This window comes from Camelus bactrianus, chromosome 31 (genome assembly GCF_048773025.1).
Source record: "Camelus bactrianus isolate YW-2024 breed Bactrian camel chromosome 31, ASM4877302v1, whole genome shotgun sequence".
Lineage (NCBI taxonomy): Eukaryota > Metazoa > Chordata > Mammalia > Artiodactyla > Camelidae > Camelus > Camelus bactrianus.
The window spans coordinates 26,169,769-26,231,380 of record NC_133569.1 but is presented as its reverse complement, the minus strand read 5'-3'; the positions used below and the strand labels follow the sequence as shown (position 1 = coordinate 26,231,380).

General features: G+C 44.4%; 1 pseudogene; it reads right to left on the bottom strand.

Moving 5' to 3' along the window:
- Positions 1-18,572: 18,572 nt before the first annotated feature.
- LOC123615556 (U2 spliceosomal RNA) lies at positions 18,573-18,743 on the bottom strand (annotated as a pseudogene).
- Between the last annotated feature and the right edge of the window lie 42,869 nt (positions 18,744-61,612).

Here is a 61,612-nt window from a genome sequence, read left to right as displayed (position 1 = left end):
AGTCAAGTATGAAAGTAAAACAAAGTCACTGTTAAAGATGAAATAACTTAAAAATTTATCACCCAGGCATGATTTTTCAGAGAAATACTAGAAGAGGTCTTCTATACAAATGAAAGAGAATTCCAGGAAAGAGACGGAGACGGGATTGAAAGTCAGGGACTCCAACCCAGAAGGTGGGTGACGAGCATCCCGAAAGTGGTCCTAACAGGAAGTCCTGGGACCACAGACGGGCGGCAGCTGGGAGGAAAGCAGAAGACTTGAAGAGTAAGAGCATGAGGAGAGAGAGGGAGAAATTGAGCTTGCATATAATCTGATCAAACTGTCAGAGTATATGTAGGGTAGACAACTGCATTGAAGAGATTAGAGGTGAGATAGCAATAAGGATAAAGAAAAGCAAAGAAATGAAAAAGATGTGGAAATTATTAACCACAAAAAATTTTGTGGTAAAGGAACTGAATGCATGATATATAACTTGACAGATGGAGAATAGCATTTACGTGGCCACAAATACGAAAGCATCACAGAGCAATTTAACCAAAAAGATGTCTAACTTATTGGGAGAATGAGGGAGAGGAAAAGGGTAGGGGAAGGAAACTGGATACCTACATCCTTATCTCCCGTAAGCCAATAGATAGACAGGACTTCGGTGAGCCAAGACACGGTGGACCCAACAAGCAACAAGGATTTACTGTACAGCCCAGGGAATTATGTTCAGTATCTTGTAATGATCTATAATGGAATATGATCTAAAAAAATGGAATCACTTTGCTGTACACCTGAAACTAACACATATTTTAAATCAGCTATACTTCAATTTTTAAAAAAAGACACAGTGGACCCATTACAGAGTCTGCTGATGTTGAACGTTTAAAAAAACTGCCCCCAGCAAAATTCCTGAAGACAAGCACACACAGATTGACAATATACTCAGGACCAAAATGTTATACCTAAAAATAGATGGGGGACTCTTCCATTAATGTCTGATGCATTGTGACTGTGGAAATTAAGTAAACAGCAAACTATCTAAAGTACACCTGCCCAAAGAAAGCACTGCAGGCAGCACAGAGCATCTTTGCACAGAGTACTGGATGCACGGAGGTGGAGCCTCATTTGTCTCTAAAAAGACCAAAGCAAGCAAGCAAGCAAGCAAGCAAGCAAGCAAGCAAGCAAACCCCCCAAATACATACAAATAAACAGACAAACCCCAGAACGTCTTTGGAGTCATTCCCTCAAAACTAACTTAAGCTTCTCTTACCTTTCTTCCTATAAGAGACGGCGCCCATGATAAACTCACTTCCCTCTGGGAACTGTGAAAACCTGCCTCTGTGACAGAGTGAGGCAGCAGGTGGACATTGGTTCCCAATTCTTTAACCCCTTCCTCTGCTTGTGACCCTGTGGTACAGGAAGCATGCGCGTCCCTGCCCCACTGATACCAGGCTTTGCCATGTGACTTGCTTTGGCTAATGGAATAATAGTGGAGGTAATAAAATCAGAGATCTTAAGAAAGATCTGAAGTCTTTCTTCATGTCTAGTATAGGCTTTTATGGCTATAAATTTAACTCTCAGAACTGCTTTAGCTGCTTTTCATAAGTTCTCATATGTTATGGTTTTTAAATTTATCTCGAAGTATTTTCGAATTTTCCTTGTGATTCCTTATTCAATCCACTGGTTATTTAAGAGAGTGTTGTAAATAGTTCAGATTTTCTTCTGTATTGACTTCTAATTTCACTTTATTGTGGTCACAGACCACACTTTGTGTGATTTCAATCCTTCAGATTTCTTGAGACTGGTTTTATAGCCTAACATATTCTGGAAATCTTCCATGTCACATGAGAAAGAATATACATTGTTCTGCTATTGGGTGAAGTATTCTGCAGAAATCTGCTGGGTCTTGTTGGCTTATGGTGTTGTTTAAGTCTTCCACTTTCTGGTTGATCTTCTGTGTATCTGTTCTGCCCATTGTTGGAAGTAAGGTATCTCCTACTGAGATTCCATTTTTTTTTCTTGAATAAAAGCTCTTCAAATTGTTGAAAGCCTTTGGTTAGTTCCAAAAGTTATGAGAAAAGTTGATTTTGACTGTTTTTACCAGTGTCCCCATTGTTTTTTTTTTTATAGAGAAACAGATTTTTCAAGGTCTTTTTTAAAAACATTTTTTATTGATTTATAATCATTTTACAATGTTGTGTCAAATTCTAGTGTTCAGCACAATTTTTCAGTCATACATGGACATATACATACTCATTATCACATTTTTTCCTCTGTGATTCCCTGTGATATACAGTATAATCTTGTTTATCTATTCTACAATTTTGAAATCCCAGTCTATCCCTTCCCACCCTCCACCCCCCTGGCAACCACAAGTATGTATTCTATGTCTATGAGTCTATTTCTGTCCTGTATTTACACTTTGTTTTTTGTTTGTTTGTTTTTGTTTTTGTTTCTGTTTTTGTTTTTTAGATTGCACATATGAGCGATCTCATATGGTATTTTTCTTTCTCCTTCTGGCTTACTTCACTTAGAATGACATTCTCCAGGAGCATCCATGTTGTTGCAAATGGCGTTATGTTGTCGGTTTTTATGGCTGAGTAGTATTCCATTGTATAAATATACCACATCTTCTTTATCCAGTCACCTGTTGATGGACATTTAGGCTGTTTCCATGTTTTGGCTATTGTAAATAGTGCTGCTATGAACATTGGGGTGCAGGTGTCATCCTGAAGTAGGGCTCCTTCTGGATACAAGCCCAGGAGCAGGATTCTTGGGTCATACGGTAAGTCTATTCCTAGTCTTTTGAGGAATCTCCATACTGTTTTCCACAGTGGCTGCACCAAACTGCATTCCCACCAGCAGTGCAGGAGGGTTCCCTTTTCTCCACAGCCTCTCCAGCATTTGTCATGTGTGGACTTTTGAATGATGGCCTTTCTGACTGGAGTGAGGTGATACGTCACAGTAGTTTTGATTTGCATTTCTCTGCTAATTAGTGATATTGGGCATTCTTTCATGTGCCTATTGATTATTTGTATTTCTTCCTTGGAGAATGGCTTGTTTAGGTCTTTTGCCCATTTTTGGATTGGGTACCATAGCATATTTCTAGTGATTAATCACTTTGGCATGAGTATTTTATTAATTGCTACTGGGAAAAGCAATAGAATTAATGTCTAGCTAAAAAATGTCAGATGCAGAAGTTAAAACAACAAACACAGACAGCCATCAGAAGGGCAGTGGGAAAGCGGCTGCCTGGCCCTGAATTCCAGCTTGATGCCCACATGGACTTGGGTGCTCAGTTTCTTCCTCTGCAGAATGGATGCCAAAATAATCACGTCTGCTTTCGAGAGTCAAGTCCTCAAAACAGCACTGGCACACAGTAAGTGTTTGTTATAAAGCAAAACAAAATAAAACACTAGTAGAGAAATGTAAAATTGGTGCAGCCACTATGGAAGACAGTATGGAGATTCATTAAAAAATTAAAAATAGAACTGAGATATAATCCAGCAATTCCAATTCTGGGTACTTATTTGAAGAAAATGAAAAAAGCACCTCAAAGGGATACCTGTACCCCCATGTTCATCACAGCATTAGTTACAACAGCTGAGACATAGAAATAATCTAAGTGAGCTCAATGGATAAATGAATAAAGAAAATCTATCTGTATACAATGGAATATTATTCAGCCATAAAAAGCAAGGAAATCCTGCCATTGCAACAGCACAGATTGACCTTGAGGGCATTTTGCTGAATGAAGTAACTCAAATACTGTATGATCTCATCTATATATGGAGTCTAAAACAAAAACAACAAAACAAAACAAAACAAAATTCATAGAAACAGAGAAATGGGGGTGGGTGAAATAGTGAGGCAGTCAAAAAGTTCAAACTTCCAGTTATAAAATAAGTAAGTCCTGGGGGTGTCATGTACAACATGGTGATTGTAGTTAATAATACTGTTTTGTATATCTAAGACAGTAGATCTTCAAAATTTTCATTACAGAAATAGCAGCTAAAAAAATAAACTATTATGGAGTCTTCTCAGATCAGTCTATACCCTCAGTGACCACATTTTTCCAACTGAAATTTAGAACAGAAGTGCAAGATACTCAGGCCACTAATGCGAATAAAAGACTTTCCAAAGATTTTGTGATTCTCCAAGCAGCTCTAGGGCTTATAGAGGCAGTGAACTGTGCAGAAAGAAATGTTCTGGACACCCCAAGTTGTCTGATGTTCATACCTGTGTATCCCCAGCCCCTTTAACCATTTTCCCCCAAACATCCTGCATCTCCAGGAAAGGAGAGAGAGTGAAAATAGGTGAAATCACGTCTTCATCAGCTTTTTCAGGCATGATGTGGATCGCTTGTTGTGGAATGGAAGGAATTTCATGGTAATGACCTTCACTGGAACCCAGGAGAGTCTACATCCTGGCAGTGAAGTTTTAGGGTGGTGGCTAGAGTATATAAATAGGATAAACCAGCGGAAACCCCACAAACACAAGGAGTAATCTCTCAGCAATGTTCTTCCTCTTATAACATGCTAATGTTTCCACTGAGAGCCCTGGAATTTACTGTACGTCTTTGCTTTTGCTTCTTACAGCAGCGAAGGGAGGCACTCACCAGTCAGGGGCTCATAAAGTGTTGAGAATCACTCAGAGATGGTATTTATCCAGCTGGACTTCTGCAGTGAGAAACATACCTCAATAACACACCAACAGACAAGGAATCAGTCCCAAATTACTGATTCAAAGATTGGACAAAGGCAGCAGAAAGGAAAAAGGCCACATGTCAGATGGCTAGCCGTCCTGCTGCCTCTCACATCTGCATGGTTATTTCCATCGACTTGGTCACAGGCATGGAGGAGGCAGCCAGCCTTCACAAGAATCTCCAGAAGCTCCATACACCATGCTCTATTCTCTATTCTTTTCTTTCTTTCTTTCTTTCTTTCTTTCTTTCTTTCTTTCTTTCTTTCTTTCTTTCAGCTGAGAGGGTCAAATCCAATTCGAGTATTCTTTCTTCAGACTTTCTGTTCTAGAAATTTCCAAATATACACAAAAGTAACAAAGAACAAGGAGCGGACCCCCAGATAACCTATCACCTGCTTCTGGTACGTCAACTTTGTGCCAGCCTTGCTCTCCCAATTCTCCATCCCAAGTCCCCCGCCACCCAGTGTTTTCCTGCAGCATTTAAAAGCAAATCCCAAAATGTCACTCTTAAATAGGTCATGATGTCTCTCTTAAAGAAAAGCGCTTTAAAAAAACCTAACCGAAATACATTATCATACTTTTCAAAATGAGCAATAATTCCTTGAGATCACCTAATGCCTAGTTTGTTTTTAAATTTCTCAGAAGGTATGTTGATGGCCCTGTTCAAATGGGCGCCAAAGTCCGCCCGGTGCGGTCTGGCTGAGAAGCTCCTCAGGCCCTTTCGTGTGTGGCATTTCCCGTCCTTCTGCCTTCATGCCTCATGTCTGGCCTGCTCAGTTCTCCACAGTCTAGATCTTGCTGGATTGCATCCCCATGGTTGTCAAAAGTTGAGAAAAAAGAAACAGTAAAACCAATGAATCACTAAAAGTTTATTGTTCACACACCAAAAAGACAGTTTGCAAACTGGGGGCACTCAAACCAAAACATGGAATGAGACTCAGGGTATCTTGTTGTAAAGCAGCCTACGCAGTGTGAAGGCAGTACCTGTTTATTTTTCATAGTAACTGATTAGAATTGTAGAATTTTCTTAAATGAAAGAGAATTGGATGGTGGTTACCTCACATCAATTTGGGGGAACATTTTAAGTTTTGCTAATGATTTTCGTAGCATAAGCAACAAGTGACCCAGGTCAAGTTAGCCTTGCTTGTCCTGCAAAATAAGCTAAATTAAGCTTTGCTGGCATAACTAAACTGGGCTTGTCTGCTCAGGGAATTTTCAGTTCTGGTCTCTGTTTGTGTTTGATTTTAGCAAGATGTAACTAACACATTCCTTGGCGCCCACAGTTCTTGTAAGCCAGTGCTGGGGTCGAGAGGCTTGCTTAGACTGGGGTCTGGACTTTTTACCAGGAATATTCCATGAGTGGTGCTGGTGGTTCCTTTTGTCCCCTGCTGTCCTATTACCCCAGGTTTAGTGGATCTGAACTCGATCGGAAGTAAGTTGATCTGTTGTCATCCTGAACTACCTATCAAATGTGCCTCATCAGCCTCGTGGCTTTAACATTTAACATTCATTTATTACCCAGATCTATTTTTTCATTAGTGATTGCAAACTGGTGGTTTTCTATTTTGATTTTTCCTTCTGCATTTATTAGCTAGACTTCTTCTATAACTATTTGGTTAACCTGAAATACAGTTTGTAGAGGAAAGACAGGATAAGTACATGGTGCGGTCAAACTGAGAACCTACAAGGAAAACAGTAAGACTTTCTTCTTTCCTATTGTCATTATAAATGCATAGAACTTAATGTGTCTGCTTTATTTCAGTACATTTCAATCATTTATTGTCAGGGGTGCATCAGTTGTCCCATCTGTCACCTGCACGGGCTCCTCCAGGTCGGCTCCTGGATTCCGCATCTTGGTCTTTGGCAACATCCCTATTTTTGGCCACCATATGATGTCAGGTTACCTGCCCCAGAACAGCCATTTCTCCAGGAACCCTGGTTCCCTTTAGTGAAAATGGCATTGGGAGACCATAGTCTGGGAACTGCGAGTGGGGAGAGTGAGGCAGTGCTCACTGAGACCGCCTTGTCCTTGAATCTAGGCTTCTTCTGTGTTGTTGTTTTTGTTTTGAAGCATTATTATTTAAACATTATGAGCTTATACTAAGCTTTCCAAGTCAAATGTGAGTTTATAGGATTTTTTCTTAAGTCTGACTATAAAGATATATTCCTCTTCTTACTCTGGAAATCTCAGTCTCTAAGGAATTTTCCAGAATTATTTATTTGATCTCCATTAGTCTCCGTGTGTGTACACACAAGCACATGTATATATTTTTCTATGTGGATAATTCAAATAACAAGTCAGTATTACTATTAAAAGTGAAAATCTATGATGAAAGAAAAGTTCTTTGACTGAATGGCAAGAAGCCATAGTGATGACAACTCAGCGAAGTACGTGGAAAGTGTTTAAGAAGAGTCTGAACGACAATGACAACGACCCAAATCAAGAGGAATTAGTTTAAAGAGGGTTTAGGTAAATGTACTCACCAGACTGTGAGGTTGCTCTGAAGCTGAAACTCAGAAACCGTGTTCCCGGAGGAGTCTCACCACTAAGGATGTTCACCAATGGACAGTCACTGGCATCCAGGGTTTTAGGAAAGAACTGGTGGAAAGATATTTTTAGCGGCTTTATGCTTCAAGGAGGTTTTATACAGAATACGTTGGCTGTGTTGATTTAAGCTGCTGCTCGTAGGTACATAGCTCCTTCCTTTCGACTGGGACCCAGGGGTGGTGTGAAAGTGAAAAGGACGACTGCATCCTTTCCAGGTTCCCTCACTTTTCTCTGAGCTTCTTCACTTTTCTCAGACTCGACCTGAGTTGTCTTTAGAGACTATCGTCTTGGTAAAAAGCCAATTTATACTCTTGCTTCTTAAAACCTCCCCTGAGGTTTATTTCCCCTCCTGACAGCTGTGTTTCATTGTATCATGAGACTGTTCACAATGAGCCTAAGGTCTCCTGTCCAGGAAAAGGGGATTCATGCTGGCATGACCAGTTACATTTTAAAGGGCATAACCCTTGACTAGTAATTAAGTTGCTAATGATGTATGTTACTAACTCTGTTACTTAATCAATAGAATGACTGGCACTTAATTATAAGCACTGCCAACTTCTCTTAGAAAATATTAATTCGTTATTTTGAAAAGCTGTTTTGGAGTATTGACTACGGCATTAATCCCGAATCCCCTGGAGGATGAAGATGCAGTCAGCTATCCGTGGCTCACTGGAAGCGGCCCCAGCTGTCAGCAGGTGGGTCTGTGCTGCTTGTTTGGGGGAACATGGAAAAGACCGAGCAGGATCAGCTCACTTTGTAGATTTACTAATGTACCCCACCTGCACCCTTCCTTCACTTAATTCCCCACAGCACCACAGCCCCAGGGGTAGAATTCTATCCTAAAGCGAGGAATTGAAAAACATGAAATTATTTGCTCATGGTCACAGCTAATAGGTGACAATGGAGCTCTGATCCTGCCTCCAACCTGCACATACATGTCCACGCACCTCAGCTGCCTCTCCCTGAACTGGGCAGGAGAAACTGATCTGAGCTGGACCTTAAAGTAGGAGGAGCCAGTTAAAGAATGGGTGTGGGGGATCAGGAGTGTATGGCAGGTGTTTCTGTCCCCGTGACCAGCACAGCAACTCACTCAGAGTCCGGCTCAATGCAGTTTTATTGAATCAAAGCAGCTCATGAAAGCCAGATTCTCAGAACTTCAGATACAAATCTGTTACTCTCAATCGAGAGGCCCCAGACTTTATTGATGCAATTTGTACGTTGTAAAAGTTTTATCTCATGACCTTTGTCAATTTTTATCAGTTCAGCCTAGCTCCAGTCCTTTCTGGTTCATCTTTTTCTCATAAACAGAAATTAAAGCAAGACTCTTTTTTTTTTTTAAAGATTTTAACATTTCTTGAATTGTGAGAATCCTAAACTAAATATACAAAGAAGTCAGTAATTTTCTCAAACAATTTAGGCATTTGTTTGGAAAAGGACATCTTCAGTGTCTGTGCTTGTCGTCTTCCATGACGAACATTCCCTGTTCACCTTCAAAACTTACCAATCTTCCAAGATTTATTTGCTGGGAAGTTAGTATGTCTGGGAGAGCAGCACATTCTTTTTGATTTAGGCGTGTACACATATTTTTAAAATGGGATACATGTTTAAATTCACCTGAATTCAATCATTTGTTTCTCCCCTTATTTTTTCTATACCTTAAAAAAATTCCCCTTTGGAAGCTGAAGCAGGAGAAAAGGTAGGGCCCAACGTCATACAGGAGCAGCAGTTCAGATGAGGAGGGTCATGTATCCAGGGTCCCGAATGGGCTCCTGGCCTACCAGAAGGAGCTGGAATCCCTCTGCACCAGGGCCCTGGGTGGAAATCATCAGCATGCACGTGAGCAAGGTTGACTCAGCTTCACCAGTTGGAGCACAGAGCCAGGTCATTGATCCATGGTCTGATTGGGAGCCACACACCTGTGAGTCAGTGTGAAATTGCTTCGTGGGAAGCCAGCCATGACTTGGGGCACCAAAAAGTAAAGTTCCCACAGAAGATATGCTCACGTACAAGAATTACAAAACATATGAGAAAGTCCAGTGTTATGAAAAATAGCCAGAAGACCCAGGTCTGCTGCATACAGTCTGCACAATTGAAGGTGTGTCATTCACATTGACCACAATCCCATACACACACACACACAATGCAAAACTTTAGGAAAAGTATTCTAGGACAATCTGAGAAAGACATTAAATATTAAATCCTCAGACTGAACAAGAAGGGAATTGCAACCATGGAACAAGAACATTCAAAATAAAAACATGCCATTATGGGGTTGGGGGAGGGTATAGCTCAGTGGTACAGTCTGTACCTAGCACGTACAAGGGTCCTGGGTTCAATCTCTGGTACTGCCATTATAAATAAATAAATAAATAAATAAATAAATAAATAAATAAATAAATAAATAAATAAAAGAATCAATTAATCAATAAACCTGGTTACCTTCCCCTACCCCCCAAAAAATGCCATTATGGCAAAGGAACAGGTGATTATGAAAAAAATCAGATACTTTGATAGTTAAGTCTCAGAATATGGACTTAAGAGAAGACATATCCAGCAAGCAAAAGGGTTAGTAAATGAGAAAGGAAAACTAGTCCAGACGGAGCATGGCCCTGCCAACACCTTGGTTTTGTTCTAGTGACACTCGTGTTGGGCTTGTGGCCTCCAGAACAATGAAACAAGAAATTGCAGTTGCTGTAAGCCAGCAAGTTTGTAATAATTTGTTACAGCAGCCACAGGAAAATGACATACTAGACGAAGATGGAGCATTTTGAGCATCAGCAAGATAATAAGTGTAGTGAATTGCAGCATATAAACTATGTTTTTAAATAACTCATGCATTCAAGATTACACCAACACCCTCCTATACACGCTCACTCACTAGAGTAACCAGTTCATCGTCCTGCAAACTAAATAAAGGGAAACAACTACACTTCAGAGTCACCATACAGTTGATAAGGAAAAACTTTACTTTATGGAAAAAAATTAAATAAAGAAGGATTTGTAGAATTAAGAATCACCATTCTGTAATTTGCTATGAAATAACAGACCTAATTGATGATCATCAGTGGCTCCTAAAGCAAGTAGGTGAAAAGGTTATGGGAAATTTATAACCAGGCTGACACCTTCCAAAGCCCACAGTTCCGTTTCAACATTAAAAACAAATGCACAGACAGACATACGTACCTCCTGATGTGATGTAACAGGAAATACGAAATACGAACTAAGAAATTTTCTTGACATAAATTCAAACCTGAATCTGATCAAATTTCTGTATCTAAGTACCCATTTACAAGAAATAGTGGGGACAGAGAACTATGTTAAATGACACTGCTGAGATGTTACCAGCAGAATCCAAAATGTGAGAAAGTGTAGAGGAAAAAGACCTTGTCTGTTCAACAAATAAATTGCAAAAATAAAAAACAATAAAGGGGAAGGGTGCTGCGTGCAGAGCAGCTCGGGACCGTGTCTGAGGACGGGCGACGCAGGACTCAAGAAACAGAGACAAAGTAAAGAGCAAAGATGGGACCAGGAGACACAAGATCTCGTGGATCCAGAGCCCCAAAAGCCTGGTCGACATCACGTTTATTAGGAGTAAACAGCTCAGAAAAACGCTATCAAGGGGGGGGGGCTTCAGCTACTCCATGCGATAAGCACTGCGTTCTGCTTGCTGGCTAACTGATCAGTTCCAGGCCCATCCCTTCCAGGAACAGCCACCCCAGGTGTGCAGAGTTTCTCAGTCTATCCTGTTGTTGCCTCCGGGATATCCCGAGGTAGCACATACTCCCCCCGGGCTTAACCGCGTGCTCTCATGCCAGAACCCAGTCCTGCTAATGGACGACCTGGCTTTCCAGGCCCGTCCATTGTTCCACACTAAGGAACTATCTGCCCTCCTTCGAGCCCTCATGGCCAGTCTCAGGCTTGCCCGCCACACATTTTCTTTAGCCTAATACGTGCTATAGGTCACCTGCTGCCTAAAACATTAAAACAAAGCAAGCGTGTGCGTTTGAAGCAAGCAGGTGTGAATATAATGTTTTAAGCTCGTGGAAATTTAGGTGCGGCTCGTTTTCCAGCTGTTCGTTTTCCAGCTGTTCGTTTTCCAGCAGCTTGTTTCCCAGCAGAAGGGAAGAATCTCTAATTAAAAGAGATTAAGAAATTTATCAACCCAACAGGTCCTGATTCAAATAACTCAACTGTAAAACATAACTATGACACAGTGGGGGAAATTAAAAATGGACTTGGCATTGATTGAAGGAATTATTATTACTATTGAGGCATGATATGGTTGGTTGTGTTTTAGAAGTGATACCTATGACATATCCTAATTGAGAGATACATAATGAAAAACAAACAAATGAACTAATATGATATTTAAATTTATTTCAAAATAGCCCAGTTGGAGTTGGAAAGTAAATGAGAGTACAGATAAAGTAAGATTGATCAGTAGTTGATAATTGTTGAAGCTGGATGATGGGTACGTGGGAGTTTCATTATGCAATTCTTTGTACTTTTGCCCACGTTTGAAGATTTAGATATTAAAGTTTTCTTTAAAAAAAAAAACTATGAAAATCTCCCTAGCAAAGCAGAAACATGGAAATGGAAATTAAAAATATATATATTTATATTTTAAAGAAATGTCTGAATGAAAGAATAAAGCTTTATTAGAGTTCTCCAGAGAAATAGAATCAGAATGAGAAAGAAACAAAGGAAGGAAGAAAGGGAAGAAAGGAAGGAAGGAAGGAAGGAAGGAAGATGGATATAGATAATATAGGAGGTTTATTATGCAGAATTGGCTCATGTGACTGGAGGCTGAGAAGTACAAAGATTTGCTGTCTGCAAACTGGAAACTCAAGAAAAACGCAGATGTCATTCAGTCAGAGTCTGAGGGCCTGAGAACCTGGGGAGCCAGTGGTGTAAACCCCAGTCTAAGGGAAGGAAAAGATGAGGTAAGATGTCCCAGCTCAACAGTGAGACAGGAAGAAGAGCAGACTTCTCCTTCCTCCACCTTTTGTTCTATTCAGGCCCTCAACGGATCGGTTGCTGCCCTCACACTACGCAGGACCATGTGCTTTACTGCGTCCACCGATTCAATTACAAATCTCCCCCAGAAACACCCTCACGGACATACCCAGAAATAACGTCTAATCTGGGCTCCCCAGAGCCAGTTAGATTGACACACAATTAACTATCACAGAAGTGAACGTTAGAGAGATGGTAGCTGAAGAGACGAAAGCTGAGATTTCCTAAATTGAAGGACATGAGTCCTTACGTTGAAAATTCTACCCAATGTTGAATAAATAGTAACAGTAAATCCTAACCAGACCCATGGTAGTAAAACCCCAGAACTTTAAAGATAAAGAAGAATCTTGAAAGATATCGGGTGGAGGGGCAAGTCACACATAAATGAAAAAAAGCAGGTCGTTTGTTGCCTAGGGGAATGGGATGGGGGAAATGCGAACTAATACGCAGCGACAGAATGCAAAATGGTACTGCCGTCTGAAAACCAGTTTGGCAGTTTCTTAGGAAGTTTACCGTACGGTTACCATCAATCCCAGTCCTTGGCAATTACCCAAGAAAAGTGAAAATGTACGTTCACACAAAAACGGTTTACCCAGATGATCACGGGAGCTTTGTTCATAGCCACCAAGAACTGCAGCCAACCTAAACACCCTTCAACTGGGGAGAGACAAACTGTCTTATATCCATCAGGTGGACTACTATTCAGCAGTCAACAAGCATGCACGTGACGCCACCAATGACTCTCCGAGGGGTTTTGCCGTGTAAAAGAAGCCAGCGTCAGAAGGTTACATTCTATGGGGTCCGTTTTATGTGACATTCTGGAAAAGAAAAACCACAAGGAATGGAGAAGTGAGCAGTGTAGCTAGGGGTGGGGGACGAGTATGACTGCAAAGGGCAAACACCTGGGAGTTGGTTCCTTAGAGGATGGAGATGTTCTATGTCCTGCGTCCTGACCGTGGTGCTCACACGAATCTATGCCTGAGTTAAAAGTCAGAGAACTACAGACCAAAAAAAGATCAATAGGTCCATTAAAAATTTAATTAATTTAAAAAAGGGACGCATCTTGAGTGTGTGTGGTAATGAACAGACAGGACTGCAGGATGAGACTTGAAGTCAGTAATTGATCGGCTTTTATTCCTTAATGACCTCGAAGTTGCAGATGAACTGATGGCCAGTCAAGTCCAAAGCATCGGCCCAAGCAGGAGTGGGCGGAGCTTTCTGGAAAATATATCCTTAAATTATCCCACACTAAATACATGCTCGACAGAGAAATATTTCTTGTGTTCTCTAAAGCTCCCAAGCAGATGCGGCAATTGGAGGTGACTTTTTTTGATTAAAAGTTGTTATTACACGATAACAAGGAAATGATAACATCCCTAGCAACTTTCTCAAAACGATGTTATCCAGGAAGATTCAGTTACATGAAATGGAGATACACGTAAGCACATTAAAAGCCAGGGAAATACCTTTAAACGTGAAAACCAAGGGTTTGAAAGATGTACTCTTGTGCCTGAAATTGCATCTGAGGAAAGACTGAATTTGCTAATATTTCAGGACAAACTGTGTTAACGCGGTTCACGGCATTACTGTTATAGCTTCTATTTGGAAAGAGTTAACGAAATTTTGTCAAACTGACCAATGTTTATAAGATAGTGTCTTTTATTCATATGTTTTGTTTCTGGGTTTTTTTTGGAGGGGGGAGGTAACTCGGTTTATTTATTTTTCAGTGGAGGCACTAGGGACTGAACCTAGGACCTCATGCACGCTAAGCATGCGCTCCACCACTTGAGCTGTACGCTCCTTTTTTTTTTTTTTTTTTTTTTTTGTAAATAACAAAGGCCACGCTGAAGGCATTTATCGCCAACCCCTCTCCACAAGCAGACTAGGGCCCAGGGCCTTGTAAAACGAAGGTCGGCAGTGCCTTTTCTTCCCTGGCTTCATGCCCTGGGATAGATGGGGATGGTCTGGAGCCAAAGCTCCCAAGCCTGGAACTGAATAATCCCTGGTTTCCCCTTGTTTGGGGTCAATACGTTTATTACACAGAATCATTGAGCTGCTGTGTCTGTCCAATTTAGAAAATGAAGTCTGTCTCTTTACAAGAGACAGTCTGTTCCTGCCTATTACCTGCTGTCCCACAGCATCCATCTCAGCTCCAGGGAGAGCTGCCATGTCCCTGAGAAATGGTGGGCAGGAACCATTCAGAACCGGGAGATATGCAGCGGCCCCCACGCCCTCACCTGACCTGCTGACGAGACACTCACTTGAGTCTGGGAGGAGAAACTGTCTGTAGTGAACCAATGGACTCATTCAACTAACAGAATGGCCAGGATGGGCTGGGCATGAGGGTGGGCGACTTACACCAGGAGAACGACAAGGGGTAAGTAACTGGCACGGCCGGTGGCCGTTCCATCCTAGCAAACCTGCTCCTTGGAAGAAAGAGAAGTCAGTTTCCTCAGTTACAGGTAAGCAGCTCAGGTCTGGAGAGGTGAACCGACTTACCGAGTCAAAGAGTTGCCAAGGAGCAGAGCTGTGACCTGCACCCGGGCTTCAGACGCAGGACTGACTGTGCTGATCGGAGGGAGGCACAGGTGGGCGTCTCAGGGCAGCTGCGAGGGGTGAGCTCAGGGCCCCTCTTGGTTCACACTGGGTACTTCCTGAGTTGAAATCAAGGTGGGTTTGTTCCCATTACACAAGAGCTGCAAGTACTGAAGCCCAGAGCTGGGAAGAGAGGAAGGTGCATCGCATACGCTCAGCTGGGAATGGCGGTGGGCTGGGGGGGTGGAGATGAAACAGAGCTTTCTCTGCCCAGACACAGCTCCATAACCCAAACTTTCTACCGACTGCAATAGTAATGCTCTGACTGCTAGTGACAGCAGCAAGACACTGACCCGCTTTGTCAGAGTAGGCCCTAAGAGGACCGAACTGAGAGGAAAGTCAGGCTTCCGCTAAACCATTTTCTTCAGGGCAGTGTTTCCCCAGTCTGTCTCCTGTTCCGTCCTGGACACCCCGGCCAGGGCCTGTCTGAGGGGCAGTCCACGCCCATCAGATGGAAGGCAGCAACTTCACGGGGCCCTCGAACTCAGAGGCACCACCGGTGTCCATCAAGCCTCCCTAGTGACAAGCTCAGGTTGGAGGACACACAAAGGCCTGTCAGGTGCCACACGTGGCCTCCTTCCTCCCTGCACGTGCTGACAGCCACGGAGCTAGTTAATGAAGATTCCTACCAGAGAGGAATGCACTGGGGACTTGTTCCTGGCGTGGGCCTTGAGCCCACGCCTCCCGCACATCTGCTATTTGTAACAGAGTTCTCTGGAAACGTTCACCAGATTTCATTAAATGTGACCCATGGAAACGACATTTGACTTCTCTTTGGTCTTTCCTCTATCTCTAAAGAGTTAGCATGAGGTTGGCACTGTGCTGAGCAGGCTTCCGGGATGGATAAGGAATAGAAGGTCTACCTGGGTGATGGCCAGGTGCCCGGGAGCACACAGGCTGTGCCCACAACCCACACGCTTGTGGGCACAGTGCGTGTAGCCCCTGTACAAGCACGGGAAACACCACCTGCTGAATTAGGAATAAAGGACGGATTTGGGGCATGCTAGACACTCCACAGAAGCTGGAAAACCAGAGTCAGAAAACTGGTGGGAACCAGGGCACCAAGAGCGACTCCTTTTTGGGATGGATGGACGTCAACCCCTCTTCCTATATTGTCATTAGTCCACTGGAGGCAAAATCCCAGGAGAAGGAGGATCTGATGGGCCAGCTTAAGGCGCGTGCCTCCATTTGCCTGCTTTGCTAGAAGGGCCCACTTGCTTCTGAAGAGGGAGACCAGAGCATGTTAATTTCCAGTCCTACCAAGGTTTATCCAGAGAAGGAAAGGAATTCCCCAAATGGAAACCAGGATGCTGAGAGGAAGAGAAGGCCACCGCGAAGGCAAAACAAAAACAGAACTGTCCACTGCATTATTTTAACACGACAGTCAATGGAGCTGCCAGCTCCCCAGGGGATGTCTACACCAGCAGCCGCAGGCTCTCCACTCTCCAGCCCTTCCTCAGCTGGCTGGGCTGGCTGGATACAGAGAGAGAAAGATACATGAGTGCTTGGATTCATTCCATTCTCAGAGCTGGAGAGGGCCTTAGGGATTTCTAGTCCAAGCCCTGCTTGGATCACCAGCTGGGGAGCAGGTGGTCAGATTGTGGGGACCCAGTGGCGGTAAGAGAGTGGGACCTGGAAGGAACGAAACACTGATTCAAGCATTAGAAGGACCACTCAGATTGCAGCCTGGAGACCAGACTGTGGGCACCCCAATGGGGCGGCTCCTGGCCTCCCGGGAGAGATGAGGCGGCCGGGGTAGGAGTGGTTGCCTGACATGGAAGCGGCACTCCAAGAAATCCTGAAGGAGAGGCAATGGAACTTAGGACAGGCTGGATGAGGGTGTGCAGGCTGGAGAGGACTCAGGGACTGCCCTTGAGGGGACAGGCACTAAACGGACATCCACATTGAGTATCCTGGGACTTGGGGTGCCTTGAGAGCCATTTACACAGCCTGGTGTCTCTTCAACTGTTTTTTTTTTTTAAATTATGTATTTAGTGTGTGTGTTGGGGTCAAGAGGTCATTAAGTGTATTTATTTATTTTTAGAGGAGGTACTGGGGATTGAGCCCAGGACCTCGCGCATGCTAAGCATGCGCTCTACCACTTGAGCTATGACCTCCCCGTTCTCTTCAACTGTTTTCAACAGAACTTTGACAATTTGTTTGCTCATTCCTTACCACATTTACATTTAATGTGCCTCCATTCCTTTGCAAGTTTTGTTGAGACCTAAATTAAATATGCAGCCAAGTAAAACTATGCCCACTTAGAAGTTCACCAGGAATTTTTCACGTTCAGTAAACAAGTAAATGTACACTTAGAAGGAAAAGACCAGAACTGAGGAAGAATGAGAAAAACAAAAGCAGATGGAGGAATCGTTTTTTTACAAGAAAGGGGGAATTTCTATGTATTATGATGCTTAAATGTTATCAGTTGGGATAAATAACTTGATTATTAGCTTAAATGTAGACTTTATTTTTCAGAGTTTTAGGTTTAGGTTCACAGCAAAATCGAGGGGCAGGCACAAAGATTTCCTGTGTACCCCCCCCCCCACAGCTTCCCCCATTATCAGCACCCCTCACAGAGCGGTACGTCTGTTACAGCTGATGCACCTGCACTGACTCATCGTGGTCGCCCACGTCCATCATTTACTTCAGGTTAGTGGTCCCCGGGCTCACGCTTGGTGTGCCTTCCACGGGTTTAGACAGACATACATTGACATGTATCCAGCATTATAGTTTCACAGAGAGTATTCCACTGCCCTAAAAGTCCTCTGTGCTCTGCTTACTCATTCCTCCCTCTCCCCTTCAAACCCCTGGAAACCTCTGATCTTTTTATTAGCTCCACAGTTTTGCTTTTTCCAGAAAATCAGGGTTGGAATCAAACAGTCTGTAGCCTTCTCAGATTGGCTTCTTCCACTTTGTAATTTACATTTAAGCTTCTTGCATGTGTTTTCATGGCCCAATAGCTCATTTCATTTTAGCACTGAGTAATATTCCATTATCTGGATGTACCAAAGTTTATGTATCCACTCACCTACTGAAGCACATCGAGGTTGCCTCCAGTTTGGGGAGTTTATATAAATAAAGCTGCTATAAACATCCATGTGCAGGTTTTGGTGTGGACATAGTTTTAACTCCTGTGGGTAAATACTAAAGATCATGATTGTTGGATTTTATGGGAAGAGTATGTTTAGTTTTTTAAGAGACTGTCAAAAATTATCTTCCAAAGTGGCTGTCGTGTTTTGCTTTCCCACCAGCAACGAATGAGAGTCCCGATGGCTCCGCATCCTCGTCAGCGCTTAGTGGTGTCAGTGTTTAGACTTCGGCCGTTCTCACTGGTGTGAGGAGCTACGTTCTTTCTAGCAGCGGGATTGGCGCATCCCAGATATGGGCGTGACTGTGGTTATTTTAGTCTCTAATACAGTCTTTATGATTAAGTATCCAGAAACATCTTTTAGTTTAGTAGAATCACTTGTCACCATGAAACCCCAACTGACTCATGCAAATTTGAGAGAGAATGATATTGTCAGCAGTCCTATTACACGGAAATGAAAGTTATCAAAAAATATTCTTTAAAAAAAGAAATAATATGAACTTCTCTGTGGTAGCAAATATTATCATTGTTATTCCTCCCTCATTACAAAGTCATAAATATTTATAGCATTTTAAAGAACTATGTTCTTATGAGATTAAAAACATCAGGGTCGATGCAAAAAAATTCATATATATTTTTTTAAAAACTCAAAGTAAGTGCAGTTTTAAGTTTCTTCTTGGCACCATCTTTACTTTAATGTATTGATTGCCATACCCTATAAAGCAATAGAAAAAAAATTCAGATTTAAAGTGACGCAAACAGCAGATACTACATTTGATCTTAGCCAGAGGGCTGAGAAGCAAAAGCACATACGATTTAGCGTAATGATTTCCAATGATGTTTCAGGGAGTTAAAATGTAAGGAAAGAAGGATGTTGCAATAAACTCATCAAGAGGTGATGGGACACTAAGAAAAGACTCCTTGGAATCAGGGAGAAAGGATGGACCAGCCATCCCACGATCAGGGGAAGAAGTCTTCATTGATCTACTCCAGGAGACAAGACAGGGGACATCTCGGGGAAGATCCTCAGGCAGAAAATCTCTGCAGACCTCTGGGTCTCAGTTTCCTCCTCTAGGGGGAAAAAAAGAGGAAACTAAAGTTGATGATGAGACACATTAATTTTGCTGCTCTGTTATATAAATATTAAAATTTTCTTATCTAAAATTAGATCTGACATCATTAAGGCACTTGAGAAAATGAGGAATGACCAGTCCAGCCTCAGACGCTTGTGGAGGACATGCTAGCACTGGCCATGGGAGAGGAAGGCTGGCAGCTCTGCGGTCACCCACACATGCATGGCCAGAGGATGGAAACGAGGCATCCCTCCAGGTGCCCCTCGGTCTCCTGATGTGGCTGCTCCAGTCTGGGCTAGTTTCTTAGACCAGTGTTATCACCATTCAGGCAGCTCCTAAAAAGGGACGATTCCAGTATTCTGACATGGCTATTTCAGACCTAGCCTGGATGCTAACCAATTTCTTGAGAAGCATTTACTTGCACATAATCAGAACTCCAACCTGATATTATCAATCAATTTTGGGGAAATTGTGGCAAATTTGGTATGTTTCTTAGAAATCCAGGCAAGCTATGTGGAAACCTTCATTCCATCATGATGTACTTAGAGGGTGCTTACGAGGTCACTGCAATATAAGAAATGTTAAAAAAAAAGTTGTAAAATTTTTCTTTAACGAATCATGTTGTAATTCTTCATAGACTCCAGTGCCTATTAAAAATAATTGGTTTATTTTGAAATGTTTCCACTCCTACTAATGAACTTTTGACAAAGTAATTTCGTGGTGCTTGAACAAAATCAAAACATTCTGATCAATGCCAGTGAAAGGGAGTTTGCCCAACATGGCAGCCACATAATGGGATGCACCAAGAGCTGGAATCTGAGAAGGCTGCACATACTCATCTTTGTGGCCACAGTCAATTTCTCAGAGAACTAATCAAGATAAAAATCATTTGCTGAAGCCACATACAGAGGGTTTTTTTTCTTGTCTATAGTAGTTTTCTGATTCTGAAGCTTCAATTTCTCAAGATGTTAATTTTGCCTATTAAAAACACCCATACATTTTAAAGCTTAAGGTAAAAAAAAAAAAATGTAACACAGCAACATGTAACTGGCTCTAATCTATTTTATTACTTTTGCTCATGGGAAAAGCCAGGAGAGCTAAGAAATCTACTTGGAGATTAACCAGACATCCTCTCTTCAGGCTCTGATACGTCAGAGAGATCTGTAACTCCCATCTGGTTATAATAAGAATCAAAGTTTAAAAACCTAGGGTTTTACTGTTACTTTAAAGAATTGAATTCTTTGAAATAAGAAAACTGAAAGCCAGTTTGGGGAAGAAGTCTGATAGCCCCTGTAGCAAACGTTCTTTCAGTTTGGAGGTAATAATAAGCCGTGTTACCTGAAAGACAGAGGCACCTTTTCCCTTCAGAGAGACCAGGAGTGCGGCCGAGCCCCTCTCAGCCCAGGCCGCCGTCCCGCCCTGGGGCCTGGAACTCACCTTGCACGTGGCCACCTTCGTTTTCCTCAAACTCCAGCTTCTGAAGTTGGCTTGGAAATCTACAAATAAGGACATATACATTTTGCTTTTTTAAGAGAAAGTTCCCATGTTGCCCACACAACATATAATCTTCCTTTAAGTTCTACTGAAAATATCTGAAGTTCGTAATTTTGCAGGAGCCTGTGTACTTGGCCAAATCTCCATTTTGTAGATTTGCAGATACTGAAATACTCTATCATCACTAATTCATTCGTACTAGAGTACAAATGACCAAAATCAATTTAAGTTATCACCGCTCTCAAAGAGATCTACAAATTGACGAGGGGACAGTCATTGAGTCGTTAAAAGTTTCTGAGACCCTACAGTTCAACTGAAAATCAGAAGATGGAAATGTAATGGCCAAATATCCATATACAATGTTGCAGCCTTCCCAAATCCATGGAGGAGAATTCTACAATAAGAATCATGAATTAAGGTGCAAAATAATCCGTGAATTAAGGAGAGGAAAACGACGCAGGTCTTCAGACCAGCCGTCCCCTCAGCAAAGACTTCATGGTGAGATTTCCAAAACTCCACGACTGAGGGGGAAAAAGAGTTCCCAAAGCTTTCTGAGAGAAAAACAACAGCTTACTTACAAAAACATGAGAATTAGGTAGGGAACCCACAAAAAAAGTAACTCCAAAGTTTTGAAAGTAAAGGGCTTTGAAAGTAGAATTTTATTTCTGGCCAACATTAACCCAAGTATGAGGGACATTTTTAGACCTGCAGGGACTCAGAAAAATTTTCCAGTACAAACTTGTATTAAAAATTAGAGACTGTAAGTCAGCAAAATAAAAATGAATCCAAGAGAAATTCTATAACGCAAGAAAGAGCGGTAAATAGGAAAACCTGCAAAATTATAGCTAAGATAGAGTGAAGGGCAAATAATCACTAGTTGTTTAAATGAATGAATGAATGAATGACAATCTGCAACCAAAATTGCGTTGGGTCTCAGTATGACAGGAGGTTAAGAAGAGCCAGAACAGAGAAGCAAATGTGTGTTAAGAGCTCAGCCAACTAAAAATTGCAGAGTAATAATGTTTCCACTTACAATGGCAGGAAAGTTATGCAATATCCAAAAATAAACTTAAGAAAAGTGAAAGTCATAAATCATCTTTACTGAAAATTACCAAAAAAAGAACTTAAAAAGATGGGGAATTATACTATGTGTCTTTCAGGATAGAAAGTCACTAATGTGACAGTTAACTGCCCCTAAATTAAATGTGAAATTTAATGAAATCCCAGCCAAAATTCTAACAAGTCTTTGACTAGAAAGACTGTGTGTGATATGTGTGTCAGTGAAGTTTCTACATGAATGATTATCTGCAGTATGAATTTTGATAGACATTGTCATATGCTTTCCAAGGACATAGCCGTTGGGGAGAATACCTGTTTTTCCAAATCTTCCTCGTCTATATCATCTAGCATCAACTTAAAAAAAACACAGCTCTTTGCTAATTCTAATAAAGTGTAAATTATCTTACTGCAATTTTAATTTGATTTGTTATATGGATACAGGATGATCATGGCATCATTATAATAAAAAATTGGAAATATCCTATTATTGGCATAACTATAATAAAAACTCTAAGTATCCTAATGGCATAATTATAGTAAAAATGAGAAATAATTAGAATAAAAATATTTTATATATTACATGCTTTCAGGATGGTCATAGCGTAAATTATAATAAAAATGGAAATTACAATAAAAATGGGAATATCTTAAGTATAATAAAAAATTGGAAATATCCCAAACATATATTAATATGTAAATATGATAAATAAATTGTATTACCTCCATAAAGTGGAATGCATACAGAAGGAAGGTAGCATAGACGTGGGTGGGCAGATATGGAATGTTCTTCAGAATATGTTAAGTTGGAAAAAATAGGTATAAAATTCTATTTGCAGTATGTTCCCAATTATGTGAATATATATCTTCATTTTATATGTATGTGTGTGTTAGATGGAGAAATAGATTAGAAACACAGAGATACAAGCACACGCACTTGGGATACTTCTAGAAGGACACGAAGATCTTCACAGAGTGGTTGCCACTGGAAAGGGGGACTGGAGCAGTGGGGCAATTGGTTTCATTTTGTGCCCACTGGTAGTTTTTTAATTGGATCAATAAATAACCAAATAAAATGAATCACCGTACAAAGATTTGACCTGTCAAAGGTGATAAACACCCAGAAGCTAGTTTCAGGAGGTGCCAGCTGCAGCTGGAGTTAATCATTCACCCAGCACCATGAGATGTGAGCAACCATGTGTGGTAGCCCCAGGCCCGACTCCCGATGCTCTGGGCAGGGCCTTTCAGTAGGCAGTTCTCCTGGACTGAGAAGAGGGGCAGGACACAGCAACGGGCGAGGTGGACAGCTGGCTGGGGCAAGGGCTGAGAAGTCCCGCATAGCATAGGAACCCAACAGGTGAGGTGGACAGCTGGCTGGGGCAAGGGCTGAGAAGTCCCGCATAGCACAGGAAACCATCATCAAAATGAAAAGGCAGTCTACTGAATGGGAAAAGATATTTGCAAACTGTACATCTGATGAAGGGTTAATATCCAAAATATATAAATAGCTCACACAACTCAACAACACAAAAACACACAACCCAATGGCAGAGGATCTGAATAAACATTTTTCCAAAGAAGACATTCAGATGGCCAATAGGCACTTAGAAAGATGTTCAACATCACTAATTATTAGGGGAGTGCAAATAAAACCCTCAGTGAGACAGCACCTCACACCTGTCAGAGTGGCCGTTCTCAAAAATATAAGAAATAACTGGTGTTGGAGAGGATGTGGAGAAGAGGGAACCCTCAGACACTGTTGGGAATGTAAGTTGGTGCAGGATGGAGATTCTTCAAAAAAACTAAGAATGGAACTACCATATAATCAAGGTATTACATTTCTGGATATGAAGACACTAATTTGAAAAAAAAATATGCACCCCTGTGCTCACTGCAGCATTATTCCCCATAGCCAAGATACAGAAATAACCTAACTGTCCTTCAATGGATAAATGAATAAAGAAGATGTGGTATATATAGATATATATTTAATATAATATTTTCATTTTACAAATTAAAATTACATTTTCTTCAAAAGAGAAATCTCCAGGGAGCAAGTATCAGAATTTCATTTCTTTTTAAAGCTAAATAATATTCTATTATGTATAATGTGATATGTCACATTTTGTTCATCTAAACATCTTTTGAGGGACACTTGTGCTGTTTCCACCTTTTGGTTATTCTGAATAAGGCTGCAGTGAACATTAGCCTGTAAGTACCTGTTTGAGTTACTGGTTTCGGTTCTTTTGAGTACATACCTTGGAGTGGATTTGCTGAGTGATGTGGTAATTTAATGTTCAGCACTTTTAGAGAAACCACCGAGACATTTTCCACACCGCTTCAGCTGCATTATTTTACATCTCACCAGCAGTATATGAGGGTTCCAATTTCTCTAAATCTTTGTCAACATTTGTTTTTGTTTTTTTTAATTATAGCCATCCAAGAAGATGTGAAATAGTGGTATAATTTTGAACAGAGTGACTGTCTTCATCTAAAAGAATGATTTGACTGTATTCAAATATAAGTTACTGTGGCAAAATTATTTTACTAACTAAAATTTTAAAAAAAGAAATCTCTAAGACAATGTTTTCCCTTAAGAATTCTACTAAATGTTTAAAGAACCAAAAACACACAATCTTTTCCTGAAAACATAAGGGAAGAGAACACTTTCCCTTCTTGTTGTATTAGGCCAGCACTACACTGACACAAAGACCAAAGATAGTGCAAAAAAGGGAAACTACAGACCAACATCCCTCATGCACAGAAACATAAAAATCTTCTAACAGCATTAGCAAGTAGAAGTCAGCGACACAGATGACACACCACGACCAAGAGAGGTTTATTCTAGGGACAAAAAGCTAGTTCAACATTCAAAAATCAGTCATGAAATGGAATAAATTTAATTTATAAGAATGAAAAAATATTTTAAAATCAGTAAATGTTATCCAGAGCAGACATTAACAGGATGAAGAAGAAATTTTACATGATCACATCAGCTGACACTAGGAAAACAGCATCTATTTATGATAAAAAAAAATATTCTCTGAAGACTAGGAACATAGAGGAACTTCCTCAACTTGATAGGAACACCTGCAAAAAGCTTCCAGCTAATATGCACACAGTGGTGAAGATGAAATGTTCCCACCACTGGGAACAAGACAAGGGTGTCCACTCTCACCACTACTATTCTATGTAGCACTGCAAGTTCCAGCCGGAGCAAAAGGGAAATAGATGGTGTACAGTTACAGTTGACTTTTGTTATTTGCAGGAGTTATGTTCTATATAGTTGCCATGAGCACTGAGTTAGCAAATACTGAAACATTGCTCTGAGGGGAAATAAAGGGTTAGGTTCCTGGGAGCCTCTGGTCACTCCGTTTTCATGAACCCAAGCACCACTTGCATTATACAGGTTTGTTTGCCAATGTCCTTGTCCATCAAACCTGCCTCATCAGCACTGAAAACCTGCTCTTCCACATAACCCTTTTCCTGTATAATAATTAGCAGGTATTTTAAAAATTCTCCCCTAGAAGAATTCATCTGCAGAAACTGCCCGACATTTTCACAGGGTCTTGCTTTTTGAAATGTGCGCTCCAGCCTGCACAGCTGAGAAGAGGCTAGGTTTTCCTGACATGGGGCAGCAGGGCCATCAGCTGCTCTGGCTTTCCTCACAACCATGCTGTCACTATGCATTCCTCTATCAGTTGTCATCTCATGAATCCGCAAATTTAGCTGCTTTTCCATAGATTTCCATGTGCTAGAGATGATACTTTTGCACTTTCCAGAGCGGCCTCAACTACAGTTTGGCAAATTTCCTTTCCTTTTTTCTGGAGGTACCATATTGCGCTTTCACTGACATTAAGCTCATGGCCGACGGTACCATAACTCATACCCAAACAAAACTTACCTTGTACACGTTTTCTTCTAAGGCACATTACAGCACTCTTGTGCTTAGGAACACTAGACAGCACTTCAGCACTACATTTGGGGCCATTTTAAACAGGGAAACAACCAATAAAAAGCACAAAAATGTGAACAGTGTGGCACAACACAGAGCGTGGAAAGGACACTTGCTTGTACGAAGGCAGAGCATTGTGGGTTCAGCCTCACTGCGAGTGCGTTCACCAAGCAACTGGCATTTTTCATTGTTTTGTGCATGTTCACAAATGGCCACAAAAGCACCGTGTATGTTATTTGAGGGCTTAAAAATAAATTTTAGTAAGTAGGTAAATTTGCGAGTAGAGAACATGTGAATAGTGAAGAGCAGCTGTATTTGCAAAGCAGTTTGTATGTGACAAAGGATTCGTATCTAGAATATGTAAAGAGCTCTCAAAACTCAGCAGTAAAAATAAAGACAATCCAGTTAGAAAATAAGCAACAGACATGAAGAAACGGTCACTGACGGTGACACACAGAGGGCAGGCTACGCGCAGGAGACGATGTCCAGCGTCTCCAGCCGTCGGGGAAGTTAACCTCACGAGGGGAGAGCACAAGACACTGCTCGGAACAGCCAACGTACAGAGGTAACGACCGGCTACGTGCCGGCGAGGGCGAGGGTGGGTGTGCGACACGCAGCTGGTGGCCGCACGACGGCGCCGCCAGTCTGCAGAGCAGCCGGGCCCCGTAGCCGGTGCCGCAGGCGGGGCGCTCCGCCGCCGGAGGCTCGAGGGTGGCCGCAGCCTCGCTCTGTTTCTCAGAGTCGTTCTTGCCTTTGTACAGATAAATCTGTAAAATGAAAAAAAACCTGAGAAAATACAAAAAAGAGCAGCAACAGCGTTATCTATACGGAAAGAGGGGATTAGATGAAAGAGGGAGGGCAGAAGGAACAGAATAATTTTTGACTATAAACTATTAATTTTTTTTATTTTTTAAAGCTGAATGTAACTATGTAAGGGAAATTAGTAAATAAAAATTTTTAAATAAATAAAAATAAAATTATACAGAGTTGAAAGAAGTTACAAAATGGTGTTAAACAAAGAAAAATAACACGACATTCTTAAAAACCTAAGCATGCATTTACCACACGCCCCGCAGTTGCAGTCCCAGACGTTTGTCCCGGAGAAATGAAAACTTGTGTCTGCACACAACCTGTACACGAATGTCACAGCAGCTTTGCTTGTAACAGCTGAAAAGTAGGAAAAACAAAACGTCCCTCAAGGGCTGAACGGCCGGACAAACCGCCCCGCCCCCCCCCCCCCCCCGGAGACGGCGCGGCCATAGAAAGGGTGAGCGACGGTACGCGGAACAGCCCCGGCCGAGCTCAGGGGTGTCGTGCGGCGGGAAGACGAGCTGTGCGATCCGCTGCAGGACATCCTCGCCACGACGAACGACAGCGCCGGGAAGCCCTCTGGCCAGGGCCCGGGCTCGGGAGGCGAGGGGTACGCGTGGACTACGGAACAGCCGCGGGGGGGGGGGGGTTCTTCCCGGGGAGGCCGCAGCTCCGCGCCTTGGCTGTGGTGGTGGGACAGCAGCCAGCGTACGCGGTGAAAGGTGCACAGAGCCATGCACACGCACCCTAAACCCCAGCTCCCTGGTGGTGGTGGTTGTACTGGAGTTTTGTTAAATGTCACCTTGGCGAAAACCGGGTAAAGGTACAATTGGGGTCTCCCTGGATCATTTTTGCAAGTTCCTGTGACTCTCCAATTATTTCAAAATAAAAAGTTAAAAGTAAATTTTAAAGCCATGCAACAGCTTGGAAGAAAGTGTTTTCAACAGCAGCTAAAAAAAAAAAAGAGTGACAGTGAGTATAAAAATACCTTGTCCACGTCAATAAGTGTAAGACAGGCGAAAATAAAGGGGAACGATAAATGGGGAACGCGCAGCAGGGACACACAAGGACGATAACCTGTCAGGGCGCCGCGCTCTAGGGGACCGTGTGTGGTGTCCGCCGGAACGCCAGGGGGCGCCCTCTCCGGCCCAGCCACCCACGTCCTGGAGGAAAGCCGTCACACAGCCAGCAAAGCAGTGAACGCAGACGTCCGCCCGGGCTCTGAGTCGGGCCGCGCCTGCTGTGAGCCTCCTGGAGGTTGGGCTCCACAAGCCAGTAAGTCCCCTCTTGTATCGCCTAGGCCCTCCGTCCCTGCCCACGAAGGCTTCCAGTCCTTCCTGCCTGGTTTATCTCTGCCGGGGGACCGAGGCCCCTTGAGCCAGAGTGATGCCCCGTTCATCTCCTCAGTTCCGATCCTGGCGAAATCAGACACGCGGAGGCTCAGGACTCGATTCACTGCAGAAATGCGTTTGTAGACACATCGCGTGGTGGGGAGCGAATGGCTCAAATGGCTGCGCTCATGCTCAGCGCGCCTCCTCCTAGAAGGCCGGGCGCGCCTGGATCCTCCTCCGTGAGGTCCCGCGGGCCCCGGCAGGGTGGTGTGGCTCCCCACGGCGCAGCTCAGGGCGCCTGGAGCCCAGGACAGCCCTGCCAGCCCTCTCCCCTGGCACGGCGTCAGTTCCCTCACCCTCTGTCGGTCGCAGCGCACACAGACCAGCCCGGACTGCAGGACACGAAGCCACCTCTCCATGGGGGAGCGTTAAAGGGTGGCCGCTCTGAGTTTGCCATATGGCGCATTTTTTAAAAAAGCAAAGCTGGGCAGACACTAATATGAAGACCCCAAATGGGCAACCGAGTTTATTCTACTCAGTACTTCTCAAACATTTCTGCCAAGACACTCCTGCTGACGGCAAGCCCACCTGTGGACAGGGGCGTGGGAATAAGCCGGAAGCCGGAAGTGAGAGAAGCACCTGAAAATTCACAGGACATTTATTTGCCACAACAATACAGATGTCTGTTTTATAGGAAAAGCAATGTTTAAAGAGGTTGCCACTGCACAGACTCGGAGTCTCAGGGGCCCAGGCTCACCCGTGCGCCTAGGCAGCCCTGGGGTTTCGTGCACTTCTGCCTCCGGTGGGAGCACCCCAGGATGAGAAGCACAGAGGGGGAGGCAGACGGCTTCCTCACAGTGCTGGCTGCAGGGTTTTAAGGACGCTGCTCAGACAAGGGCACGCCAGGTAGACGGACCAGGCAGCCAGCAGGCTGCCTGCAGACACGTTATGATGTATTCATGAACTGTCACGTTTTTATCTTTTTTTCTGATTATACAACTCATATATGCTTATTAAACATTTTCAAACAACTTTTCAAAGCATATGACAAAAAAGCCTGAAGCCCCACCAACCTGAAGTAATCACCTGTTGGTTTCCATCTTTGTTTGGAGAGGCCCACACATGTGTGCACACAGACAACTCTCCTTTTACTGGCCATTTTGGGGTCCCCTGCAGGTCTCGTGTACTCACAGATGCAGAGCTGTGGGTGGCATGGGGGTGCAGATGTTATGCTCTCTCCCTGCCTTCACTGCCACCTCCCTCCACACTGCAGTCTCAGGATTCCATCAGGTGGATTCCCCCCGTGCAGCCCCCGGACTTGCATTTGAGTCTGTAGCTGTCAGCTACTACTCCGCCAACACCACCTGTGATTTATTTTCCAGCTTCTGAAAATAAATGGCAACTTCCAGATCTACTGTTACATTCCCTCCCATTCTCTTTCAGTGGATTTTTTTTCCTGCAGCATCATTTTTTTCAATCATTGGTATTGCCCTGAATCATTTAGGTAACAAGGTGTGGGTCGGCCAAGTGGTATGTTGGACAGCAGTTCCCAAGCACTGGTCCATGATGACTAGGTAGCTTCCAAGAACCAAGGAGAGAAGCCTCGGAAGGAATCAACCTGATGGGCATCTTGATCTCAGACTTCCAGCCTCGAAACTGTGAGAAAACAAACCTCTGTTGCTTGAGTGCCCCGTTCTGTGGGCAGTCCTCACAGACTACCACACCACGCTCCTTGGGTGTACTTTACAGAGCCCCCAGAACTGCGGGGCTGGAGCCTCGGCCCTGGGACATTTACTCCTCAGATGGGGGACCCGTCTTTCAGATGAGAGTGACTTACCAGGCAGGCAAAGCCCCAGCCGACCAGCACTGTTTGTCTTTGCTTGTGTGGCAGGTGCAAAGCTTTTGCATAAATGGTACTTGAAAACACTTACTGCTGATTGTGTACAGATGGATACAGTTCATTATTTTAATCTTGAAATAAACCATGTTCTGGATTAGCAGCTTTGCTGGATTTCTGCTCTTCGGGGGAACCTCGTTGGAGAGAGTCTCCTGGACCCCCACTCACCTTAGCTATTCAGGTCCACAAGTGGATGTTGCGCTCCGCCAGTGTTTTTCTAAACCACTCCACCTGGCACTGTAACGATATAAGTGAATCTACGTCACCCCTGGCCACTTGGCACATATTCAGTGCCAAGAAGCTAGCGGAATGAGCCGCAGGAATTGCAGGAGCGCCAATCAGAGGAAGACCATATAGAGGCTGTGACAGAGACAGGAAAGCATCACTGAGGTGGGACCGCTGAGCGTACAAGCACCCGACATTGGTGGGCCCATGAGGTGTGGCCAAGGACTGCACAGAGGCAGGCAAGTTGAAAGATGAGAGTAATCCTGATGGCATGAAGTCAAGAGGAAAAGATGGAACCGAGGTCTTCCCTTCACTGGGATGCCCCGAAGCTCACTCCCCAAGCCTCCAGTGGAAGGCAGCGGAGATGGAGCCCTGGGCACAGTGTTGGTGCCCACAAGCGCTCTGATGAAGAGAAGCTCTTCTTCTGATTGCTGGTGTATGTGCGTGAGGAACACACGCTGACAAACTGAGATCAGCACGTTGGAAAATGCACCAGAAGAATGTGTATCAGTTACCTGTCTACGGGAAGAGCTCCCCTCCACCACGCTGGTGGCAGCGTTTGGAGAACTGCCGATTACAAGTGCATAACCGCTGGCTGTATTGGTGGTAACTGGCTGTGCATCCCGCAGCCCCGGCCACGGTGCCTGGCTCAGGGGCAGTATGTGACCCAAAGAATTGGGATTTTTCAATGTGGTAACAGAGAAAAAGGCCTCTGCCTTGCATCTAAGATCAGAGTCAGAAGGACGTGATGCTGGGTCTGCTTGTAGCCACGGCCCCATCACTGCAGTCAGGAAGTGAAACCAAGAGGAGCCGAGCAGAGATGGGAGAGCAGCCCAGCACCTGCTCCATCCCCGGGTCTGGTCCTGGGCCTCACCCACCCCGGGCGTCCCGCTGTGCGGCAGGTGAGCCCCGTGGTCTGTGTTACCCACCCACCCCCGGGGGTCCCACTGTGCAGCAGGTGAGCCCCGTGGTCTGTGTGAGCTGCTTAGAGATGCTGTTCACTCAAGCAAGGGATAAAACTCATACAGGGTTTAGTACCTGGAGTGAGCGGAGGCTCACGACTGACCCTAAATACAGAAGGCCTGGGCCCAGGTGGGAGAGGGCAGGGGTGCTCCGCAGGTCAGCAGTCCTCTGTGGGGGCAAGATGCTGCAGAGCCTTGCACTGCTCCGGGACTGGACCGCTCAGCTCCCGAGGCTTTATCCACAGGGATGGATAGAAGATGCTGGAGTATCAGGAGGGGCACTGGCCTTGGCCAGGTGAGGACTGAGCCCCAGGGCCAAACTGGCATAGAATCTACCAGGTTTCCCAGCTGGGAGTCTTTGGAAAGCGGGGTAGGCGGATCTGCCTTTGGGGTAGTGACGTCCCCCGAGGTGCTGCCCCGCATGTTCTCCGGGTGTCTCTCCACCTTTCCGCATCTTGCGCTACCTATCAGCAGTTCATCTAGTTTCCTTGCACGTTGGCTTGGCTGGCTTATTCATTTTCTATGGCTGCGTAACAAGTCACCACAAATTTAGCAGCTTAAAACAACACGCATTCATTATCTCTCAGTTTCCCTGGGCCAGGAGTCTGGGCACAGCGTGACCGGACCCTCTTACTCTCAGGTCTACAGTCTAGGCATCAGTCAGACTGTGTGCCTTTCTGAAGTCTGGAGTCCTTTTCCAGGCTCACTTCTTGTTGCCAGAATTCAGCTCCTTCCAGCTGTAGGACCAAGGTCCCCGCTTCCTTGCTGGCTGTTGGGTAGAGACCATTCTCAGGATCCTGAGCTCCAGTCCTTGGCCCTGTGGTCCCCTCCAGTGGCCCCCTCACAATGTGGCAGCCAGGGAAACTCTCTGATGTCAGGGAGGGCCCAGTTCTTTTAATCAGGCTTGCCTGATTATGTCCGTTCCACCTGTGGATTAATTCAAAGCCAACTGATTATCTTGTAATAACCTACCATGGAAAAGAATCTGAAAGCTGAATCACTTTGCTGTACACCTACAACTAACACAACGGTGTAAATCAACTGTATTTCAATTTTTTTAAAAAGTCAACTGAGCAGATGACTTAATTACCTATGCAAAAATCCCCCCACCTTTGGTAATGTGTCTTCATCACTGGAGTGAGATCCCAGAACATTCACAGGTCCCACCCACGCTCAAGGGAGAAAATTACAGAACAGTGTGGGTCCCAGGACTGACCCAAGACTCCTGCCCACGGCAGTCGGGCTAGGCCAGTGGCTGACCCTGCAGGAGCTCGGAAGTGGAGGAGAGCGGGGTCAAGCTCCCTGCATCCTGGACGCTCACGCTGACGGTGTATGTGTGTCTCCGCGCAGGAGGCTTTCTCCCCAGACTTCTTCTAGCCCCAGGTGGAAACAGCTTCCCCAACCCCTCACCCTGCTCCCTGTGCTCAGGGGCTGCAGCCCCCTCAGGACCTCCCTGAACATCGCCCCGTCCTATGTGAGCCATCCCACCACCGTCGCTGGAGAGAGCATTGCCTGCCCCCAGGACCCTCACTGGCGTGGAGGAGCGCTGGTGGCTCGAGGGGCGTTTTGTCACCCTGTGCGGCTGTGCCTGAGCGCTCACATGCTGAGATGCATGCCACCTTCTGCCGAAGGTTTTCACTTCTCCCTTATTTCCAGTTAGGGAATTGCGTTGATTATTTTGGACTTAGGTGTGCAAATCAATTATACTATCCATTGCTTTCCTTTGCAGGATAGTGAATAGAGTGTTTCAAGATGTCTGTTTTAAGGAGAGGATGGGGCTGGGTCTGGCAGAATTGGGAGCCACTGGTTAGAGATTTGATCCCTTCCCTTTTCAAAGCCTTTGAGGATCTTTACAACTTTTTTAGCCCTTCTAAATCCCAGATCTCTGTGCCCAGGGATAAAACAACGTTGCTTAGTCACCTAGGGAAGCAAAAGATCATTTTTTACCTTTTTTCCTGGGGCAGCGTTTGACTGCAGCCCACAGGCATGATCAAGATTGGCTCAAAGATGGCCGACGCCAAGAAGGGAAAACATGTAATTTCTGGGAAGATAAAAGAACTGGCTGATCATGATACACTACAGTATGGGAAGGGAAGGAAGGAAGCCAACATCAACTGAGCACCTACAGTCTGCTCAGTCCTAGGCTCTGGTCCTCGTCTACATTATCCCATTTAATCGTCTCAACAGAGTGTTTTCTTCCCAGCACGGATCAACATCTGACAGTTCATACAGCAGTCATATGAAGTCCCCTCCTCATCACCTCCGGATGTGAGCTTCATGATGGTGGGGACTCTGTTTTGCTCATTGCTGTACCTTAAGCACCTAGAACTTCCTGGAACATGGAGAATATTGAAAAAAAAAAGTTTTGTTCAAAAACCAATGTTATGACTTAGATATTATGAACATCATATGATGCTTGGGAAATCAAGGATTGGAGAAGTCACAAGACTGTCTGTGATGGTTAATTTTGTGTGCCAGCTTGGCTAGGCTACAGGTGCCCAGCAGTTCGGTAAAACACCAGTCAAGAAGCCATTGAGAAGTTATTTTAAAGATATTTTAACATTGATATAAGTAGACTTTAAGTAAAGCAGATTACCCTTCAAATTATAGGTGGACATCATCTAATCAGTAGACAATCTTAAGAGCAAAGACTGAGGTTTTCCACCAAAAATAAGGAATTATACCTCATACTGTAACATAGAAACCTTGCTTGAGTTTCCAGCCTGCTGCTCTGATGAATTTGGACTGAAGACTGCAACGTCAACTTTTCCCTGAGTTTCGAGCCTGCCAGCCTGCCAGCCTGCCCTACAGATTTCAGACTTGCTAGACTCCACTATTGCATAAGCCAGTTCCTTAAAATAAATCTCTTTCTCTTTTGATAGATAGGTAGGTAGATATGATCTATGCAGGTACAGACATATGGGTGTAGGTGTAGGAACAGGTACCCTATTGGTTCTGTTTCTCTGGTGACCCCTGACTGCTACGCAGCCTCAGCTCATGCTCCTGTTCAGTATAAGAGCAGACTCATGGCTGGCATTTATTATATAATTTGATTCTTACAACCATCAATCATTATCTTTTACAGGTGAGGAAACAGTCTCAAAGGATAAAAGACTTGGCCCAGTTCACACAGCTAAAAAGCATCATGATTTGTACACACAAGGTGTGTATGACCCTTGAACCTGGCATCCTTTGCTGCTTGACTGCTCGCTCTTCAGAGAACAGGTGAGAGCCATCCCCCCATCACTGTGACCCTCCATCAACATTCTCAGGGGCTCCTCGAGAAGGGAAGTCCACAGTCACAGTAACGATGACCATGACAGCCTGAGCCAGCACTGGCCTGCTCGGCTGCCTCCTACCTCCCGTTAGCTCCTGCTACTTTCCTCCCCACCATGGCACCGTGAAGCAGGCACTGCTGTCATCAGAAGAAGAGGCGCTGGATACGCAGAGGCTGTGTCCGGGCTCACAAAAGACAATTACATCCAGTGACGTGCTGGGTTATCACCAAGTGCTTGTGATAACCACAGTCGGCTGTTCTGTGGCGATGCTTCCACCATCCACTCAAACTCAGTGGGGCAGACCCATGAAGCAGGGACTTCACCTGCCATCCGTGTTTCAGACTTTCCCTGAAGCCCTTGGTCCTTGACTCCCCTCCCTGAAGTCTGCCAGGTTGCCTGGAGTGGGAGGTGCTGAGGGAGAGATGCAGGGACCCCCTGTTTGTGGGAAACTATTGTTACCGAGTCCAAGCTCATACTGCTTGCTGCACAACAGGCCAATAAATTAAAAGATGAGGTGCTGGGGCAAGGAATAGCTACTTATTCAGAAAGCCAGCAGACTGAGAAGATAGTGGACTAGTGTCCAGAGAACTATTTTACCCAAGTCAGAATTCAGGCTCCTTTTATGCTAAAAGGTGAGGGGGTGTGGTTGCTTGTAAACTTCTTGGTGTAGGAATCCTTTGTTCTTGCAGCTGTCCAGGTAGGTCAGGTCACAACTTTCCTGTAAACCTCCAACAAGACAAATGTTATTCTCTGTTCTGCAACCTTTTATCTCTATATGAATAGAAAAGGGTTACACCCTTAAACGTCAGAGCCTTGAGAATGGGCTAGCCTGTATAGTTCAGGCTGTAGAGAACAGTCTTTTACAAAAGGTGCAGAACCAGCTTGACTGAGCACAGGAAACAGAGCCCAGGGTTAGAGCTAAAGGAACAGCTCTAATATGGAGTCAGACTGGTTCTTCCTTATGATACTATCTGTGGCCATGGTGCCAAGAGGATGGCTGTCCCTTCACCCCTCTGTTGAAGCACTTTGGTTGGGCCAGCTTAGGGCCCAGAGCTCACCTTACTGCTTGTACACATGACATGAGCCCTGGAGCTCCCAAGACTTCCTGGGGAGACTTCAGAGAGAGTTACAAAGGCATGGACTTTATGCCTCCCTCCATAAACGTTCTCAGTTGTGTATGAATTGTCCCACAGGATGCCAAGAACATCATGGCAGGTCAGGTGAGCTTCTTGCTGCTGAGGACTGCCATCTGCGTGGGGCGGCCGAGATCCGGTGATCAGCACACTCTGGACCATGTGCAAGACGGGGCGTGCTGAGGATGCCTCCTGCGACATTCCACACGTGGTGACAAGATCAGCTCCAGGTGGGGGATGGTGAGGAACTTTTGTTTTCTTACTTAGAGTTTTCAATATTTTCATGAGTATTTCATAGTGAGTGAATATCACTTTTAAAATCATAAAAGGCAGTTAAGGATCTTTTCCTACCTGTCTTCCAAAAACTGAATATTATCATTCTTTTTAAGCTTTGTTCATCCAGTGGGCCAAGAGAGACAGAGATAGAGGGACAGAGAAAGAGAGAAAGAAGAAAGAGGCAGAGAGTTAGAGAGACAGAGAGACAGCCACTCTGAAGCTGCGTGCCTCTGCCAGCCAGTAAGGCTGATTGCTTTTGCACACGGTCATTACCTCTTAGCCTTTCTTCTTTTATGACTTCACTGCTCCTGGGTTACACCATCTTCTCCCTTGGGTTGTCTCTCTCTTTAAGACCTACTTGTATATAAATGTTTTTAATCCTTTGTTCAATGTGTCTTTGTTGTACCTTTGTTTACTATTTCATTGTTACCAAAGGCAAGTTCAAGTGCCCGCTGCACCACGAGGCCAAACAAACTGAAATGTCAGAGTTTGGAGCAGAGGAAGGTTTATCGCAGGGCCAAGCAAGGAGGACGGGGTGGCTCATGCCCAAGACAACCCCAGACTCCCAGAAGGGCTTCAGCAAAGCATATTTAAAGGTCAAGTAAGGGAAGAAGGTGGCAGGGTATGTGGTCAGTTCGTGCACAGTTCTCTGATTGGTTGATGTCAAGGGAACAGGGCTGTCAACACTATCAACCCTCCGGCATCAGAAGGTCTGGGGGCCACGTGCTATGGATCGTCAAGTAGTTAATTTCTTCCGTTTGGTGGTGGTTTTAAGCATCTGAAGCACTCAGGAAATAATACATGAGATACTATTATCTGGTGCTTCAGGAGGAGCTCCAGCAGAGGACACAGGGGAGGGGTCTGACCCTGGAAGCCCCGCAGGGTCCTGCTCAGTTACATTATCACAGGCCGACGTCTTTATGAGGACAAATGTAGTGAGTCTTTCTGTGTGAGTTTCCCTTTGTTGTCAGGCCCAGCAAGTCCTTCAGCACCCTAAAACACTGCGTGGATGGTGCTGTAGATGGTATTCTCATGGTTTTGTATTTTTATATTCTCCATTTAAGAATTTAAACCATTTGGGATTCATTTTGACATAATACATGAGGGAAGGATCTAACTTTTTTTTCTCTCTAAAGTTTGGCTGATTCTAACAATCACAGCTGGGTAACTCCTTTCCCACTGATGTGAAATTCTCCTTGATTGTTTAAGAAAATTTAAGAAAGTTACATGTAATTCTGTGTGATTCTGGACTTCCTTATTTTTTACACTAATTATTTGGCCCAAATTAGAAGCACCATATTCATTATTACAATTTTTATAGTATCTATTAGTAATTTGCTAGGAAAACTTACCCTCAATTGTTTTTCTCTTTTAGAATTTCCAAGCTATTTTTTCTGAATGAACTTTAAACATCTGTCAAGTTTCCCCTAAGGAAACGTTGATTTGAATTTTTTTTTTTTAATTTACAAAACAGTAGTTAGGCTTCACACCCAAAAAGAAGGCATGAATTTCCATTTCAGTGAAAAAAAAATAACGGCTCAGAGTATGGACTTCTCAGCTGCAAGGCCTGAGTTCAAATTCCAGTTTAGAAAGTTTCTTACTATATGACTTCAAGTGAGATATTAAACCTCTCTAGGCCTCAGCTTTTACATATATGAACTGTGGATAATAAGGGTCGTCATTTCATATATACAAGATCTTGTGGTAGCTCATGGTGAAAAAGAATGTGAAAATGAGCGTATGTATATTCACGTATGACTGAAAAATTATGCTGTGCACCAGAAATTGACACAACACTGTAAACTGACTATAACTCAATAAAATAAAACAAACAAAAAAGAGTTGTCATTTCACAGGACAATTGTGAAAATTAAACAAAAAAACATTTATCCATGGTTAAAATAACGCCTGGCACATTCTTAATAGATACTATCTTTTCTCTCAAACATTTTGTAATTTCCTTCACTAATATCTTGCAGTGTGCTCCATGGGGGTTCCAAACAAGAGCACAGGGGAGGTTAAAGGTGTTGATATTCAGAAAATACAGAACAGTGCATTCCACCCAGTAGACACCCAATTACACTGTCTTTTAAAAAAAATTTCTTTATCAAAGTGTAGTTGATTTACAATGTTAGTTTCAGGTATAGAGCAAAGTGATTCAGTTATACATATACATACATATATATTTTTCTCTTTTCAGATTCTTTTCCATTATATGTTATTAAAAGAAATTGAATAGTTCCCTGTGCTGTACAGGAGGTCCTTGCTGTTTGTCTATTTTATATATAGTAGTGTGTCATCCCAACTTCAATACCATGGAAACAAAACACATGAGAAACACTCATTTGGGACAATGGTCCATATTTTCTGTACACTAAAAATCCCCCTTTTTTGTGCTTTCATGTAATTCAAGCCAGAGATCAAGTCTCTCTGAGAATATATAGTCCTGGTGGGTGAGGGAGGGGGACAAGGCGTTGAGCTATTTTGTTTTGTTTTAAATTTCATTCCCAAGCTAAGACTGTGTTTTATGAGTTTCAGCTGCAGTGGTGTTTCCCATCTCACTATGAAACCATGAATATGAACATCGGAACAGAAATGCTCTGAGACCTTCACGTGCGGTACAGTCAGAACTGTAGAGCTTATCACTGCAGGAAAATTAAAGCACTAACCTGAATTCCTTGTGGTTCGCCGAGATCAACAAATTACAGCACTTGATGAGCTATGCTTTGAGTTGACGCAAGACCATTAACTAGCGTCCAAGTGCACACATGGTCTTTTAGTCTCAGTGACTGCAGGAGACAGTGCACTCGCTGGTCTCCACATCACAGATAACTTCCTGCTCCATATTTTTTTCCACTCACCCCCATTCATGGCTTAATTTACGAACTGGTTGGAATATAGTTAATGAGCAACAGCAGCCAGCCACACACACCTGGATTGCCATGAGACTTTAAGAAAGACATTTTCTTCTCATCTGTTTCAAACAAAAATGAACAGGAATTCACAAAAGAGGTTCCATAGGCACTAAACCTTGAAGCTTTCATTTCTAATGGCAGCCGGCTCACACACAGATCAATGTAAACTTCGTTAAATTAATCTCCTTGAACCTAATTTTCACTCCCTGAAAAGGGTCATAATAATAATCTGTGTAGTTTCAATACTTCATAAATGTAAATAATTATGCAAACTTCTGAAATTTTTCATGAGGATTGTCTTAGTTAACTCTGGCTGCCTAACAAGCTGCCCCAAGACTCACCCAGTCTCTGAGGTCAGGAATCCAGGAGAGACTTAACCTGGGTGTTTCTGGCTCAGGCCCTCCAACATGCTGCAGTCCAGCTGTCAGCCAGGCTTCCGTCTCATCTGAGGGCATGACTGGGGCTGGAGGATTTGAATTTTGACTTTTGTCACCATGTATCTGCTCCTCACTGACTGTTGGCCTGAAGCCTCAGTTCCTCCCCACACAAGCCAATCTATACAGCTGCTCACAAAATGAATGCTGGCTTCCCCCAGTGCAAGTCATGAGAGAGAGGGACTGCTAGCCCCAAGACAGAAGTCGTAGCCTCTCCTCTGGCTTAATCATGGAAGTGACACACCATCACTTATATTATACGCAAGGGCCACATAGACCCACCTGGCGCCATGTTGGAGAAGATCTTACCAGGGTATGAAAACCAGGAGGTGGGATTCACTGGGAGCCATCGTGGGAGCTGGCTACCAGAAGCAGCATAGAAATGCTCAGTTGGGAGGGACAGGTAGAGTATACTGACTACTGTGAAAGGAAAATCAGAATTAGCTCCCTTTGCAAACCAGACATCAGTCACACTTCACCCAGAAACTCCTTCAGCAGCAGCCCCAGGTCTCTGTGATGGCCTGCTGCCCGCCCAGCCTGGAGAAGTCGCCAGTTGTTACCAGAGTCGTGTTCCTGGTGGTGTGGAGATGGTGGAGACACTGGCATTCTCTGGCCTGAAGAATTCCTCGGGTTCCCAGAGCCTTTCATTCAGCCCGCCTGTAGCTTTGCCGCCCCCCACCCCAGTGAGTGCTGGAGAGTGTGCACCTCCAGGAAAGGGAATCTGGAAACCAGGACTCTGACCACAGGAGTGAGACTTCAGACCGACCTGGTGATGACTGCTGAGAGCAAAGCCCAGGGTCGTGTGGCCTGAATCGCGTCTTTTTCTGCCGTGCTGTGCAGGTGTGCCGCACGGGGTGGAGGGAGAGGTCTTGGCCACTTAACACAGAGACTTAGAAGCAATATTGAGGTCATATGCGTCAAGGGTTTCTGGTCCTGCTGCAAAGGAAGGAACATCCAATGGCAACATCTAGTTTACTAACTGAGGGGACAATTAGTAAAGTGTTAGCTCTGCAGCACAGAAGACTGTCTTTGAACCTAGAATACGCCTATTCCCACCCTTGGTTTTTCTGTTGATCTTTTTTAAAATGAAGATTTGAAACAAGAATATCTGGGGAATGGATATAGCTCAGTGGTAGAGCGCATGCTTAGTACACATGAGGTCCTGGGTTCAAATCCCAGTACCTCCATCAAAAAAAAAAAAAAATCAAGAAAAAAATAAAATAAAACAAGGATTTTCTACGATAAGATAGGTGCTAATATTCAACTGTTTGAGGTTTCAGAAAATCCTTGATTTTGAAATGGCCAAAGTCTTAGAGAAGACGCTGTAACGAATACTTTAGAGGAGAACAAATGATGTACCACTTTGATGGTTTCTTTAAAAATTCTAATATGAGAAAATTAGGGCAGTGGAAAAATCAAGCCAGGTAGGCTGCATGTCTCCAACACCACGAGGAAAGTGTTGTGCAGGCGTGTGTGAGAATCGCATTCAGAACCCATCCTGATCTTGTGCCGAGCAGACCTGCTGCATCAGATCCCACGTGGGGCCCTCTGTGGACTACAGACTGAACCGCGTGGGCTGCCTGCCCTCAGACAGCCTGCACTCTGCAGAGGCAGGTAGAAACTTGGCGTACAGAGAACTATCACCCAGGCTTAGAGAAGTCAAGATAAAGTAACCTGAGAATTCCAGAGGAAGGAGTGTGGATACGTTTTGGGAAGATTCCTTCGTCCTACGTGTTTACTGAGACCTGCTGCGTAGCTAGCAGTGAGCTGGGACGCAGAGAGGAGAACTGAAGTCAGGTGGGCAGGACTTAGAAGAGCCGAGAGCACGATCACACCGGAGCGCAGTGCCGCGCCCCGCGCAGAAACACGCCCTGCGGACGAGGCCGCGTCAGGGAGAAGGGGACTCTCTCCAGGCGGCTGATCAAAGCTCTGCGGAGGGGGTCACACCGGAGGGAGGCGTGAAGGGTGGAGGATTGGTGCCAGCTGGCAAGGGCAAGCAGGCTGTCTGGACAGAACATTCCAGAAGGTGCTGCAGGCCCTGTAATACGAAACCGTTGGAGACTGTAGCACATTCGAAGAATTGTAAGCCCTTCACAGTTGTTGGATTTATGGGCTACGAGGAGACAGTCAGGCAACAGAAGGTCCAAATTGTGGATGGGCACACGTGCACGTGAAGGAACGTGGATTCTTTTCTGAAGGCAGTACACCTCATTTGGGGTCTGGGAATAACCCTCTTTGAGAATCTGAACAAAGCGATGGCCATATTCTTTGAATGATGCTCACAAATTCTACTGTGTCTGTAACTTCAGAGGGTCTGCAGGGCACCAGGGTGTGAAGACAAGAACGCCTGACTTGAACCCCCACAGGCTCACTGCTGGAATTCACAGCGGACTGAGGTGATCAGATGCTCACTTCAGAACCACGGTCCAGGAGGTGGAGTGGGGGGCGGGCCTCTGGAGGGAAAACAGAGCAGAAACCATCAGGAAGCGCTGAATGCACCTCAAAACGCGCAGTCCAGAACCGCGACATTTCCTTGCCTCTAAGTCCAGTGCATCCTCAGTTTAGTAACAGCTATTTGGGGGAAAGAAAGCACATTAAATGTGCATTATTTTGTAATTTAGTATTTTTTTATTGAAGATTTTGGTTTGGGGCAGTGAAAACTAACTCTGATTCATTGAGTCCAAAGTCTTTCTATGTTTTTATCTGAATCACCCACTGCTGGAAATCACCTGGGGATTCTAACGCGGGAGTTTCTGTGCTTCGGCAGAGCGCGAGAGACAGGCAGAGGAGATGAGCCTCTGTCCTCCACCTCAATCACATTGTGGGGACGGGCACACCTCGGACAACCTTATACGCCCCTAACAGCTCTCCCTTTCAATGTGCGTCATGCTGTGACTTCTCAGTAAAAATCAGACTCCCAAAATGTTTTTGCACTCTTTTTTTATTGACATATAGTCAGTTTACAGGGTTTTGTCAGTCTCTGGTGTACAGCATAATGTTTCAGTCATACACAGACACACATATATTCCTTCCCGTCTTCTTTTCCATTACAGGTTACTACAAGACGCTGAATACAGCCCCCAGTGCTACGCAGCAGAAAATTGTTGTTTATCTATTTTACATACAGTAGTTAGTATCTGCAAATCTCAAACCCCCAATTTAACCCTTCCCACCCCCTTGACCCCCGGTAACCATAAGTTTGCTCTCTGTGTCTGTAAGTCTGTGTCTGTTTTGTAAATAACTTCATTTGGAGACACCCAAATTTAATTTAAACTTTTACCTGTTAGTGTCATCACCAATGCCAGTGACAGAGCTATTGCTCCTGCAATGATGCCACAGTTCACCTCCCAGCTGGTGGCAGTGTTTGGGTTTCAGAAATGTCAGATTGTGAAACCTGTGTCTTAGAGTGGACAATATAGTACAATTGGTAGGTAGCCAGAGGAGTGTGGCAGGAACAGGCTGACAGACGTCCCTGGCAGCCTTCCCGGGCCTTTATTAAGCAGATTCTTGAACAAAGTCATAGACGGATGCGTCACGTTGGGCCCCTGCCCTTTTGGCCGAAGTCAAGTCAGTGGAATTCCCATGTTCCCAGGTTTACGCAGCTGCAGACCTCGCAGGGCAGGGGACTGGGCCATCTGCCTGGCTGCGACAATGCTCTCGGGCCCACCAGCACCCTGGGATCGCCGGATGTGCCCCCCACATCCCCTCCCTCAAGTTCTAGGGGGCCCCAGCTCCAAGCACAGACTGAGGCTCAGAAGTGGTGGGAGGTGAGAGCAGCCCTACCCAGAGAAGCAGACAGCCTGGGGTCCACTGCAGGTCCCCTTGGGAAATCCGGGGTTCCTGAGAGCTGGGGTGAACCCCAGGGCAGTCTGGGGCCAGCGGGGAGACAGGAATGCAGGAGCATTCCCCCCCCCAGGCTCCCCGGACAGCTCTGCAGCGCTGGAGGAGAGCCACGAACATTTGTCTGCTTGCACAGCTCAGGCATGTGGAACCAGAGCCGAGAAACCCGCTCTTTATTCTCCTTCCAGAAACGCGGCCTGAACTCTGACCCCTGGCGCTCCCCCTCGTCTCAGCCCGATCTTCAGTCTGTTCTCCATTACTTCACTTCACATGCCTTTGCAGACTTTGCTAGAAATGTGAGCCCTGCATTGAGCCCCAGTCAACCAGCGGTCAGTGTGTTCTTCTGAACTCCACTGAATAATTTCCCATCGTTTTTCAGGATGGATCTGAGGTCCTCCTCCTCCCCACACGCCTCCGCCCAGCAGGGGGCCCTGTCTATGCAACTGGGCTTCCAGCCGGCCCTCTGCCCCCAGGCCGCATGGGCCTCTGCTGCTCCCTGGAAAGGGATCGTTTCCCACCGTCCTGGGATTCTTGATTATGCATGCATCTGTGCCCGTGAGGCCCGCCACGGCGCCTGGTGCTTGTCACGCTGTTCCATCCAGCTGTTTCCAGTTGATCCGGGTTTCTGCCGGGCGAGCTAGTCCTTTTGTCCAGCAGTACGTGGCACGGCCTGTGCTCTTTAGGACCCGGCGTTGGCGTGTTTGGTCAAGGCTGGGGACAGGCAGGAAATGCAGGGGAGACCCTGGTCCAGGGGTCAGATGTGAGAGTGCCAGCAGGACCTCAGGAGGCTGCTGCCTCTGTAGGGAAGACATCGCGGATGCACCTGCACCGGGGGTGGCCCTGCCCAGCCAGGGAAGTATGTTGGGAAGGTGCCATTTGTAAGCTGTGTCTTGCATTGTGTGGTCACTTCGTCTGGGCCAGAGGCTCTGCCGTGAATTCAGGGCCCAAGAATGTGGATGGAAAAAAAGTCCCTAACTAGCTCACTAGCAAACTCACTCACTCACAGTAACTTCTAACTAAAATTTAGTGTTTCCTCCTGCTGTGAGTGTGGGTGACCAGCCGCAGCAGCATCAGCACAGCCTGGTCAGTGACAGAAATCTCGGTGGTCTTGCCCGGTCGTGCGCTCCTGTCTCTGCTCGTCACTGTGAAAATTACAGTGACCGCTAGGCCCACTTCTGGGGCTTATTTACTGTGTTAATAAAGAAGCATCCATGTTACATCATAAATTTACTTTTTACACTCCAACCAGGATTTTCAATAAAATAGATTTTCTTCATGATGCTGAGTGTTTGTCTGAAGCACTATTTTGAGGCAGGGTCCTGAATCGGCCGCCGTCGGCCTGGCCCCACCTTGAGTTCCTGGACCTCACCATCCCAGCCTCACCCCCCAAGCATCTTGTGGACCAGGAAAGGCCACGTGCCTATAAGCACAGACAAGCATTACCTCCAAATACAGTAATGTTCTGGGCACTGGCGGCAGAGGTTAGGACTTCAACATATGAATTCTGCGGGATGTAATTCAGCCCCTAAAAGAAGGATCCCAGAGACGGTGACGTTAAAATGAAACGTTGGCAGCACCAGTGATTGCGTGTACCCAGACTGAGCGAAGATGCCAAGTCTAGGGCTGGACCCTCAGCTTTGCAGAGTCAGAAATTCAGTTTTGTAAATGCCCATTCTGCTAGAGGAGCTTTGTTCAGCTAAACTTGCAGGGGCTGTGAGCTCAGAGCCAGGCAGAGTTTCTGCGATGGAAACAGATCTCAAACAAGCCGAAATACCCACACTGGTTGTTGGTTCATTCTCTCCCTGGCTACATAAATTTCATGAGATGCAGTGTTTCGCTCAGGGGATTGGACTGTAAGCAGGACATCAGAAAGAAGATGATCAAAGTACTAATTTCCCATCTTCAGGGCACAATCATTCACGGATCCTGAAATTAATTCAGTAGGTTAACAACCACCTTTTCTAAAGGAGTCTAATAGGAGAGAAAAAACTGAAGAGAAGGGAAGGCAGATGAGATGAGATTTATCAAATGCAGTAAAGGTAAATAGCGTCTTATCAGGCTCTCACGGCACTGTCTAAATGTTCACACATGTGTGCACACCATGCTGTGTATGTGTACAAAGCTGGTCTCAGTGTAAATGCATTTTTTCTTTTCTGTGACTTGTGTTAAAAGGTAAAAGTTTGAAACCCCCGACACTGGATGGACTTGAACGCCAGTCCTTCCACCCTGATGTCCATTCTTTACTGCAGGATTAGGTGTATCCGATGGACGGGATATTTCACATTATGAAAATATTGCTTAGAACTCTTGGTTGTACGGGGAAAATAGACATGGCCAAAGGAAAGGGCCGAGTCACTGTGAGGATGCAGGAGAAGTGGACCATCCACTGGAGCACGGGGCAGAGACCTCAGACAGGGGCCCCAAGGGAGCCCCGGAGCTGTTTTCCTCTGCAGGGCTTCTCCATCCGTCTTTGGCATCTGGATGTCTGGCGTTCCCAAACCTCAAGACAGAACACAGCCACTCTGTTATCTCACCTTTAGCAGATGAGTCCTGAGCCCTGCATCCAGGGAGGGGACAGCAGTGGGCTCAGCATGGCTCCCTGTTCTGGTGCCTCCGAGCACTCGGTCCACACCTGGGATGTCCCTGTCTCACGCAGTCAAGCACCTGCATCTCTCTTGGCAGCTCCAGCTCCAGCTCCTCCTATTCTTGAGCCTGAAGCTTTGCCGGCACAGATCCACCTTCCAGCTGCGGCAGTCGCTCAGTAATTTCTCTGCAAATGAAGGAGACGGCACGTAGTCCTAGGGAGGGGGTGCTAGAGGATGAATTGCTTGGGCCCATTAGGATGACATTAGAGAGCTGTGAAGCCACCAAACAAGTGGATCCTAGTGAAGTATTTGTATTTATCAAAAAGCAAGTTAAAATAAATCAGAAAAGTGAATAAAGAAATGTTTTTAATACATGTATAGCAACATCTTAATTTTTATCAGATTATAATTTTAAGTTTATGAATAAAACATGAAAGGCGAGTGAGACAGGAGGCAAGGGGGCCAGGCACCACCATTAAAAGAATTGCACAGTGGTTAGCGCCAGGGTGGCAGAAGATTCATCTCGCAGTTGACCTTGAGGCCCAAGATGGTGGGAGGTTTGACTCCCAGTGGACCCTGAGCTCCATTCTACGCTCGTTGTAATGTATCAGTGTGGTAACGGCCCCCACAGGTGCCGTGACATCTCCCGGGCCGACCACGTGAGGCCAGAAAGTGGGCAGGGGCCCAGCTCCTGGAAACCCCCACCCCTTCCCCAAAGCAGTTGGAATAACCCTCCCAGGGGTCAGCACATGAAGTTACTGAGCCCGTAAAGATAACATCCCCCTCGTCACATCCAGGACCCTCAGTCCCTCTCCCTCTCTCTCGGCCTTTCTCTTGCCCTGTAGGAAGGCCTGGCCTCTGTCTATGGAGTGTGTATCTCTCTGTGTGTATTCTCTCAGCTGCGGCTCGCTCTGGAATTCTTTCCTGCGCGAAGCCAAGGACTGTCACTTAGTAGGACGCATTCCAGGGACTCGTCCAAGACCTGGGACGCAGCCATCCTCCCGTGCCCCATTTTTCCTGCATCACAAGGAGAAAAGAAGAAGGAAGGAGGGAAGGAGAGAGGAAGGGTGGGGGAGAGGGAGGGGGGAAGCATACACGTGTTGCTGGTCCTGTCACAGACGGCTCCTTTTCGTCGCTAGTTAGCACGCCACTGCATGGAGCTGTCACTGCTCGTTTATTCATTCTACTGCTGATGGGCATTTGGGTAGTTTCCAGTCTGAGGCTATATTTATTCTAATACCTTCTGATTATTTTTGTTCCTGAAACAGTGGATGGAACAGCCTTCAATTTGGTAGGCAAAATCTTTGAAACAAGTGTGCAACAAAAATAAGTGATTGTCATATCGTCATAGAAGCTATGTCCTTTCTTAGTTGCTCATCAAATCACCATACTTTTCCCTAGCAGAGCGAAGGCCAGTGTCAGTGGACCCACAGCTATCAGAGACCATCACTGGATCTTTGTGTGGGTGACTGCAAAGATCGTGCACAAAACCCACCGACTCTGTCCACACGCATCCACTGAAGGCCCTGCCGGGCAGGTAGTTACCTTGTTGGCCACACACCCCGCGAAAGCTGGGTTTTAACATATTACAGGGCCTTCTGCTATGCAGTTCAGCTTATCTCTACATTCTAGGAAGCAACACCTCATTTTGCAGGGATGCTTGGAGGTTTCTGAGCCCCTTTCACAGATGCAGGAAGCCAAAACTCTTTGCCTAATAGTCTAAGACAGGGGCCAGCCAACCTTTTCTGGAAAAGGCCAGATAAATATTCTAGGCTTTGCAGCTTCCTGGTCCCTTTGCCTCTGTCCCAACTACTCAACTTTGTTTCTGAAGGGTAAGGGCAGGCATAGGTCACAGGTAAATAGCGGGCTCCTCTGTGTTCCAGCACAACGCTATTGCCAAAATGGGCAGTGGGTCAGATTTGGCCCCTGGGCCATAGTTTTCCTGCCCTTGCTCTAAGACAGTACTGCCTTTTTCACACTGATTTTCTCACAAATGTACAGGAGACTCTTCCAGAAGCTTCTGGACATGTGATACCACAATAGTCTGAATGTGGAGACATATGTAACAATCCAGTTGTCTTGTATTAAGCCAGACATTAAAGAGAATTACAAAAAAATTCAAAACAGTGCCACACTTGTCAATTAAATTGTTACATGCTTTATAAAATACATTATTTTAAATAAATATGTGTTTTATGGTAGCAATGAATGGAAAAATATTGAATAAGACTGTTTTTGCTATTTTTCAATGAATTAATAAATAACATTTCTTGGTCTTAATTCTAGTATGGTAAACGTCAATAATGTAACGCATATCAACAAAACCTCTTTGGGATCATCATGATTTTAAGAATTAAACTGTAGAAGTTAGAGCCAAGATGGCAGAGTAGACAGACTCACAGCTCACCCTCTCCCACAAATATGCCAAGAATTACACCTACAACCCACTGAATTGCACAGAACACCTATTGAACTCAGCCAGAGAGTCTCTTGTTTTGAAATACAGGAGGCTTCTCACAAAATCTGATAAGAAAAAAAAAGGAAAGAGAAAAAGTTGGCGCAGGACTGGTCCTGCAGGAGGGAGCAGCATAGGAAGAAAGGCACCGTCATGCTGGGATGCCCCTTCTCCAGCCGGGAGGCCAGCAGGGACAGAAGCAGAGCTTCCGAGGCTCAGGGGAGAAAGTGGCAACTTCTTGGCGGACAGAACTAAGGGAATCTGCCACGGAGGGTCCCTGTGATCCCCAGCCCTAGACATGAGCCAGCAGGGATGAGCTGGGACTGGCTGCTGGAGGTGGGTGAGGAGCCAAGGCAGAGAGCTGGGGCCACTGCACAGAGGCAGCCGCAGGGGACTGGGGGGTGGTTTGAGCTATAGCTGGGGGTGTGTGCAGAAGAGAACAGCCTGGGACCCCCATAAAAAAGCACCACTATTGGTGTGTGGAGGTGGGGGACACAACACAGCTGCACCATCTCCTGTTGGCTCCATTGTTGGTAAATTCTCATGAGAAAAGAGGTGGGGTTTAGTCACAGCCATCACTACTGCACGGAGGCACGGCTGAGGGCTGAATCTATATTCCAAGGCCCTGAAGCTTCACAGCAGGACCTGAGATTTGTTTACAGTCCCAGGCTGAGAGGGAGGATTTGCTGTCTTCCGACCCTTTGCAGACCTGCGCTTCTGGGATGAACAGGCAGTGAGCAGAGTTCTGACTCATGACGGGAGCAAGTCTGCGCATTTACAACAGGCCGGCATACTGAACCATATGCCAAGTAGGGCTGGGGTCTGCGCTGACCCCATGGTGCACCACAGATTCAGGTGTGTGACTGCATGCTTGCTACAGCAGGTCCTAGCACTTGACCTTGGTGGATCTGCACTGATGGTTCCTGGGGCCCAGAACCTGGGGGACACCAGGGCAGGTGGCTGACATTCCCACAGCTAAGGCAGGAACAGAGGCAGCGTCAACAAAGAGTACTTTGTAAGCCGACATAACAAGTGACAGACAACACCGCAGAGGGCACGTCCCAGAGGACATCTCCTTCCTACTCTTCTCCCAGCCAAGGGGCTGCAACCCAGTGTACTACACACCACAGCTCAGAAATGGGTCTAGAAGCCTCTATTCCAGCAACAGGGGAGTAGACTCGACCCCTGTCAAGGCTGTGACAACCACAGAACAAAAAAGGAGGCCCAGCTCAACAACAGCAATTAGGACAGGCTCTGATCACCACAAATCAACCAGCCCCCAATACAAAGGGTAACAGCCAACATTCATGGAGGAAAGAGCCATCGCAATCATCCATACTAAGAACAGCCATCGCAGTAAAACTATTAGATACACACAGAAACACTCCCACTTCAAAGAAAAACAAACAAAAAATAAAACAGCCCTTCAAGACCATACTAGATAACTGATACTCCTCAATCCATAGAGCCAGAGATATGTAAGTAAAATGAAGAAGCAGAAGAACTACTCCCAATTAAAAAAACAAGAGAAATTCCCTGAAAGAACAATCAATGAAATGAACCTTGATAGTTTACTAGATCATGACTTTAAAAGGGGAATGATCAATGCACTGAAGAAACTAAAAGAGACAATCAATACTTTACAGAAGAAATTGAAACTATAAAGAAAAGCCAATTAAAAACAGGAAACTCAGTCACTGAGATAAGAGTCCACCTAAAGGCAGTCAAAAGCAGACTAGACAATGCAAAGGAATGAACAAGTGACTTAGAAGACAGGATAACAGAAGTCAGCCAACCAGCACAGCAGGCAGAAAAGCAAATAAAAACCAATGAAAGCAATATAAGGGATCTATGGGATAATACAAAGCATGCCAACATATACATAGGGGTTCCAGAAGGAGAAGAAAGAGAAAAGGGGGTTGAAAAGGTGTTTGAAGAAATCATGATTGAAAACTTTCCAAACCTACAGAAGAGAACAGATATCTAAGTACAGGAGATGCAGAGTGTCTCAAACAAGAAGCCAAATTGACTTACACCAAGACATATTATGATTAAGATGGCCAAAGTTAAAGATAAAGAAAGGATTCTAAAGGCAGCAAGGGAAAAACAAGAGTTAGTAACAAGGGAACCCCCACAAGGCTTTCAGCTGATTTCTCTACACAAACACCACTGGCCAGAAGGGAGTGGCAAAATATATTCAAAGTCCTGAATCAGAAAAAGCTGCAACCTAGGATACTCTAAGCAGCAAGACCATCCTTTAGAAGGAGAGATAAAAAATTTCACAGACAAGCAAAAATGAAAGAATTCAGTAATTTTAAACCTATACCAAAAGAAATATTGAAAGGCATACTGTAAATAGAAAAGAAACAAGAAGCTATAGAAATGAGAAAACCGTAATTGGAATTGTGATAACTACAGTGAGGTGCAAGAGAATAAACATGAAGAGAAAGAAAGGAAAGAAAGAAAGAAAGGAAAGAAAGGAAAGAAAGAAAGAAAGAAAGATAAGAAAGAAAGAAAGAAAGAAAGAAAGAAAGAAAGAAAGAAAGAAAGAAAGAAAGAAAGAAAGAAAGAAAGAAAGAAAGAAAGAAAGAAAGAAAAAAACAAAATCATAAAAGGTGGGTGAGGGGAACAAGAAAATATAGATTTTTTTTCTCTCCTTTTGTTTTCTCTGTTCCCTTTGGGGATATGTTGGAACTTACATGACTATCAGTCTAAAGCAAACAGATATAGTAAGAGGTTAACATACTTGAAAAACAGAGTAATCACAAATCAGAAACATACAATAGAGTCACAGAAACCAAGCTAATACAAAATAAAATTATCAAATGACAAAAAGAAAAACAAAAAGGAAAAGAAAGGGGCAAAGAAGAAATACCAAATCAACTGGAAAACAAAGTTCAAAATGGCAATAAACACACATCTATCAATAATTACTATAAATGTCAATGGACGAAATGATCCAATCAAAAGACATAGAGTGGCAGACTGGATAATAAAACAAAATGTTGCCTATAAGAGACTTAATTTAGAGTGAAGGACACATATAGATTGAAAGTGAGAGGATGGAAAAAGATATTTCATGGAAATGGAAATGACAAGAAAGTGGAAGTAGCAATACTCATATCAGACAAACTAGACTTTAAAACAAAGGCCATGAAGAGAGATAAAGAAGCACACTATATAATGATCAAAGGCATACTATAAGATGAAGATAGTGTGCTCATTAACATATATGCGCCCAATATAGGAGCACCTAAATATATAAAACAAATACTAACAGACATAAAGGGAGAAACTGATGGGAATAAAATAATAGTAGGAGACTTTAACACCTCACTAACATCACTGGACAGGTCTTCCAGACAAAAAAAATCAATAAGGCAACTAACTAAACAACACAACAGAACAGTCAGACTTGGTTGACATTTTTAGGTTATTATATCCCAAAAAAACAGAATATACATTCTTTTCAAGTGCTCACAGAACATTCTCTAGGATAGATCACATACTTGGGCACAAACTAAACCTCAATAAATTTAAGAGGATAGAAATTATTTCAAGCATCTTCCCTGACCACAATGGCATGAAACTAGAAATCAATCACAGGAAAACAAATGAGAAAAAATGACAGCATGGAGACTAAACAACATGCTGCTAAAAAACCAATTGGTCAATGATGAAATCAAAAAAGAAATTTAAAAATATTTTGAGACAATTGACAATGAAAACACAACCACACAAAATCTAACGGAATGCAGCAAAAGCAGTCCTAAGAGGGAAGGTCATAGTGATACAGGCCTTCCTCAAAAAAGAACAGCCTCAAATAAACAACCTAACCTACCATGTGAAAGACTTAGAAAAAGAAGAACAAACAAAACCTAAAGTGAGCAGAAGGAAAGAAATAATAAAGATCAGGGAGGAAATAAATAAAATATAGATTAAAAAAATTGAAAAATTCAATCAAACCAAGAGCTGTTTTTTGAAACAGTAAACAAAATTGACAAACCTCTGTCCAGGCTCACCAAGAAGAAAAGAGAGAGTGCACAAATAAACAAAATAAGAAGTAAGAATGGAGAGATTGCAACCAACACCATAAAGATATAAAAAATCATAAGAGAATACTATTAACAAACATACGGCAATAAATGGGACAATTTGGAAGACGTGGACAAGTTTCTAAAAACATGAAGTCAACCAAAACCGAATCAAGAAGAAAGAGATCATTTGAACAGACCAATCACTAGAAGTGAACAAGAATGAGCAATAAAACCTCCCTGCAAACAAAAGTCCAGGACCAGATGGCTTCACTGGGAAATTCTACCAAACATACCAAGAAGAGCTCAATTAATCCTTCTCAAACTCTTCAAAATATTGAAGAGGAGAGAACACTCCAAAACTCATTCTATAAGTCAACATCACCCTGATACCAAAGCCAGACAAAGACACTACCAAAAAAGAAAGGTGTAGACCAATATGATTGATGAACATAGATGCAAAAATCCTCAACAAAGTATTAGCAAACAGAATGCAACAGCACATAAAAAAGATTATACACCATCATCAAGTTGGATTCATCCCAGCAACTCGAGGATGGTTCAACATACACAAATCAATCAACATGATACACCACATCAACAAGAGAAAGGACAAAAATCACAAGCTCATCTCAATAGATGCAGAAAAAGCATTTGATAGAACTGAGCATCCATTCATGATAAAAACTCTTACCAAAGCAGGGAACATATCTCAACATAATAAAAGCTATTTATGACAAACCTAGAGCCAGCATAATACTCAATGGTGAAAAGCTGAAAGTCTTCCCACTAAAATCTGGAACAAGACAAGAATGCCCAATCTCACCACTTCTGTTCAATATAGTATTGGAAGTTCTAGCCATAGCGATTAGACAAAAAAAAAAAAAAGAAATAAAAGGGATCCAAACTAGAAGAGAAGAGATAAAATTGTCACTATATGTGGATGACATGATGCTATATACAGAAAAACCCTAAAGGCTCCACACAAAAATTAATAGAGCTGATAAAAGAATTCAGCAAGGTAGGAGGATACAAGATTAACGTACAGAAATCACTGGCATTTCTTTACACTAACAATGAAATATCAGAAAAGGAAAGTAAAGGAACAATCCCTTTTAAAATTGAATCCAAAGAAATAAAATACTTAGGAATGAATCTGACCAAGGAGGTGAAAGACTTATACACAAAGAACTATAAAACACTAAGGAAATTAAAGATGACTTAAAGAAATGGAAAGATATCCCATGTTATTAGATTGGAAGAATTAATATTGTTAAAATTGCCATACTACGCAAAGCAATTTACAGATTTCATGAGATCCCTATCAAATTACCCAGGACATTTTTTACAGAACTCAAACAATCCTAAAATTTACATGGAATCACAAAAGACCCAGAATTGCCAAAGCGTTACTGAAGAAAAAGAATGAAGCTGGGGGAATAACCCTCCTAGACTTCAGACAATACTACAGAGCTACAATAATCAAAACAGCATGGTATTGGTACAAAATAGAAATGGATCAATGGAACAGAATAGAGAGCTCAGAAATAAGCCCACAAACTTTTGGTCCATTAATCTTTGACAAAGGAGGCAAGAACATACCAGTGGAGTAAAGACAATCTCTTCAGCAAGTGGTGTTGAGAAAACTGGACTGCTGTATGTAGATCGATGAAGTTAGAACACTATACACAAAAGTAAACTCAAAATGGCTTAAAGACTTACACATAATCAAGACACTATAAACCTCTTAGAACAAAATATAGGCAAAACATTATCCAACATAAATCTCAGCAATATTCTCCTATGACAATCTACCCAGGCAATAGAAATAAAAGCAAAAATAAGCAAGTGGGGCCTAATTAAACTTATAAGCTTTTTCACAGCAAAGGAAACCATAAGTAAAACAAAAAGACAACCTATGGAATGGGAGAAAATATTTGCAAAAGATGAGACCGACAAGGGCTTAATTTCCAGAATATATATACAGCTCACACAACTTAATAAGAACAAAACAAACAACCCAATCCAAAAATGGGCCCAAGACCTAAACAAGCAATTCTCCAATGAAGACATACAAATGGCCAATAGGCACATGAAAAAATGCTCAATATCACTAATTATCAGAGAAAAGCAAATCAATACTACAATGAGGTACCACCTCACACCAGTCAGAATGGCCATCATTCAAAAGTCCACAAACGATAAATGCTGGAGAGGCTGTGGAGAAAAGGGAACCCTCCTACACTGTTGATGGGGATGTAGTTTGGTGCAGTCATTATGGAAAACAGTACGGAGAGTTCTCAAAAAACTTGAAGTAGACTTACCCTATGATCCAGCAGTCCCATTCATGGGGACATATCCAGAGGGAATCTTAATTCAAAAATATACACACACCCCAATGTTCATAGCAGCACTATTCACAATAGCCAAGACATGGTAATATCTTAAATGTCCATTGACAGGTGACTAGATACAGCTGTTGTGATATATGTATGTAATTGAATACTACTCAGCTATAAAAAAGAATAAAATAATGCCCTTTGCAGCAACATGGGTGGCCCTGGAGAATGTCCTTCTAAGTGAAGTAAGCCAGAAAGAGAAAGAAAATTGAGATCACTTATATGTGGAATTTTAAAAAAAGACAAATTAACTTATTTACAAAACAGAAAGAGACTCATGGATATAGAAAGCAAACTTATGGTTACCCGGTGGGGTGGGAAGGGGGTGGGAAGAGATAGATTGGGAGTTTGAGATTTTCAGATACTATTATACATAAAATAGGTAAGCAACAAGCTCATGCTGCATAGCACAGGGAACTATATTCAATGTCTTGCAGTAACTTATGGTGAAAAAGAATATGAAAATGAATATATGCACGTTCATATATGGCTGAAGTTTTGTGCAGTACACCAGACATTGACACAATATTGTAAACTGACTATACTTATGTTTAATATATATTAATTATTAATTAATTAATGATTGTTAATAAATATTGTTTAATAAATAGTTTAATATATATATAAGTTAAAAAGAAAATATTTGTGGTTAGAAAATAAAGGAAAACAAGTCTCCAAAATAATAGAAGAATTATGCTGTAAGTAAATAGGAACAGAAGACTATAGAAATACATGGAAAGTTCCTTGTCTTGGCTTTCTCTTCACTCTATTTTATCTTCTCCTTCCTCTTGGTTGTCTTTCCCTGTGGGCCATGGAATGTCTGCTACACACCTGAATAAACTAGCTACTGGTAGTTGTCCAGTGCGGACAACTCAGAGCATGTCTTGGCAAGGATTTTAAAAAGTGCCTTTTTTTCGAGCGTTTCCTATAAGTCTGACCCTGAACTGGGCGCTGGTTGAGCCTTAGCTCTGGGAACCTGCGCAGCATCCTTCTGGGGGGAATAGCTCCCGATCCACCAGTGGGAAAACAGGGAACTTAGACTTGCAGGTGGGAGTGTGTCTCGGGGACTTGATGACTCTCATTTCTTCCCTGCGCTGCCTGCCAGGCACCCAGGGGCTGTGGGCATGGTCACCCTCAGCATCACCGCTACAGCATCTTTGCCGCAGGCACTTTTGCCAGAAGCATTTTCACTGCCTAACTCATTGCTGTAGACAATTTTGCCATACAAGATAAAATAAGAAAAACATAAAAGGAGGATATTAAAAAGGAAATAATGAAACATGAGATGAATAGCAAAATTAAAAGACTTTATTGCAAAAAACAAAGTACTTGAATGCATTTAAAACGTGGCTAGATTCATCGCATTACTGTGCAAAGAACTGGTTTCATTTTGTGAGATGTACCAAAGCTCTTGTCTTCCAAGCCTTCCGTTCACAGTGTTAAATCTATTTTTGCTTGTTGATTTGCCTCCTCGTTCAGCATCACACTTTTTCCCTTTTCTTGCTAAAGTTTCTCCCTTAAGAGACGTGTCAGTTTCCAAACATTAGGAGACTTATTTGTGTCTGAGCTCCATGCTGCTTTGTGAATGTCTCCACACTGCCGTTCGTTCTTGGCATATTGTCACGTGTTCACTGACAGATGTTCCAAAGTCCTGTAAGAAATGGTTCAACCCTGAGCCTTCGAAGCCCTCAGCTTCTTTCCCCACCAATGTAGTGTGTTTCAAAGTAAGAAATCAGCTCTTGGGACAAATCATCGCCATCTTTCAGTGCAGTAAAGCCATCAGCAACATCACTAGTTGGAAGAAACACTAATTCATCTCAACCAGTTCAGACCAAACTGTCTAACCCCAAACTGTCAACAAGTTAATCTTTTATGGCAAAATTGTCTTACAGCCAATTAGTTACGCGGTGAAAATGTTTGCCACAAAAATGCTTGTGGCGATGAGGTCTACTGCAAAGGTGCTCACGGTGAAAACAGTGGACCCACGGGAACTCCACCTTCCTCTCTGCCTCCCAGGACCTCCTGCATCTGCACTTAGCAGGATGGCTTTGCAGGTGACGAGGGAAGTTTTCCTGAGTGCCGCCTGCAGGAAATCAAATATTTGTCGTACCATTCAGACAAGGATACTCTTCCATGAACAGCAAGCAAACAAACAATAAAACACAACTCTGAATACCTGGATAGGGTTCCCGCTTCAGGAGGGCAGACTGAGTGTCATCCTATTTGGGGGGGTGAAGAGGGGAACTCTTTATTTTTCCAAAATGACTGCAGTTCTCTCCTGGCCCCAAATATTTTTATTTATTTTTAGATTTTTGGGGAGGAGGAGGTAATTAGGTTTATTTACTTAGTAAGTTAGTTATTTTAATGGAGGTACTGGGGATCGAACCTTGGCCTCTTGCATGCTAAGCATGCGCTGTACCACTGCGCTATAGCCCCCCCCCCCCCATGTCATCCTTCGCCTTTCCTGCCTCCAAGGCCCCAGGACAAGGGCACTGCAGGGATCAGGGCATTCAAGTAACAGGGATGAGAAGGGGACCATCGTGAACATAAATGTCAGGACAATTCTGGGGGGTGGAAGCCAGTTGGCAGCAGACGTGGCACTTTTCGGAGTATGTAGGCGGGGCCTGGAGGGAAGGAGTACGTGGGGAGCAAGGACCGTCTTCGGAAACGTGTCTTACCAGTAACTCTGCCAGTGGCCGCCTGCTGCCTGTCCATTGCCCATCATTTCACCTGCAGGAAGCAACAAGAATTCTCCCCTTAGAAAGTGGGAAAGGGAGGAAATGGAGGAGTGGGTCGGCCGAGGCCAGTGCAGCCCAGTTCTGAGTTTGACCCCAATCACCACCCTTCATCGCAGAGTGGACAGGTCAAGAGGCCAGCTGTGCCCCAGACACAGAACTCCCGTCACCTCCCCACGGAGGGTGGGGAGGGCTGGAAGGAAAGCCAGTGGTAGAGGATACCTACCTAAGAAAAATCATCCCAGAAAATAAATGAAGTAAGAGTGGCTTCCTGGGGGGAGGGGGCAGAGGGGGAGGCACATCTGGGGTGAAAGGGACTGGAACGCGCCATCCCAACATGTGCTACTGTAGCATGAGGATTATTCTGAGCTGAAAGCAGCTGAGAAACAACAGATGCAGGAAGAGATCTCCTCCATCCCCACCTGCCTAGAACCAGGGCACGAATTCCCCTCCAAGCAGCGGCTCCCTCGCCCCACCCCCACCCTGCTCCTGGGCCCGGAGGAAGACACCAGTCACCACTGGAGTCAGAAAGCTGGCACAGAGGTGGGCCTGCAAAACACGCCTTCCTGAAGAACCCTCGTTTCCATTCATTTCCCCATATGTTTGCCTCCCCACAACTGCAACTTACCGCCCCAGGAGCCCAACGCCCTTTTCCTTTGTCTGGTCACTTCTCCATGATTTGTCACCCAGCCCTCAATTCTAACCACCTCTCTGAGTCAAGTTGTCCCATGTGTGTGCAACGCTGCACATATAAATGAATTCTGTTTTTTTCCATCTTGTTAATAGATCTTTTGTCAATTTAATTTACATGCTTTATCCCTGCAAGTAAAAGGTTAGAAGAAAAAGTTATTTTTCCCTCCTTTGCAGGGATAATGGTTATGTCTTGTATCTTGATCTGGATGGTGGTTAAACCAACATACACATATGTAGACATTCATCAAACTCTACATCTAAGACTTGTGCGCTATACTGTGTACGCATTATACTATGCAATTTTTAAAAATGAGTAAAGGCAGGTTGAAAGGCTGTCCCTGTCCCTCTGACCATGCCACAGTCTCCTGTAGGCTTGCACTCTATGGGGAGACCATCTCCTACCTACTGTCACAGGTATTGTCTGCCACACCTCACAACAAACCTATGCAGGGTTCCTATTTTGCAGGAAAGGAAAATGAGGCAGAAAGAAACAAAACCTACTGCATGGTTATAGAGCTGAGTTTTCCTTGACTCCTAACCTGAATCCTCTCCATTCAATGAGAATCTGCGAGCTTGCCAGTGTCAAACTGCTGTCACTTGAGAATAATGATCAACCTGGAAACACCACACATGATTTAACGTACTGGACAAACATCCCATTTATATCTGGTCAGAGCAGTGTGGGCTGCTAAGAGGAGAAAGCACAAAGACAAGAGGAAATGCTGCTGTCCCTGAGGGGCACGGGGGCCTCTGGAGCCACCCTGGGTGTTCAGTTCCAACCAGAACACCCGTCTTAGCTCCTCCAATATGGCAGAGCACTTGGGATGCCAGTGGGTCCTCCAGGAACCGTGGTGATTCTAACCTGAAGGTTCCTGAAACATCCTGATGCCTTAGAGTTGGGAAGACACCCCTTCTCACTAGGCAGGTGGGAAAATGAGTCCAGAGGTTCGGTGTTTTCTCCTGGCCATGCAACCAGTTGGCTGTGGGAGCCATCACAGTATTGTCTGGAACTGGCCAGGGGAGGGAGCAAGGCCAGGAGGTGACGGGGCCCAGAGAGAGCAGTACGTGTAGGGGTGGAGGGGGCCGCCTATCATCTGCAGCCAGGTCTCCCCAGGGGGACTCTAGCCAAATAAGGAGAGGATTGCAGACAGGGAGGGGATCTGTTGACCAAAATAACCAACAAACAATCCATAATAAGAATAGAAAAGAGACAAACTGAGGACCAGTGGGAAGCAGCTTCCCAGATCACTCTGAGGCACTGCTCTGGAGAAGCGGGGCTTCCAGCACAGTTTCATTTCTCGTCAGAACAAAGAACATTAAACAAGTCAGGGATACGTTTCGTCAAGGTTTCAAAAAAAAAAAAAAATACCAGCACATACAATACAGCACGTACAGCAGGGCCTTGGTTCTGGGACGGGAGTCTTACCACCAAAGGAGGACCAGCACCGGTGTCCCAGGAAGAGGGGCGTTTAATCTTGATTTTGAACATGGACATTCTTTACTTCTGGTCCGTGAGCCCTTTTCCTTAATCACTAAAGCAGATGCACAGTGTGTGTTTGACAGCCGCACACGGGCTGTTTTAGTTAGCACACAACTCAAGTTAACTCATGTACAAGCCAGAATGGCCTCCTTGTATCTCAGTAGGTGAAAACTTCTTTTACCAGATTCCCACACCCCAAGCTCTAGGCACGGTGGCTGACTGCTGTACAGACTTCAGTGGCCCAGGTCCCTGCAAGTTTCTGTGTACTTATGTTCTCCCGTCAGTGTGCAAAGGATCATAGTTTGAGACAGTGAGAAGTCAGATTGGATGTTTTAACCCAAATGTCCATTGATTGTATTAACAATCAGTCGTGTCTCAGAGGGGCTCTGCACACGTCACCTTCAGCACGCACCACTGGACATCTTGGGTCGTTTACTTTTGTTTCCTAGCGACCAGAATCACCTTGTATCTCTTCTGCTTTTGGCAACACAAACCACACAGGCTGGAGAATGGGCTTTTCTGCTGCCTAACTTCCATCCAGAGGCTACTGCCTTAATGGTACGCTTTTGCAGCTCACTCCTAGGTTGGGATTCAGGAAACATTTGCTTTCTTAATGCTGATTCTTCATTTCCTGCCAAAATACGAGCTCTCAGCTATTGAGCGGTCCCACTGAAACCGGAGTCTGCCAGCAGATTCCTGCGACTCAGGAAACCAGAGTCAGACAAGACTGCACTAGGCTACAGACGCTGGAGTCTGCTTCCTTCCCTGGCAGATGAAAGGTGAGGTCATCACACACGGGTTAGCGGCGCAGAGCTCAGCCATCCAGAAACCGAGACCAAGCGTGCGTCTCACAAGAAAACATTCTGGAAGGTTTTAATCAGCTACTGCTGTTGATTTGTTTAATGTTAATAAATCATAGATTTTTAAAGGCTGGTGAATTCCAATGGCAACCCGTCTACATTTGTTTGAAAACTTAAAACATGTTGGGCTTGTGAAATGAGACTACCCTAAAATGCCAGCATGACAGGGAAAGCAAACCTAATCTCAGTAATAGTTACCACAAAAAGTAAAAATAAATAAGTAAATAAATAAAACATTTTATGTTTATCTTTGGAAAAAACACAGCAAAAAAAAAAAGCCACCTTAACAATTCTCTACAACCGCTCAGCCCTCTGCACAAGGGGGGCACGCCTTTGGCCCCCAGAATACCCCCTTGGCTCGTGCCACCCAGCCCCCTCACTTGTGCACAGTCCACGGGTGGCAGGGTCTGCCCTGACGAAAGGGACAACTTACGTCCCAAGGCTACAGAGGTGGGGGAGGGGCGCCGCGACACAGCGACCGCCCCACCCTGGCCTCCCAGTTCCCATCAGACAGGTGTCGGGTGTGCGCATTTACACGTCGTCCCAATGACCCTCGTGCTGCTGTCCCCAGACTCTCACTGCTTTGCTTTTTAATAGATCTTATTTTTTAGATTCACAGCAAAATGGAGCGGACGGTACAGAGATTTCCCATAGGCCCCCTACCCCCACACATACACAGCCTCCCCCATTATCAACACCCTCGCCGGAGTGGTGCATTTGTTACCATCAATGAACCTGCATTGTCACCTCATCATCAGCCAGAGTCCATAGTTTACCGTAGGGTCACTCTTGGTGCGGTACATTCTATGGGTTTGGACATGTATCCATCATTGCAATATCATACACAGCAGTTCCCCTGCCCTGAAAATCTTGTGCCCTCCACCTGCCCATCCCTCTCTTCCCACTAACCTCTGGCAACCACCGGTCTTGCTGGCTCCATAGTTTTGCCTTTTCCAGACGTCATATAATTGGCATCATACGGTGTATAGTCTTTTTGGATAGGCTCTCTTCACCTGGAAGGAGGTGCGTTGCTTTTCTGAGACCATTTTCCTGTCTCCTGATTGAAAAGCAGGACCAGCTATACAATTTGTGTGGCCCAGTGCAAGGTGGAAATACAGGACCCTTTCATTCAGAATTATTAAGAATTTCAAGACGGCCACTGCAGAGCTGTAAGAAGCAGGGGGCCCTGGGAGAGTGTGCCAAGAAGCCGGTTCTGATAAAGAAAGTCTTCAAAGCACGTGCCTGATGCATGAGTGGGCCCTTGGTCTTATTCAGATCCCAAAGGCATGTAAACAAATGAGATTACTATTTCGGTTTTCACGATGCTCCGTGGTTGTCAGCATCTCCGAAACGCAAGTGTTTTCTCCAGCTGCACAGCTTGAAGGGTGAGAGGGATAGAGGGAGGGTACGCTGTGTCTCTCCTCGGCTTCTTCGTATGACTCAGGCTCCGACAACTGGCTCGTCAGGACAGACTCCACGTGGTGGCACTGGGAGCTGCAGCGTGAGGCCCCCTCAATGCCCAGTAACGGGCAGTGGACCATTTTTACTGGCAAGAAGGAAACAGGCACCCCGTTTGATGACAACATCTTGAATAACCTGGCTGATGACTAGGCAGGCTTACGTACCTCCCAGCAGCATGACGTTACGTTAGAGATACTGCAGCTGAGTGGGTGACAGGTGTAGTTAGGCAGTGTCCTGCTTGTACAAATGAAGCGAGCCAGAAAACAGGAAAACAAGGGCGGAGGAGAGGCAG